The sequence below is a fragment of the Nansenia antarctica genome (genome assembly GCF_963989245.1).
Source record: "Nansenia antarctica genome assembly, chromosome: 3".
NCBI classification, from domain to species: Eukaryota; Metazoa; Chordata; class Actinopteri; order Argentiniformes; family Microstomatidae; genus Nansenia; species Nansenia antarctica.
The window spans coordinates 40,086,138-40,147,416 of record NC_137688.1 but is presented as its reverse complement, the minus strand read 5'-3'; the positions used below and the strand labels follow the sequence as shown (position 1 = coordinate 40,147,416).

The 61,279-nt window shown below is 46.8% G+C and overlaps 3 protein-coding genes across 3 annotated transcripts in view; 2 read left to right on the top strand and 1 right to left on the bottom strand.

Moving 5' to 3' along the window:
• Nucleotides 1–2,950: 2,950 nt before the first annotated feature.
• tsr1 (TSR1 ribosome maturation factor) lies at nucleotides 2,951–11,462 on the bottom strand. The gene is made up of 15 exons (XM_080526534.1): nucleotides 11,338–11,462; nucleotides 10,936–11,039; nucleotides 10,515–10,743; nucleotides 9,945–10,079; nucleotides 9,246–9,700; nucleotides 8,877–9,021; nucleotides 8,433–8,623; nucleotides 6,084–6,289; nucleotides 5,827–5,986; nucleotides 5,592–5,702; nucleotides 5,176–5,308; nucleotides 4,903–5,019; nucleotides 4,351–4,491; nucleotides 3,835–3,909; nucleotides 2,951–3,491 (listed from the first exon to the last, which is right to left on the bottom strand). Exons 1-15 carry the CDS (start codon nucleotides 11,453–11,455, stop codon nucleotides 3,313–3,315), a joined length of 2,499 nt encoding a protein of 832 aa, XP_080382660.1. The 5' UTR covers nucleotides 11,456–11,462; the 3' UTR covers nucleotides 2,951–3,312.
• A 4,358-nt stretch (nucleotides 11,463–15,820) lies between these two features.
• Nucleotides 15,821–28,836, top strand: taok1a (TAO kinase 1a; the record flags this gene model as incomplete). The annotated part of the gene is made up of 19 exons (XM_080526514.1): nucleotides 15,821–15,952; nucleotides 16,228–16,299; nucleotides 17,000–17,101; nucleotides 17,273–17,318; nucleotides 17,461–17,557; nucleotides 17,699–17,812; nucleotides 17,975–18,066; nucleotides 18,362–18,455; nucleotides 18,587–18,668; nucleotides 18,777–18,944; nucleotides 19,299–19,502; nucleotides 19,785–19,919; nucleotides 20,337–20,573; nucleotides 20,853–20,981; nucleotides 21,113–21,316; nucleotides 22,018–22,257; nucleotides 22,411–22,623; nucleotides 22,834–23,016; nucleotides 23,164–28,836. 19 exons carry the CDS (start codon nucleotides 15,821–15,823, stop codon nucleotides 23,740–23,742), a joined length of 3,123 nt encoding a protein of 1,040 aa, XP_080382640.1. The 3' UTR covers nucleotides 23,743–28,836.
• Nucleotides 28,837–56,013: 27,177 nt separating this feature from the next.
• paf1 (PAF1 homolog, Paf1/RNA polymerase II complex component) overlaps nucleotides 56,014–61,279 on the top strand; it is a 7,503-nt gene continuing 2,237 nt past the window's right edge. The window contains exons 1-12 of the mRNA XM_080525181.1: nucleotides 56,014–56,221; nucleotides 56,522–56,551; nucleotides 56,728–56,820; nucleotides 57,495–57,616; nucleotides 57,906–57,972; nucleotides 58,175–58,276; nucleotides 58,473–58,578; nucleotides 59,001–59,069; nucleotides 59,866–59,969; nucleotides 60,121–60,237; nucleotides 60,501–60,629; nucleotides 61,014–61,119. Coding sequence (XP_080381307.1) covers nucleotides 56,172–56,221; nucleotides 56,522–56,551; nucleotides 56,728–56,820; nucleotides 57,495–57,616; nucleotides 57,906–57,972; nucleotides 58,175–58,276; nucleotides 58,473–58,578; nucleotides 59,001–59,069; nucleotides 59,866–59,969; nucleotides 60,121–60,237; nucleotides 60,501–60,629; nucleotides 61,014–61,119 — 1,095 coding nt within the window. The 5' untranslated portion in view covers nucleotides 56,014–56,171. The remainder of the gene's footprint in view (nucleotides 56,222–56,521; nucleotides 56,552–56,727; nucleotides 56,821–57,494; nucleotides 57,617–57,905; nucleotides 57,973–58,174; nucleotides 58,277–58,472; nucleotides 58,579–59,000; nucleotides 59,070–59,865; nucleotides 59,970–60,120; nucleotides 60,238–60,500; nucleotides 60,630–61,013; nucleotides 61,120–61,279) is intronic.

Below are 61,279 nucleotides of genomic sequence, written 5' to 3'. Positions count from 1 at the left end.
CTGATTAATGGCAGAGCTGGGGAGTGTGCCAGGCCAGTTCCTTACAGAGTGAGGGGAAGGGAAAGGACGGGAGAGGAGAGAGAGGAAGGGAAGGGAAGGGAAGGGAAGGAAAGGCTGCTGCAGCTGTGGTTTTGGAGCCTGTCTCTGCACCCCCTCGCTGCCCCCTCTCTCTCTCTCTCCATCTTCTCTCTCTCTCTCTCTCCATCTCCTCGTTGGCTCCTCGTGGGACACATGCCTTGGCCAGGACCCAGGAACCACGGAGTCAGGACCAGGTTAAGGGGGAGAGAAAAGGGGAACAAGAATGAAAGGGAAGGAGGGAGGGAGGGAGGGATACCATAAAGGAAAGACCAAAAGAAAATGGGGCCAATAGAAGTAGTAGAGTAAGTATTGAAAAGGGTTTGAATAGGTTCTAGCATGTTCTAGGATGGTCTAGGATGTTCTAGGTAGAGCAGGATAAGTTAATTTGAAAGAGGGCAACAGTGGTGGGCCATGTGTGATGCCACTAACACTCATTTAGATTCACCAGCATCAGCGCTTCCTCTTTATTACTTTGATTCTTTTTCTTAACCAGCATAAGGACGCATGGACAAAACAAAGTAAATGAAGCGATGATGTTGAAAAGATACACGGATGGATGGATAAACAGGTGAAGAAAATAGTCAGTGTATGTGTGCCTGGATCAAACCACATGTGGCTGGCCCTCATTCTAGTGTCAGTGGAATCATGCAATGAATTCAGTATGAATCTATGGGGTGGCGGAACATTTCCATTTCACACTTTTTCAAAGTATCTTTCCCTATACTGGGGGGGAACCTACCAGATGAGGGATCATCTTGACACAAATCACTGGGATCAGTAACATCGTCTGTATCAAGAAACCCTTTTCAGGCAGTTATCATATACGATGAAGATTTGTATGGGTTTTGCCTCAATCGAAGAATGTGTGTGAAGTGTGCATGCATGTGTTTGTGATTGTGATGTGCACACCCTTACTGCCTTGCAGTCCCAGGCTGGTGCTGTTGTGTCTTCTGGGCACAGTCTCCCCCCCCCCCTTCTCCTCCCTCTCCACCTCCCTCCCTCCCTCTCTCAGTGTTTTATGGGCTGTGTGCTGCGGTGCAGTGACCTCCTCCTCACCCCGGTGCCACCCAGCCGGTGCGGGATTCACGCGCACTCGAACCCCGGCCAAAACCCCACAGCGCCACATCTGCTATCCATAAACGCCAGCCACTCTCGCTCTCTTTCTCCCTCTCGCCCACACCGCCTCAGCTCAACCTCTCTCACACTCCTTCTTTTCTCCTTCTCCCTCTCTCTCTCTCTCTCTCTTCCCCAACAGCTCTTATTCTCATTTCCCTGCTCTATAGATCCCCCTTTGCATTCCCTCTCTCTCTCTCTCTCTCTCTCTCTCTCTCTCTCTCTCTCTCTCTCTCTCTCTCTCTCCATCTCTGGTTTTATTCAGTTTGAACACCATCGATGGATCGTTCCCTTATCTCTCGCTCCCCTTACCACCCCCTTTCTCTCTCCCTCCCCTGTCTTTATCCGCATCCAACGGAAAAATCTCTCACCCATTATATCTTCAGTGGGAGCCAGCTGAGTGTGGTGGCAGTGAACTGGGAACCACAGGACATTCCAGATCTAAACAGCCCTCAGCCACCAGCGTTAACTCCTTCTGAACATGGCCAGCGCCAAACACACACTTCAGTTATGGGCTGGACGGATTCTGCCTCACCACGTCGCAGTTGGTCCATAAACAACGAAATGTTTATCTGTTTCGAATTGATATAGAGTCAGGGGGGAAAAATGCAGTTTAGGCCTACCCGGTGCACGACTGAAGAGAGTTCCAGTCTTTACATGTGTTACTTTAAGGACATTCTCCATAGCGGGGGTATCGAATTCCCCCCCACCCCCCGACCTCCCCACCCCCTCTGCCCCCCCACCCCCAAACGTGAATATGCAGCCAGGCACACCACACCCCTTCAGCTTTAAACAAGATGTGTTCAACACATCACTGTTCAGTACCCTTGCTTGCCTCAATACATGTAAAAAAAAAAAAAAAAAGAAGTAGAAAATAAATGGAGTGTTTCAGCAAAGCTGTCCAGGGCTCCCAGCTTGCCGCCCCCCCCCACCCTCCGTTCCCCCATCCCTCCCCCAGGGCAATAAAGAGGCATTACTCTTGTATGATTGTTTTATCTTTATTTTTCAAAAATCTAATTCACAGTATGAAAAAATTCACACACTGAACTTTTGATCCCCTCGATTTCTTGGATCATGTTCTCCTCTTCTTCTCCCTATCCCAAGTCTTCACCTTCTTCTTCTTTCCCAGACATATTGGCATGCCTCTGTGGTGCAGTCCCAACAGAGCCCTGGGATGAATCATGTAGCTCCGAGCATGCGAGAGCGGAGTTTTATGATAAATATTACAATTCATAAATCATTGTTTCTCTGAGGAGTAAAAAAAAAAAAAAAAAAGAAGAAGAAGAAAAAAAGTCTTGGGATGGGGAGGGATGTTGTTGAGCGTTGGAGATCCTGAGAGAACAAGTGAGGGGTCACACTCTCTGCGTGTGAGTCTGACTTGTGGTGAAAAAGGGGCTTCAGGTCAGAGGGAGACCACCAGGGAGTGTGTGTGTGTGTGTGTGTTGAGGCGTGTGTGTTCTGTTAATACTAGACTAGTATTAACTACATTGGTGTTTTGATGCACAAATCACAGTGGGCATTTTCAATGGGATCTATAATACTATGCTTTACAGATGGCACATAAAAAAATATGAAGCAAGTACAATCGGGAATGCAATACAAAATACAAGTGTGGACAATACAAAATAAAGGTGGATGAAATAATGACACACAAGTCAGATTTAAACTCTACATTTTAATTATCAGTCATGTTGTTCAGGTTTCTGGTAAAGGATCCTTGAGCAAGTATTGATCTTACCATAATATATTTGGTTCAGAAATCTGTCTTCAGGATTGGCAGAGGCATTTAAAAGTGCATTTTATAGAAACAGTCTGTGAGTTGAGCTTGATATTCAGTTCAATCCAGTTCTGTTCATCACAGCCAATGCAACGAAACTCATTACTCTGATACATGGTCGCCATCTAGTGGCCAGCAATGGAACAAACTCAATCGAAAAGGAAGCTTTCCAATGTCACAACTTACATTAAACAAAAAGCCCAACATTTGTTCAAATGTGTTTTATTTAATACAAATTACAACACAGTTCTTGGCGTGAAGATGTCATTGCCACAGTTGATGCAAGTCTGTCTGCTTAATCAATATGCAACGCTTATAGTTAGTAGACTTAATATGGCACCCAACTAGTCCATGTCAAAATCCTCCACCACCTCAGCTCTCTCATTCTTGACCCAGGGTAGGGGCAGGGGCACATACGGGTCAAATGTCCAGCGAGGGTAGACTCTCTTGTATAGGTTCATCATGACAGTATCTTGAGATCGTAGCTGGCTGTCGAATACACACTTCATGTGTCCGTGAGTACCTGAGAAAAACATCCACACATGAAGGGTCAAGTTAGTGTGTTGTCAAGATCATTTAATTGCCATATAAACTACACGCACACATGCATCTCTTTTTACTACCGACATTATCTAGTGTGGGCTGAAATTGTTATTAAGAAACGTGATGGTATTCACTATAACCCTAGGTAAAACCTAGAGGACTTTGCACACTACAGGGCCAACCTGAACCGTGCTTGGACATTTTCTTTTCACACTGTCCTTTCTAGCACTGTTATAGCAACTATGGTGTATACGACACTAGGCCAGCATAGTACAGCTTTGACCCTGTGTTGTGATTATAGTATAGATGTTCCTTTTTCTTACCTAGGGCCTCCTTGATGTTTCCTCTCCGACCCCACTTGGTCCGCAGCTCAACAGGTTTGAACCACAGGATGTCATCTGCAGGGAGAGGCGGGCAAGAGGGCTCCGTTAACAATGAAGTTGATCATTGAAAAGCGTCAGTTCTTTTTCCTTCATAGGCATGTTGGTAGTATCATTACTGTATGTATCATGTAAGACTTGACAAAGGCTACGGCCGAAACCGTTGTCATATTAAATCTACACTTTTTTGCATCTGGAACTAGAGTGTGCGGCTTCTACTCCTTTTAATAGTATTTTGTTCCGTTGCCAGCACCTCGCCCAGGTTTTCTGTGGTGTGCGTTCTCTCCTTTACCAATTAAGTATCATTACTGGAGGCATAGTTTCAACTACACATTGACTTTTGAGTTGCCCAACGTACAGGATATGAACAAAATTATTCTCTTCAGTAAAGGCCCATGTTGATATATCTAATGGAAAGGGGGGGGGGGGGTACAATCCTCTTTGTATCAGGCCTCTTACCTCTGCTGAAGAACATGTATCTAACGACAGCAGAACGTTTGTTTATGTGGAAGGGGTGTCCACTCAGCACGATCCTCTTCAGCACTACGCGCTGTGGGTCGCAGCTCAGCAGACTGCCCGTAGCCACCAGGTCCTGCATGCCTAAGAGAGAGAGGACAGGAGAGGTACAGCATCATATATAAGCTCAGATACAGGCTCAGATACAGCCTTACATACAGGCTCAGATACAGGGAGAGATACAGGCTCAGATACAGGCTTAGATACAGGGAGAGGTACAGCCTCACATATAGGCTCAGATACAGGTTCAGATACAGGGAGAGGTACAGCCTTACATATAGGCTCAGATACAAGCTCAGATACAGGCTCATATACAGGCTCAGATACAGGGAAAGGTACAGGCTCAGATACAGGCTCAGATACACGGGGAGGTACAGGATCAGATACAGGCTCAGATACACAGGGAGGTACAGGATCAGATACAGGGAGAGGTCTATGGTTTTTTGTTGTTGTTGTTTTTTTACTTTGCAGCATGACCATATTGTGGGGACCTACCATCCTCCCTCTGTTTGAAGACCAGGACCCCGGCAGTGGGGAACGTGATTGGGGCGTACACAGACACCACGGTGGGGCCATCATGCCGCAGGAAGCGCTCCAACTTGTGCTTGTCAGCTGGGGAGAGAGCCAATCACAGGTTAGAACACGGAGCCTGCCACTGATTGCTTAGACGAACGAAGCAGAAAAACACTGTTTCCGGACCTTTCTTACAGTGTGTTGATTGGTGCCACAGTGTAAACCAAGTGTTTGCTCCGTGTGTGGCGGTGGTACCTGAGGTGTGCTGAGAGAAGATGGGAGACGCTCTGAACCTCCTGAAGCCACAGTGGAACACCAGCTCCTCTTTGGACTTGATGGGCTCTGTGCTGCTGGGGTGCCTCCTCACCAGCATGTGCATCACTGACATCTGCTCAGCGACGTCACCAAACACGGGGTAAGGTGAGGCAAGAAGCATTTTGTTAAAGGGATTTCAAGTCGGGCTAAACTAGAAAATCCAAATATTGTCTTGGTGAATCCAACAACGCCAAGTTATGTGGGAAATCAGGTTCATTTGTAATTTGAGTAAATTATCCCTTTCTTAAAATATCTGTGATACTGGGCACCACATTTCAGAAGAAGAGTGGACTAAAACATGAATGGGACATAATGAATTAGGACTATCACACTAAAGCTTCTCTCAGGACACGTACCTTCTGTTCGTGGGGCAGCAAGGAGACCAGCACCAGAGGCTTGCCTGCCTGGACACTCTGCATCACTGAGGGGGGAACATCCACAATGTGTAGGGTCACATACCAGCCGACCTACAAGGAGGAGAAGAGGGAAGTAACACGGTACAGATTAGGATTAGGGTTATTTGATTTATTTCATTATTAGGCATTAGGGTTATTTGATTGTTTCCCTCTCTCTCACGCATGCACACCTTACCGTGGCCCCCTCTACCTCCTGCGCAGCCTCAGCCAGGACGCGACGACGGGTGCGCTCAAAGCTCTGGAACTGGAAGATGCGGGAGTAGTCGACAGGCAGATTCTCCATGCGGTCCCATGGGGAGGAGCGGAAACTCTTCAGACCCCTGTAGCGCTGGAACCTGGGCACGATGGAAAAAGAGGTCGTCAATTCACAGCAATGGTGTCGGGCCATTCCTCTACCCCTAAATCACACTACAGAGACAAACCGAGTCTTACCTGGTTCTGGCTGCAGAGTCTAGGGGTGTGTCCACTTCATCCGGGAACTGCTCATTGGCCCGAGCTTCACGGTAGCGTTTTAACCCCTCTCCTTCCTCAGCCTCATCCACGTGCTCATCATAGCGCTGGTCGGCTCCACCATGGTCCGTGGAGGTCAACTCTTCCTGCTCCTCTTCCTCATCAGAGGCACAACCTGAACCAGCATCCTAAATAAAACAGGAAACGTACAGTTTGTCAGACACGTGACTTGCGTAACTCATATATGCAATGTAAATATCTTTGACTGCCAGCCATGTTCAGAGCGGAGAGCTCCACACTGCCAGACTTTTGGGGCATTTTCGCTGAACTTTGAAGACCCACCAAATATTGAGTTTTCGGACTACATAAACATTGAACATATCTACCAAAACTTTAGACTCTCTTCTTTCATCAGAAAAAGAAAGTTTGTTTCTAGCCTCTTTGAGTGTTTAGAAATCGGCCGTAGAACATAGGGTGGTTTCAGCAAAAACACCTGATTTTGACCAATAAACAGAGAAAACGAGCTTTTTCTGCAGAACTTTTTTTTTTTTTTTTCTGGACTTTTTCTGTATCATCCGACTCTGAACTGTTTGAAGAGTCGCGCGATGGCCGCGATGCTCCGCGATGCTCCGCGATGCTCCGCGATGCTCCGCGATGCTCCGCGATGCTCCGCGATGCTCCGCGATGCTCCGCAATGCTCCGCAATGCTCCGCAATGCTCCGCAATGCTCCGCAATGCTCCGCAATGCTCCGCAATGCTCCGCAATGCTCCGCAATGCTCCGCAATGCTCCGCAATGCTCCGCAATGCTCCGCAATGCTCCGCAATGCTCCGCAATGCTCCGCGCCGCGTTTGGCACATACCCTGATCCGTTTCGCCATTACTACAACCCACAGCAAGCCACTTCCTTCTCCAGGCTTTTATCGAACTACTGCCCCCATCTGGGACCGAAATACATTACACCCAAGTCTGAAATTCACTCGCTAGGTGTAGAACATGTCAATAACGCGATCCCCGCGGTTTTTTTTTTTTTTCTATAAGACGCCAATTGGCGTCTTTGGCAGTCAACGTTACTATTCTATAAGACGCCAATTGGCGTCTTTGGCAGTCAATGAGTTAATACGGACCAAGCAACAGTAATGCATGCGCCTACGGTCTCATGCGTCGCCGTAGTCTGGGATCACACTGCATTTTTATCAAAGCGCTTGAACGTTTCTGTCCATTGTTTTTAACTCGACCGAAGCGTCACTCTGGGCGCCTCCAGTTGAAAAAAGTTCTACTCTCTTGCTTTATTTTCAGTAACCGATACTATATTTGCCTACAGAAGAAAATCATTGAAAAGAAGTTGCACTCTGTGTTTCTCACGGTAGTAAAAGATACTTGAGATACATGAGGGGAATCCACACAGCGTGGGGCTGATTCACAACCCATAGAACAATCCCAGCTGTAATAATAATAATACCCATTATCATCATGGGTACCATTTCCCCCATTGTTAACATCTCATAGAAAACCCTGTGTGCGCTGCTAACCCCCCCACCCCCCCACATCAAACACATGCTAATAACGATTAAAGAAAATAAATGTTGTGGAACACGTTGAAGAATTTCCCCCCTTCTTTCAAGCAAAGGCTGTTATAAATAAATGGCCACCCCCCCCTCACCGCCCCCCTTGTCAAGACAGGAAGCTGTCGACAGGCAGGAAGACAGGCTTCTCTCGGGACTCCTGCTCCAAACACTATTGTTGCAGTGAGCAGCCTGGCACTGTGGCCCAGAGGCAGACACTGAGAAAACAAACAGCGTACCGGGTCCGCTACGTCGCGCCGCTCACTAACCGCAGGTCACGTATGCATGCATTGTTGCACCCTCTCCGCCAATCGTTGGATCTCCTAGGTGATTCTCTACCCCCCCCCCCACCCCCACCCCACCGCACTCTGAGGGCATCAGCCAGATCGCAGCCACTTCCCACTTTACCTTAAGTGTGCACTACGATTCAGAAAGAACAAGAGTCAAGACTGGAAGCCTCTCTCTTACACAAGTGTGTAATGCCCCCGGGGGAGTGCAAAGCGCACACATCAGGAAAAAGGTGGGAAAAAAACGTAATGAGGCAAGGTCCCTCCCCTCCTCTTTACACTAAACCTACCCAGGAGTGGTTAGTCTATCACCATGGCAACTAGCAGAGGGCAAACAAACCCCACAGCTAACCTCGCAATGCACCACGACAGGATGTGGCAAGCATAAAAAGTGTCGCTCTTTCTTCTGTATGGCTATATGCCTGGAAACAATGCGTGCGTGCATTGCAATGCAGTTTCCCAGGGCCCTCCTCGCGCTCACCTGTGAATTCATCTCCTCCTCATCTCCGTCCATGGCTTCATCTATCATTCCATCATCATCCTCCTCATCCTCACTGTCACAGCTCTCCTCATCCTCCTCTCCGTCCTCATCTCCGTCATCCAGGATCCATGTGGCCTGGTATTCTGACGTTCCCTTGGGTACCTTCATCATCCGCTTGGTCTTTCTAGCCTCTAGACCCCAAGAGGTAGGGAGAGAGAGACATTCAGAAAACTTCACCACAGCCAAAATCTCAGAAGTCTGAATACTTAATGTTATCTATGTCTTATTGTATCATAGCCATATCATAAATGTCTTTAGGTAGTAAATAGGCCTAGGTAGTATCCTATGCACTTCTTCATCCGCGTTATCCTATGATGTACCGAAAGCAAATACCACCGACTTTGATTGTGTAGTAATTCAATCGTTTCAGCTCTCCACCTTTACCTTCAGCCTCCAGAAGCTCTGTGTCGGTGGGCCAGGTCTGCTCCCCGTCCATGGGGTCTACCTCTGCCTCAGCGGCCAGGGTCTCCCTGCGGGACGGATCTGCCTTCATCAGCACCCGCACAGAGGCTGCCTCGTAAGCACCATCCTGTGAAGAACACACAGTACGCAGGACGCAGTTAGGATATAAAGTCACAAGAAAATACACTAGGGCCATTAATGTTGACCGTTTTAACGTAAAAATGTAAGTGCTCATAAATGATTACTGTAACTTTGCATTGAGTTATTGTCATTAAATATGTTTTAAAAAACTACACTCAACTTTAACAGATACACAATCATCTCAGCCATCAAAGTCTTAACCGGACCCACCTGCATGTCTATGTCCCCTGCCTTGCCTGGTTTCGCTGGGCGAGGGGTTGTAGTGTTGAGGGTCAGGGGGTCTATAGGAGCGTCGACCTGGCTGAGCTGAAAGTCCCCATGTCCAGCGATGTGCACCAGCCGGTCCACCTGCAGGGGGCAGCCACGGACGTACCCAGAGACACACAGGGTCCCCAGGCCCGTGGGAACACCCCCGGTCCCCTCCTCTGTGCTGTTAGGGGTATAGGTGACCTGCTGGGCTAAAAGGTGTGGACGTCGGGAGCGGAAGCCGAGCTTCCTCTGTCTCTGTGCGCCCAGGTGTCTGAGCAGCAGCGTGGCATCCTGATCTGAGTCCAGAGGGAAGAGGCGCGCGTTGGGGAAACGGATCTCTACTTTCTTGGACAGTGCCCGCTTTGAATCCACTCGCTTCTTCACAGCCAGGTCTGACACACCCTGGCACACCAGAGCTGGGGGAGGGGGGGCGAAGACAGTGAAGGTTATCGAGGGACGGGACATACCATACCTGGGTTGAAATAAGTATTTGAAATACTTTCAAAATACTTTCAGCTTAAGCTGAAAAAAAGTTTGGTTTAAATGTACAGTCAATGTACTGTAAACCGTTAGCATACATACACCACAGATTACGGGGTACAGGCTAAGTGAACCACAGGGGATTGCATGTGTATGTTTATGCTTTGCAAAGTAGCTCACCATGGCTGGGCAGACCCTGTGCGAAGAGACAGGAAAGGCAGTAGTCTCCATAGCTGTCCCAGCCCTCTGTGGAGTCCATCACAAACACCAGGCTGTCTGCAACCTTCACCACATCCAACAGGGTGTGCATGTCCGCTATAAAGACAGAGAGGGAGGGCATTGAGTCATGAGTCTCATTTCCGCGTAGTGTCAATTCCATCATTGTAAACGAAGAAGCGGAAATTCAATTGTGATAGAGAGCCACTGTGGCTTTGGGTAATGACGGGTATAACGTTATGTTATACTGTATGTATATGTTACGGTACATGTGGGAATACGGTACATGTGGGAAAACTAGGATTAGGGTTAGGTGCTACGTCCACTTGGTACATGCTGGCATGTCTAACCCTACCCCTATCAGTAACCCGGCTATCCCTAACCCTAACCCTAGCACCTAACCCTAACCCTAGTTTTCCCACATGTACCGTAACATATACATCCATATCTGTATGGATATATCCATCTGATTAAATGATATGGAGTGTTACGTCAGAGCTAATTATGCACATGACATGAAAGTCTGAGGGTTACCTGGATCTGGGCGTAGAAATGTGAACCTCTGTTTGAAGCGAGGCAGAACCAGGCCAAAGCTGTCGCTGACTCCGCTCACACCTTGCTCATCCCGCACGAGACCCCCAGCACCCTCTCCCTTTAGTATCTTGGTGACAGCCCCAGCGTCGACGCTAGCATGGAGGGACACCACAACCACCAAGTGGGGGGGACCATCCCTGCTGCCCAGGCGGCGCTTCTCTGTCAGGACCTAAAGGGGAGGGACATCAGCTGTGTCACACAAGTGTACCAGTTACAATGCATGGCCAATACATTGCTTCATTTTATACTGTATGATATGTGGATATTGGAACGTTATAAGAGCGAACCTCTCTGCTTCAGACTATGGCACCTCTATGACCATAGGGGGCACAGTTATGCCAGATGTGTAAACATCTCGTACCTGGTCCTTCTTATTCCTGCGCAGCTGATTGGCTTTGTGTCTTCGGTCCATCTTCCTCTGCTCTTTTCTCTGTTTTTTGGTGAGGGCTGTCACCGAAACTCGACCTGTTCAAAGGCGACACACAAATACATTTAAGACCAGTACTGCCACTGGTATAAAACCAGACGGCGATCATTGTTGGATAATAGAGATAATATAGCTACCCCCAAAAAAATCGCTAGACCTTCTGAAAATAGTAGGTGTTTTAATGTTGTTCCTATTATATTACATGGCTGTGACATAGCTAGACACTCCATTTGAAGAAGCACGTGTTTCAGGGCAGCATGCATGTGTGGCCCATGGTTTATTTATGATGTAGTTATAACAGCGAAGCCTAGCCACTCCGGTGTCTGTACGGCTTACCCTTGTTCTCACGCTCGATTTCCCCTTTCGTCCGATGTTTGCCATGTTTATGACCTTTGTTTTTCTGTTTATAAACTCCGGCCCTATGGCCCTGCTGCTGTTCTCCCACAGCAGACATTTCGCACAGCGTGTGCGACCAACAGTATCCAGCTTCCGCGTACGCCAACTTCTTCTCGCGCTACTGCCGTGGAGTATTGTCCATAGAGTAATGGTACTGCCATCTACTGTTTTTCGGAAAAACTGCAGGCATAATTGTTCTATTATGTCCACACATTTACTGAACACAACGTCCCCTATGAATTAAGAATGTCGCTAGAAGACTGTCGATGTGAATGCTACATGTACACAAAAGCCACCTTATCACCGATCATATTATTTGAATATTTACGCCGTAGATGTCTCCGCCCTCGGGGTTTTGCTTTGCTGCTCTCTCGCTCCATCCTCTGGTTCAGGTCAGAGGGAGTTTACAGCACAAAAAAAAACCTCTCTGTTTACAGCGATAGGGCGGAACTGGCGTTCCAGGAACAGACTGCGAGAGGACGGGAGAGAAAATCACAGCCCCGACATAATAGAACACAGTCACAGTGAAATACTAAAGTCTCGTTCAAAGAGGAGGCCTCTCGAATCTTCCGACGACATTAAGGGTGCGGTCGCAGTGTGTTTGGGGTGTTTTCGGGGTGTTCTTAGGAGGACATCCCTCTCACATTTCCCCCCGCCGTATTTTGTCACGGGCGGAACGCACGGCCGCCATCTTTGGGACCTGCCTGGTTTAGGGGATTCGAGATTCTGGGCCCCCCGTGTTAGTCCCAGGGTGGAGTTTTCCTAGCCTTTTTAGCCAGCAAGACAGTCGATTTAAAAGCGACAGATCGGTTGACGGCATTGGAAAAACATCAGAAGTCAGCATAAGGTCAATAAAGCACAGGAGCAAAGGCACACAGGCCCGGGACCAGTACTCGTCTTCCTGTCCCGAACCACACGGCGACATTCTCCGCTCCGCTCCGCCCGCCTGGCCTGTCTGCAGGGTGAGTGTACCCTGGCTAGCCTAGCTTAGCTTCACGTTGTTTTTGCACGTACCTAAAATGTGGTGGTGCGGGGTGGTAAACAATTGCGACATACGTCGATAACTAGTTCCAAGAAAGTGTGTGTATGAAATGAAATAACTCTTTATCATCATTTCCACATTTACAATCAGTGTCTTGTTGTATGAAGCCTGCTGGCTTAGCTAACTAGCTGACAACCAGGCGCCTGCTAGGCTAATTTACTAGCTTGATTTCCTATCGACTGGGTGTGGGTTTGTGTAGCTGGCAACTTGGAATTGGGTTTTTAGTTCTAGCAGTTGGCTTAGTAAGAGATGCAATTTGTGTTGGCCGGTTCTCGGTTGTTTAGTCGTAAGAATCAGAACTTTATTGGAGCAAATGTCTGACTGGGCTCGTTACGCTGGGTGACTTGGCCACACGTCAGGCAGCTTGCCAGCGATGGTTCGAGACATGTAGTTGACTACCAAGAGAGTATCCTGTTCTTTTACCAACTGCTAAGACAACAATATAGTAAGCTAGTTACTTTAGCTAGCTAAAGATATTGGCCCCCCCAGATCTTTGATCGGCAACGACACTATATCATTGTTTGCCAGACTGGCCATTGGATTTGAGATCCTAAGTCCATACTGTAGTACTTTCCATGATATGCTTGGGACGTCATTCGCCAATTGAAGCTGATCACTTGATAGTTTTTAGTCTGTAGTTCGCCAACTGATCTGTAGGCTACGTGATCTGTTGAAAAACATGTTTATGACTGCTGTTGCAAAAATGGGAAACCAGCAATTTTCTCTGTGCCTTTTGTTGTTATTTCCTTGATTATATATCGGATTCCTGTTATTTCTAGATAGGTTAGTGTTTTAGGGTGTTACCCAAATAACTAGGCTAGTTTATTTCGGAAAGTTTATCATATTCTTGTTTTCTTCAGGGGTTAGGGGTATTTTGAAATGCATTGCAATATCACCAGAATTACAGAATATAATGAAATGCATCTGAATAAAGACCACACCAATTCAAGAAACACGAAGAATGAGACACAGCATTTGAGACAATGTTTATTTCCTCATCCCACTGCTTTTTTATCATAATACAGACCTCTCTATGATTGGATTTGTTAGCAATGTGATATTCACTTCCCCATTTCAGCCCAGGCCATTAATGTTGAACCAAAAGAGCCCCATGAATTATGGAGCTCACTAGGAATATGATGCCCTGGAATATTGATCCATTACAGTCATTTAATTGTTTCAGTGTGTGGTCGTACATGCACATCAGACTATAGGGTATTTGATACATTGGAGCATATGGAAACGAGAGTGTAGGGCTCTTGTCATTTGTTGTTTATGGGTGTACTGTATATTACAGCCTAATCTTGAAATCTGAATCACAAATTTGGTCTCGATTATGGTCAATGCATCTGTCTGAGAGAGACACACAGGTCTAGGTACCCTTGTTTCACTGTGGTATAGCTAACTGCCTGTCTCTCCCTGTCCTCATGGCTGCCCCCCCTCAGCCTCTCCTGAAGCCATTCATGTTGTCTGGTAGTCTCATGGCCCCTCACTATAAACAGGATCCAGTTAAGTAGAAGGCTATCTTCTACTGAACAAACTGACTCTACTACCACTATCCCTGTGAGTCGTTCAAGGAATTAAGGAGCAATTAGGCCTAAAGATATGAAACAAAAATATTAAAATGCATCTCTGTTTAAAAAAAAATGCTAGAAGTGGACTGATTAAGTGAATAATTGCTGATCAGGCCCCGTCCCCAGCCCCTATAGCTGAGTGAACAGGAAATGCTGAAAAATGCAGTGCAGTGAGAGCACGCAGAGGGAATTCCAGCCGTCCAGCTTTGTTGACCTGTCCGCCTGCATTCTTGCTGCCTCTGTATATGTGGGGTGGCACGCAATAGTGTTTCAGTTGTCCTTGCTGTCACTCTCACGTGCCCGCGGTTCATCATGAGACGTAACACAACAAGGCTCATTCATTAACAACAATGTCGTAAACAACAGCGACGGTGGCAGCAAAGAGGCACAGTCAATCTTACACATTCACGAGAAGCTTTATTTGGTTGCATCTGCGCAGGGTAGTGAGTTGTCCAGGGTTGTTGTGGGACAAAAGATGTGTGCTTGAGGGACTGGGGGCTGTTCCTCCCAGGACAAGAGAGGAGAGGATTAGTCTTGTGACTCTGGCGTCAGTGCTGCCTGCGTCTGCAGCTGATCATCTGAGCTAGGCTCAGTCAACTCTCAGTGATCTAGAGTCTATCTACAACCACAGTGCATCATATCTGGTTTGGAACCAGCCAATAGGCCTACATGAATGAAGCTGTTATCTTTAATACAGGGATACAGGCAGTGTGATGATGTACCGTATTTCTTTATGAAAGGAATTCTTTGGCAATGTTGTCAATTACCTGGTGTTGGTGGGGGAGGATGGAAAATACGCCAGAAAACATGTATTGTGAGTGATTAAGAATGACAGCTTTGACTCATTGACTTACAGTACGTTAAAACCAGAAGAGATTGTTCTAAATTCTGCTATAATGGGGTTGGCTATTTGAATCAACAGATCATGGACATGTCCGTACAGGTTGAACAACTAGGCATGTCATACATAGCTCATGTCATATTTTACTCAGTAAGTAGCCTATGTTGTTGTAATGTTTTCTTTCTGTTATCAGTTGCAGGGGTATTTTCTTTGTTTTAATCATCCGTCTGTTCGCATAACAAAAAGACAAACGTTGGTCGGGGAGGGGAGGTTGTCAGGAGTCAGGACACAGTCCAATGGCTTTCGTACAGAAGTTGCTGCTGTTACTATGGAAACAAGAGACTGATCTCTCTCGACTTCACCAGGATGGACCAAGAGCTATAACTGGTCACTTTCCAGAGCTCAGTGTGACATCTGTACCCACCATCTCTTGCCTATTATTAGGTAGTCCTGTCCTGTAGCAGCAGGGGACTTTCAATGTCTGCTAGCCTAGACTGTGGGTGTTGTGTCTACCACTTGAGGGTGTCTCCTCTATATTTCCTCTCCCGCGTACTGACTGTTCTGGATCAAACAAGCAATGTGACGAGAAACAATGACACGATCATGAAGATGTGTGTTTTTATTTTTCAAAACAGAGAGAGTTGACGAGGCAGGAAAATTGTTAAGAAGGCGGGTACTGCCCCATGTTGGCTTTTTAGAGCATTTGTTATTTAACTCCCAATACACACCCCCATAATACCCATCAAACTCTTTCTGGCTTCTCATGGATAATCACACATAATGTCCCACAGAATAAACTAACACTACTCACTCGTACTCCACTACTCACTCTGTGACCGACCCCCCCCCCCCCCCTAGGTGCGCACACGTATGAGGCCACAGTCCTGCAGATGAGCCATCGGTGGGGGCTGTCGCAGATCCAGACTCTCACTGGCGGCGGCACTGCCCTACCCTCCCCACCTCAGTATGCCCAACACCAGCCGGGCAGGGAGCCTGAAGGACCCTGAGATCTCGGAGCTCTTCTTTAAGGAGGACCCTGAGAAGCTCTTCTCAGACCTCCGTGAGATCGGCCATGGCAGCTTCGGGGCTGTGTACTTTGTGAGTAGCTAACAGGACATGACACAACCACTTACCCTCCAGACTTGGGTCAAAAAGTATTTAAAATACACTTATTTCAAATACTCGAGCTTGAGTGTTTGCTTAAGCCTACCTGAAGTGTCAGGTGGGTAGGGTTGGCACTTTTTAGACTATTAAATTGGTTCCATTGTGCCAGGCAAACTGAAACACACAGAAATGATTTAAAATGCAATTTGAGCCCAGGTATGCTATACTCAAACACATAACTGAGAACAAATGTGATATTTTTCATTCAGGCACGGGATGTACGGACAACTGAGGTGGTTGCGATTAAGAAAATGTCATACAGTGGAAAACAATCCATTGAGGTAAGAGGCTTTCCTTTTGCATCATGAGTGCTTTTGCAAACTCTTATTTTGTTGAAGTACTTCTCTCCCTCACATCCAAATTGGATTCCTGTTTTGTTTTTGTACAGTTGGCTTCATGTTGACATATGTGACAATGTTAGAACAGAAGATATGCCCCAACAATTCCATGATGCTCTGTTTAATCACTGGACTGATGATGACACATCATACATTCTCCAGTACAACAATTGTCTGGTTGCACAAGGTTTCACAACTTCAATGAGTTGACACAGTGCAGGGTTGTTGCTCAAGATTTATTTGCTTTCTTAATATTGGTGGAGTGAATAGGTCTACTCCAGTACCATCCTGTCAACTCATCAGTGAGTTTGGGTCATTATAGTTTAAACAAGGGATGTCCCTCTTAAGGAGATTGGTTGTCTGCCGTTCAAATGAAAACATTTACCGGAGATGAGCTTACCTCAAACTGTATTTCAGTGGTGTCTTCCCTGAAGCCCAGTCTAAAACGGTTTGATAATCAGGTTGGAACCTGGCAGAGTGGCTCGTTTGCGTAATTCATATACCCATAAAAATCAAAGAGAAGTTATTAAGTGCCATGTAGAACACCTAATAGCGTTAGTGTGCCCCTACTTCCTTTTTGTCACAAAGGTTGCTGTGCAAACATGATTTGATATTTTTTTTCCCCTGTTCTACTTCGTCCTAGAAATGGCAAGACATAATCAAGGAGGTGAAGTTTCTGCAAAGAATACAGCACCCAAACAGCATAGAGTACAAAGGATGTTACCTGCGGGAGCACACTGCCTGGGTAAGACTTCCAACTCCACGATGGATGAAAGGGACCGTACACGCGTACCTGAAAATGTACCTATTTCAAAATGTGTGATTACGCCATCAGTGGTGAAAAGCTTGCATTGTAACAAAGCATTTTATTATTGCAAATGGACAAAAAGCAAACACTCCCCCTCTCTCTCTCTAGCTGGTTATGGAGTACTGTCTAGGCTCAGCTTCAGATGTGCTGGAAGGTAAGATGGGAGTCTCTGTATAATGATGATGACTATTGTGACTAAAGCAAGCAGCATATATTTTCCTACAGCACTCCCTTGTGATGCCCCTGTGATTTGCAGCACTCTCATCCTGTCTGTGTTATCTGTGTCTCCTCTCCAGTTCACAAGAAACCCCTGCAAGAAATGGAAATTGCCGCCATTACCCACGGTGCTCTGCAGGGGTTAGCTTATCTTCATTCCCACAACATGATTCACCGGTAAGTACTTGTTGTATGTTTAGACGTGTTGTGGGCAGGGTAGGCATACATTTGCCCAGCGGGAGTATGACTGCGGGAAAAAAGCTTTAATACCATTCAACCTCAATCTTTCCACACCTCTACCTTCTGTGTGTCTGACAGAGATATAAAGGCGGGGAACGTCTTGCTGACAGAGCCTGGGCAGGTGAAACTTGCAGATTTCGGTTCGGCCTCCATTGCCTCTCCAGCCAACTCTTTTGTGGGGACGCCATATTGGTCAGTTGAAAGACTCCAATGTGTAAAATGGGGCACACCTGGTCTCTATAGCCTCTTACTGCATATTTTGCCGTAAAATCAAAAGCAGTGTGTATGTCTCTGCCCAGTCATTAAACATGTTTGTTTTTTGTTCTGTTCTATTCTATTTCATCCTCTTCTCAGGATGGCCCCTGAGGTAATCTTGGCTATGGACGAGGGTCAGTATGATGGAAAGGTGGACATCTGGTCTCTGGGAATAACCTGCATTGAATTAGGTAAGGTCACTACTCTTGTGTTCTGGTTCAGTTATTGCTCTCCTGTTGTTCTACAGCTCTTCATTTATCAAAATGTTCCTACGAAGAAAGTAGAACCGCCATATTCCCCCCTCTCCCCCTATGCATAATGTTATTATACATCTGAGTAAGTTACATTTCTACCCAATGCTCAAATATTATATTTTTTATATACATTCTTCTCCCTCCCGCTATCAGTTTTTACTAGTCTCCATTTTAGCTCTGTGAGTGGATTTGTCGAGCCCTGTCTGATCTGATGTGTTGTGGGTGTTTACAGCTGAGAGGAAACCTCCACTGTTCAATATGAATGCGATGAGTGCCTTATACCACATAGCGCAGAATGAGAGCCCAACACTGCAGTCAAGTGATTGGTGAGTAATTCAGCCTCAGCTTACTTGGATGCTTGATATTTTTTGTTTGGTTAGTATCACCTCTGTTTTGTTAGTGTCACCTGTGTGACAGTAACCCTAACTCCTCCTCATTTCCCCCACTCTCCCTTCAGGTCGGATTACTTCCGAAACTTTGTCGATTCTTGCCTTCAGAAATTCCCCCAAGACAGACCCAACTCTGAGGAGCTGTTAAAGGTAGAAGAAGGAGATGGTGGACTGCAAAGAATTGGGTGTTTTTGATGATTATGAGAAATCAATACCAAGTAGGAAATGCTGAAAAGTCCCTGTGCCTCCACCCACCAGCATGCATTTGTACAACGGGAGCGGCCCAGCTCTGTTCTGATGGACCTGATCCTGCGGACCAAGGATGCTGTGCGGGAGCTGGACAACCTGCAGTACCGCAAGATGAAGAAGATCCTGTTCCAGGAGGCCCACAACGGCCCTGCGGCCGAGGCTCAAGACGATGATGAGGTCAGTCTGTTTCCCCCTAGATTATTAAGCTCTCAGGGGCTCCGAGACCACCACCCGGGCCCTTTAACCCCAAAAATGACAATTAAAAACATATGTAGCCCAATTGAAATGAAATGTCTCTAATAATGCACTCTCTCATAAGGTTCATGAGTGGCCTAGGGTGAGTTGAATGATGCATTTTCTTGAATCACCTTTACTCTGTATGAGTATTTTCCTTACGTATGTGTGCGTGTGTGTGTGTGTGTGTGTGTGTGTGTGCGCGCGCGCGCGTGTGTGTGTGTGTGCGCGCGTGTGTGTGTGTGTGTGTGTGCGTGCGTGTGCGTGTGCGTGTGTGTGTGTGTGTGTTGTCTCCAGGAGCCTGAGCACAGTGTGTGCAGGACGGGAACAGTGAACAGTGTTGGCAGTAACCAGTCCATCCCCAGCATGTCCATCAGTGCCAGCTCGCAGAGCAGCTCCGTCAACAGCCTGACGGATGCCACAGACGACAAGAGTGAGCTGGACATGATGGAGGGCGACCACACCGTCATGTCCAACAGCTCTGTCATTCACCTCAAACCGGTGCGTACTGTTCCTGAAAGCTGTGCTGATGTGTTCATCGGGGTAGAGCTGGACTGACAGGATAATGGGAAACTAGTCTGTAGTGAAATTGTGAAATATTGATATGATAGGCTTGAATGTAAGATATATAGATTTTCTGTTTTACGATCTGACTTTACAATCAATACATTTGACTAAGCAAGTGAATCATCAATCCACCAGTCGTAGCAGGAAGAGTAATCTAGTTCAGGCCCGGGGCCATTGGCAGTCTCCGTGATGTGTTGTTGTATACCTTTGTCTTAGGAGGAAGAGACTTGCCATGAAGACTCTGAGCCACATAGCCGACCCACTGAGCCTCAGTCTCCCCCAGCACACACTCCACGGCCAAAACACCACCGCAACCGCGAGCACTTTGCCACCATACGCACAGCCTCCCTGGTAAGAGGAGCACATCGACAGAATATTCAACAGACTTAATGAGACCATGAGCCACCTTTTTCTTGAGCGAAACTTGCCCTAAATAACTGTAATCTTTCAAATGGATGAGATGGGACATAATCCAATAGGTGTTTGATTACTATTTCATGGTGTACAATACATTCTCACACATTGTTTACTAGTTTCTCAAACATAGTCAAAGACACAGCACTAAAAGAATCATGCATTAGAGAATAACAATGTTTTAGGTAATTTGTTTTGCACAGTTCAGCACGTTTGTTTTTTGCTCCAGAAAAATGGGGCCTTTGTATGGAAACACCCTCCGTGGTTCTGTCCTCCTGTAAGAAAGACCAAGCGAAGACCCAGAGCCCTGTGACAAACCACCTGTGTCTGTATTTTCCCACCCACCACCCCCAGGTGACGCGTCAGATGAAGGAGCACGAGCAGGACTCTGAGCTGCGGGAGCAGATGTCGGGCTACAAGCGTATGAGGCGGCAGCACCAGAAGCACCTGATGGCCCTGGAGAACAAGCTGAAGGCGGAGATGGACGAACACCGGCTCCGTCTGGACAAGGAGCTGGAAAACCAGAGGAACAGCTTCGCCCAGGAGATGGAGAAACTCATCAAGAAGCACCAGGCTGCCATGGAGAAAGACGTACTGTCATTTTATGACCTTGTCTCTTAGGGGTACCAGGCCACAATGTTCTGCTACTTTCTTTTAGTCTTAATGTAAATGACATGATGTCTTAAAAGCATCTAACGCGTGAGGTTGATTGCCGTGTAGGGAGTATGGGAGTGATGGAAACTAAGTTACAGCTGACGACAGCTAAATATTCTTTGCCACGGGATAGATTTGTCTCTTCCTCACTGCATTGAATATTATAAACACTTTTGATATTATACATTATAAGAATGTCTATTTTTGTTTTTGCAGGCAAAGACTTTTTCCAACGATGAAAAGAAGTTCCAACAGCATATCCAGAGCCAGCAGAAGAAAGAGCTTAACAGCTTCTTAGAGTCTCAGAAACGCGAGTACAAACTGCGCAAGGAACAGCTCAAAGAGGTAGAGAGACCCACACAGTCACACAGATGAATAACACAAAAACACTGCAGGCTTTACATGCCCAGTAAACATGCGTAATGCAGTAGAAGTAGCTGGTGTCACGCTCGAACCCTTCCCCTCTGTGTTTGTAGGAACTGAATGAGAACCAGTCGACGCCCAAGAAGGAGAAGCAGGAGTGGCTGTCCAAGCAGAAGGAGAACATCCAGCACTTCCAGGCGGAGGAGGAGGCCAACCTGCTGCGCAGACAGAGGCAGTACCTAGAGCTGGAGTGTCGCAGGTTCAAGAGGAGAATCCTCATCGCTCGGCACAATGTGGAGCAGGACCTAGTGAGAGAGGTGAGCAGGACCTAGTGAGAGAGGTGAGCAGGACCTAGTGAGAGAGGTGAGCAGGACCTAGTGAGAGAGGTGAGCAGGACCTAGTGAGAGAGGTGAACAGGACCTAGTGAGAGAGGTGAGCAGGACCTAGTGAGAGAGGTGAACAGGACCTAGTGAGAGAGGTGAGCAGGACCTAGTGAGAGAGGTGAACAGGACCTAGTGAGAGAGGTGAGCAGGACCTAGTGAGAGAGGTGAACAGGACCTAGTGAGAGAGGTGAACAGGACCTAGTGAGAGAGGTGAACAGGACCTAGTGAGAGAGGTGAACAGGCAACAGCTGCCCCTCCTCTCTTTTATACACAGATACTCTCACAAGTACAGTTTCCTCTTAAGCTGACAAATTTTCACCTAAAAACCATACCCAAACTAAACTTCTTATAACATTAGAAATATGATGATCAGATGAAGCAGGATGCCATTTGATAGGTAACACCTTGAAGTGCTCAGATCATAGTTGATCTAAGGTTATCAAATTAAAGCAGAGATTGGGACCTTGTTTGGGCCCGTTCGGTACGACAGATCAATATCCCATAGTTCATGTGGCAAGCAGCTTCACTACAAAGATTTAAAAAAATACCAAAATTGAGATGCAAATAATGCAGCACAATAGAAAATAGTCAGTCAAAAATACAATCATCAAGCTTACCACTGTGTGTGTTTTCAGGAGCTGAATAAGCGGCAGACCCAGAAGGACCTGGAGCACGCCATGCTGCTGAGGCACCATGAGTCCATGCAGGAGCTGGAGTTCCGCCAGGTCAACACCATCCAGAAGATGAGGGCCGAGCTGATCCGCCTGCAGCACCAGACGGAGCTCACCAACCAGCAGGAGTACAACAAGAGAAGGGAGAGGGAACTCCGGCGCAAACACGTCATGGAGGTCCGCCAGCAGCCCAAGAGCCTCAAGGTGAGCGCACGGACTGCACACGCTGAAGCTCCACCTCACTCAATGTTATTGTGTTTATTAGTATTTTTGCTAATATATATTTATAAAAAGATATATTGTTGCTAATATAACCCCCCCCCCCCACCTCCCTCTTCCCCACACCATGTGTAACAGTCCAAAGAGCTCCAGATCAAGAAGCAGTTCCAGGATACGTGTAAGATCCAGACGCGTCAGTACAAGGCCCTGAGGAACCACCTGCTGGAGAGCACACCAAAGTCTGACCACAAGGCTGTCCTGAAGAGGCTGAAGGAGGAGCAGACCAGGAAACTGGCCATCCTGGCCGAGCAGTACGACCACTCCATCAATGAGATGCTGTCCACCCAGGCGGTGAGTCACAAGAGAGGCTAGTGTGTTTGAGTTGGAAAGTTGACAGCGTAGAGTAATAGGTGGTGTGGGGGACAGACAGCTTGGCTTGGTTGTTGGTGATGTGTGTGTGTGTGTGGTCTCTAAACTGAGGGGGGCATCAGGACCAGACCTGTGTCCAAATAGTACTTGAAATCATCTTCAAATACTGCCTCTCCTCTCCTCTCCCCCTAGCTGCGTCTGGACGAGGCCCAGGAGGCTCAGTGCCAGGTGCTGAGGATGCAGCTGCAGCAGGAGCTAGAGCTGCTCAACGCCTACCAGAGCAAGATCAAGATGCAGACAGACGCCCAGCACGATCGTGAGAGGAAGGACCTGGAGCAGAGGGTGTCCCTCAGGAGGGCCCTGCTAGAGCAGAAGGTCTGCTTCAACTACCTCGTCGCCATCGAGTCATTTTAATTTGTCTTGTTGTAAACGTTGATGAGATGTTGTAAAAGGGCTGTTATATGAAATCAATGATGTGTCATAGAAATGTACTGATATGAGCGTGTGTACGTGTGTCTTCAGATCGAGGAGGAAATGCTTGCCCTTCAGAATGAGCGCCTGGAGCGGATCCGCAGCCTACTGGAGCGCCAGGCCCGAGAGATCGAGGCGTTTGACTCTGAGAGCATGCGTCTGGGCTTTAGCAACATGGTGCTGTCTAACCTCTCCCCAGAGGCCTTCAGCCATAGTTTCCCCGGAGCCCCCGGTAGTTGGGCCCACCCCCAGCCTCAGCATCTCTCTGGGAGCTCCCAGTCAGGGTCGCACTGGGGCAGTCAGGGCGCAGGAGGAGGAGGAGGAGGAGGAGGAGGAGGAGGAGGGGGGCACCAAGGCAGCCACCACCAACACCACTACCACTCTAGTCAAGGAGGGGCCCCCATGCAACAAGCCTGGGGCCAAGGGGGCATGCAGGGAGGCGGAGGGGGTCCCCAGCCGTGGGGTCACCCCTCAGCAGGCCCCCTGGGGTCCCGGGGCAGTGGAGGTGTGCAGAACAGCCCCCAGGCACTAAGCAGGACCGCCTCTGGGGGGCGCAGTGAGCAGGGCATGAGCAGGAGCACCAGCGTCACCTCGCAGATATCTAATGGGTCGCACCTGTCTTACACATAGGGGCTTTACACACTACAGGGCTGACCCGAACTGTTCTGTGTTGGCTCTGATATTTTCCGTTCACATGGTCTTTTCCCAGCACTGTTTCAGCAACTATGGTGGATGTGGAATCAGGCCGCTCCAGTACAGCTCAGCTTGGCTCAGCTCTGTTGTGTAATTAGGGTATTAGGCTCCCAGCCAGCCCCGGAGTCAGAGTCAAGAGTAGGGGACAGGTCTACAGAACAGTGTGGGACAAAGTTACGGGCTTGGGCTGAGCTCTACACCTCCTCCACCTGTCTTTCCCACTCCCCCCCCCCCCTCTCCTGTCCCCATGTACAGATGTGGATGTGTGTTGAAATAAATGTTGCTCAGGTCAAAAGGGCTGAAAGAGGCACATGCCCACCTCTCCACAGCAGTTTATTAGCACACATACAGATCAGTTCATCTGCTTCTAATATAAACCATTCAGTGTCAACACTTAATACTTCCAGCTCTCTTCATTTACAGCTCTGTCTCGCGCTGTCTTTTGGAAATCAGTTTTCATTCATGTACATATATGTGCTCTTCACAGCTACTGCCCCCCTTTTGCACAGAGAAACTACTGTCAAGAATCCTTTTGATGTGCGTTACTTTAAAAAAAAAAATGTTTAGTATCAAGCTATCACAACAAGCAAGCTAGAATACTCCAGAAAATCCCCTGCTCCAAATTGAATAATATATTGTCCTTTCCAGTTAATTGGTGGTCAAAATACCAGGAATCTTTTCTCCAATCCTCTGCTGTCCTAAAAAAAAAGGGGGGAAAAAGAAGAAGCTGTCCATGCTGCCAGCCTGCTCTTATGGTCATTTAAAAGATTAGATCTAAAATTAACAGTGATAGAAGAAGATATTACAATAAATGTTTTGATGCAACTTGTACAGGAGCTTGACTATCTCAGCTGAAAGGAGTAAGACTGGTTATCCAAGAAGATTGAGATTCTCACTTTGTGTAAGCGTGAACATAATGTAAGCCAGTTTTAGGCAGCCATAGAAACTAGCTGGTGTTGTTATCGATACATCTGCGTTACGCAGAGCAGTTGTTATTAACCATCTCTCTCTGTGTAGTGGTGATGTGCAAGAATCTTGTGAATAGAGTTTGGTTTCGTTTTTCAGCAGTTACTCTTCACATAAATTCAAGGGTTTAATTTGTCCTACGATTTTGTTTTTAAGAAAGGATGGAAAATGTTTTATGGAAGTATAGCTGTTAAGAACAAAAAAGATTGTTCCTTTTTTTATATCTTTGAGGTTGGATTTTTGTGGTGGCGGATTTCCGTTAAACTTAGTTGCAGTTTAAGCAGATTCAAATGTTTACATTTAGCTAACATTGGAGACACAGTAAAAGTAAACCTTTTTATATTGATCAGCATTTTACCAGCATTACTGATTCTTATTTTAGTTGAAACCTCCCTGTGGGAGGTAAAGCTGCTAATTCATGTATTTGCCAATAAGAATACAAAAGCAGTATATGAATGTATTTTTTTGTTGTTGTTTTTTTACATTCAATCCCTTTATTTGTCCCTTTTACAGATGCAAAGCTAGGCTCCAGGCAAATGACTGCTTCTGATTTAGCCATCTGTCTAGCACTGGCCAACCCAGTGCCAAGTTGATGTTCAGTTATAAATCAGCCAAAACTGTTTGGACACTGCCGGTCCAGAGCCAAAATAAACGATATACAGTACGATAGGCTTAACAGTTTGTTTTTTATGTTACGACTTCACTTAGATTGTGCCTTTTTATACCCTAGTGTTGATAATGCAGTCTCCGTATAAAACATACGTATTGTTGAATGTTTTACACCCCCCCCCCTCCCCATCAATGATAAATTGAATTGTTTGCCAATGTTTTATGACATTTCAAACTTTCAAAATTACAATTCCATGTACTTTGCACTCTTGGTAGGACATCAGAAAAGATGATCCCAAGTAATGTCTGTCCTAGGTTTTCAACTCTCCATCAATATGTTCTATTGGTGTGGTGACTAATCTTGTGAATATGGGATCTCATCAAATAGATTCTAGCACTATTATGACCATATCAGCACAGTAGTTATTAAGAGGTCAGTTTAACAGGAGTTAAGGATGTGGGTATTTACAAGCTGATTCTCCTCAATGCTGTGAGGATGACATACCGGTAATGTGATTTTTGTCTTCTGGGCCCAATATTTCAACACTTTTAATCTGGATCAGGATGATTCATATTCTTTTTTGCTATCCACGATCATATCAAACTGAACATCTGCCAGATAAATCCTTGATAGCAAAAAAGAACAGCTCCTTCTGATCTAGAACAAATGTGTTGAGATACTGGGCCCAGAGGATGAAAGATCATGCTTGGCTATATGATTGTGTGGTACAAGAGTGAAGGGGACTTTTCAATGCCTTCAATAGGAACCATGGAATTGATCTGTTTATTTTTATTTTAGTGCCTTTTAAAACTGCTGCCTTGTCAAAGCACTTTATACAGCAAAAACAATGTATACAGTAAAACAGATACTTAGTTTGATGTTGTGCTAGGCACTTAAGGGATGCATAATGTGTGTCAGGAAGATATGTGGTTGAGATGAGGAAAGATTAAGATTAAGTTAAATTTCTTTATTTTTTTTTATATCTTGCTGTCAGAGTCAGGAATTGGGATATCTGTAGGTCTTTTTTTAAGACCGTAACCAGAGGCATACTGAACCGGTATCGAGATATTTGCTCTATTGGTGACTAGTGAAGTGGATCATAGAGAGTGATGACATAATTGATCATATAGGAGTTGCATCTGCTATGGTTGAAAAACTGCTTATTCACAAAATGACAGGTTATAGACAGGTTACAGAATTTGACAAAGACTTCCCTATTAACTTGGGTCAAAAAAGATGAATTGAGGACATGGAAAATATTGTGGATATGGAATAGATGTGGTGGGAGGGGAAGGATTGAATTATATGAATGTTGTTTTGACCATGACAGCAGGTTTGGCAATAACATGGAGCACATGTATTAATGTGAACTGATAAACGTGATAGAGAAAGACCCCAAAAAGATGGTATAATGGCACACAAACAAAAGCAACACCAATAACTCAAAAGATGCTACTAATCAGTAAAAAAAATAAAAATAACATGACCTCATCGCAATTGTCAGTGAATCAAGCACATACTAATTACGGCAGTTTAGCATACATATATTTATAAACAAATAAGAAAAAAAACGCTACAAGTATGTTGAGGAGCTGTTTTAAATGTGGTTCGAGGTGGAAAAGCACTTATGTAGTCATTTTACTTTGACACCCAAAATGGTTTCTCCCCTTGCACAGGAAAGTTAGCTTCCCTGAACCAGTTATTTTTCACCATTTGTTCCTTTTTCCTAACATTTTTGTATGGGTTAGTTAGTGAATACTATTGCAGTTAACCTGTTCCCCTCTCAAACTGCTTTGCCCCACACACTAAGCCCCACATTAGTCTGCTATGAGGATAACTATTCCCATAATTGAAGTTGAAACACTTTAAAACACATTGAATAGGCCATCAATGTTTAAAAAGCTCTAGATGTGAATTATATCATCCTATGAATCATTAAGGTGGGGTTAAATTGTCATATTGTTTATATTTACAATTTAAAAATAGATTAAAACATTTAAAAACTAAACTTGCATTGTTGCAATGGAAATAAGAAACTATCTTTAAGACTAACATTATTTAACTGACAAACTCAATATTAAAAAAAAAAGAAAGAAATACTTGACTTTCAAGGAGTCTTTAGATGAGTTTGGTCTGGAGGTCTCTGAAAGTACAGTAGCTGATGAAAAATGTGCTTGGTTGTGTGTACACTGACTCTTACTGCTCCTTGTGCATGCATACGCTGTCGTTTTCTTTTACTGTTACTCACTTTGTTAGTCATTGCCCTCTCATGAAGCCCATCATTGTGGCAAGTCTGTACTGTCTTTACCTATATGAACTGTTTCTGCCTATTCCACCCTCTCCTCCTTCACATCCACCAGATAACCCTTCTCTCATGTTTGTTTTTGTTGAACGTGGAGCTGCCACTGTGCACTTCAGGGCACAAATATGCTGGCAGGATATAGGAGAGGTTTGTTAACTACTTGCATATATTCTCTCCTCCTCCTGAAAGCAAGCATGATCTCGTTATTGGTTGTGTCCCAATACTCTAATACTTTCCACCTCTTGTCTTATTTCTGTTGGAACCACAGATGAAAAGACTCAATAGGTTAATAGTCTTTTCTGATGATCATTGGTGAGGAAAGGAGAGGAAAGGGTATAAGCTTATTGGGACCCAGCCTTTGTTCAAGTCAAAAGCCTATAGGTCAATGGTTCAGGCCAATTAAATGTCATCTCATACGAGATCTAATGCCAACAGTAAGTTATCCATCACCTTTTTGTTCTTTTTGTTTTCTTTTTTTAAAATATAAATTTAGTGTGAGGGAGACGACTTAGATATTTTTATTCACAACTGTTTTAATCATTTACAAGGATTCTCCACCAACCTGGATACTTTTTTTATTATTATAATTTTAACATTGATGTTGTCAACTTTTGTCCTACTGACTGAAAGTATTAGGATACTGAGTGAAAACAGGCAAAAGAAAATGGAGGTCCTCCCTCTGGTCAAACACTGTGCCATACCAGAGCTGCCAAGCCCAGACACCACTGCATTGTTTCATCTCCAGAGTTACCCATCCTTGGGCTGATGGCATGAAATGTTGAGAAAAAGCATGTGAGCCAACTGGTTCTGGTCAATGTAAAGAGGCTTGAAAAATGGTGTGGTGACTGGCAAATTCTGAAAAGAGAGGGTGCATTTATATGAGGATGTCAGTATTCTTCCTTGGCACAACATTACCACTACAACTCATATTATATAACCTGTATTAAAATGTATAGATTGTGAAACATGTTATTGAATGTCAGAAAGATTATGAAGATTATACATAAAAGTAAAAAAAGAAAAAAATACAAAAAGTGGATTGAAATAGTGTAAAAATATTCATAAAACAGAAGAATAAAAACTAGGATCAAATGTACTATTTTGTTTGTATTATAATTACTATTGTGTTGGAGGAGGGGATATTGAACGGAAAATCAGCTGTAATAAAGTAATTTTAGTAATTTGTGTCCTGTCCATTCAATTTAAAACGTGAAGTCCCAGCAGAAAATCATAGATTATCTTAAGATATATTATACATTCATAAAACATACAATCTATTCAAAATAAATACAGCACAGTCAACTCCAAAATAAGTCGAAACAACGGCACATTTTAGAGGGTGTAGTTTCCCCCCCCCCCCCCCCCCCCTGGAGTCCACTCTCACGACTCTGTGACTCCAATTGTCACTGCATATTTATGTCTGAGAGAACAAAAATGGTAGATAATGTCTTGTGGAGATTAGCAATCTTCGCTAGCCCAACCAATTAGTTTTCATACACATGCACACATCCTGCAGTTTTAGTCATTTTGGGAAAGTCTCCTTTTTTGGATTGACTCCTGGAGTCACTAGGTGCAGATGTTATTGCACAAATGAAAATTTGACATTTCAGTCAAAGTATGTGAATTTTGTATGATGCATTCTAAAACGATTTCCCATGTGCCGTGACGTATGACATTTCACACAGCTATAGAGTTCGGAGGTGTCTTCACATCCAGGTTCAAAGAAAATGTTCCACATGAATTTTCTCCATCTGGATATTTTCAATGATTACAGGAATTTCCCAGAATCTTATTCTCGCCACTAGAAAATGTGCAAAGAAAAATGGGTGTGGAATTTGATAAATCGCCACCGGTTTAGGGTTACTATGGTTACCATGACCTCCCTGTCCTCTGTTACCGCCACTCCACATTTGGTCCACAATATTGCTGAGACACAGACAGGTATGTATGGTCCAGTATCGTCCACCATGACCTCGGGGGTCAGACCACTCACAATCACCCACCTTTGTCAGGGATATGGTCAGTGATCTCTGGGCAGACCCGGGTAACAGTGTTTCCAGCTCTTCCACAGGCTCCTCCCAACTGTTTCATGATACGGTAAGTGTGTTCACCAGGGTTTGATTGATTGATTTTTATTTGGGTAAAAACTAAGTAGCCTACTGTCATTCACAGGAGATTAATGGTGCGCGTAGTTCTTTTGGAAAACGTGTTTATTTTAGAATATTTATCATATAAATAAATATAAATAATACTCATTACATTGACATTTTTGATCAAATAATGGTTGTGGTAATGTATTATTAGCGACCCCCACAGATGTATGATTTAGTTTCTCTTAGAGAGAGAGAGCTGTCAAAAACGGAGTTTTGTGATCTGTACATTGTGACATTATAATAAGTGACATATGATGTCACATCATTCTATAGTAAAACAGAGAAACACAGTTCAGAGGAAAGCAGTTTCCGGCAGTGTTTCACTTCACAACTCAGTTGGAGATCTGTAACAAGTAGCTAACAGAGAGAGAGACGATTAATTAAAAGATGAATTGTGTTCTAAACCAGCTGGGAGGACGCAAATGTGTCTGTGTGGCTGGCCTGGTAGCAGCCGCTGCTGGTTCGTGTTACATCTTAAAGAGAACCTGGGGCTCTGAAGAGGCCCCTGTTATCACTGAGGAGGAAGGTAGGTTACAGTTAGCCAGTGGATATACAACAACATGACATGTTTTAGTTGGTAATTAATAAAAACATAATAAAACATATCACAAAACATAAAGGAATGTAAAAACGTTGACGCTCAATATCTCTGAACTACCCTAAACGGAGATAGAACCTTATCATTCTAAGCTCACGCAATGTCATTATTCCTTCTAGTCCACCGAGTGGACAAAGTTGGACGGCAAGCATGGCTCGAATTTTACAAATCACGTTACAGTACATAACATAAACCCACTATAATATAGTGCATTTATTAGTTCAGGCAGAAATGATTACAACACTTGTGTGTTGTTGTGAACCACCTATATAGCCTGTAGAACATTCTAGAAACCCTACCAATAAACATAATCATGTTTGATATTACTAGTCCTGACCGTGGAGGATCTGGCAGTGACTCAGGCGTGTGTCCTGACCCACCCTGTGGGAAACCCAGACCTCGGTCAACCAGACCAAGACTCACCCACTGTCCTCATCTGTGAGGTAAGATCTCCCACTAGGAGAGAATGATGACAGTCTCTAGTCTAGGTGTATGTATGTTAGTAGTACAAAGCATTACGTTTATACCCATGAACTGCTCTCCTGGTTTAGTCAGTGTTTATCCTGTTTTACATGCAAAATGTAAGTAATGGAAAAGTAGACACTTTGGTCCTTGAGAAATCACTAACATAGACCTAAAAAGAGTTGCCATCACAATTATAATTCACACACAAACCCATACTCTCAATTGAAAATGTTTGATTGCTGTACCCCTGTTTTCAATGTATTTGTTGTAAGTTCAGGGTGGTGTCTGCTGTGGTATCTTTTTCCCCATAATGTTTATGCTTGCACCAGCTTAACCCTTCCAGTTGCATTTTATTACTTTTGTTCATTTGCTTTACTTCATTTTTGGTTGTGTTCACTTCACCTTTCCCCTTTTTCTTTCAACTTTTTTCCCTCAGTCTCTTTCTGCTGAACTTGACTCCTCCAAGCAGGACGTTGAGCGTTTGTCTGCAGACCTGCAGAAGCAAATCACAGCTCTGGATTGTATATCTAAGGAAAGTGCTACGTTCAAGGCTCAGAAGGAGAATCTTGAGAAGCAGCTCTCAGATGTTGATAGGGCTGAATAAGGTTTTCATAATGTTAAATAAGGTTAAAACAGGATACTCTATATAATTCTTTGTATCACTGTGTAAAACTCTGTACAGCCTGTCTCTGGGCTCTGTTAATGATTGTGTGAACCTTGTACTCTGGACTCTGTTTGTGAACTTTTCCTCCCCTGCTTATCAGATTTCCATGACACTTTTCGAAAACAGGTTTTGAGTCGCTCACGGCCACATCTGTTAATGATTCGTTCTGAACAACACCCTCCTTTTCTAGGACACTGATAGGATCACCACTGCCTCCTCCTTTGCATTCTGTATGAGAATAATGACATGTGTGCCTTTCTGTTAAGAATAAAATGACCTGCTCCTTGCAAGATAAGGCAGTCTGAATTCGGAGTCTCTAAGGGGAGACTTCGCATTCATTCTCCTTGCAAGAAAATAACGATCATGATGAACTCCGTGTCTCTTTGTTGTTTAAAGTCTACTATGGTCTGTTTGAACTAGCGACGGGTTAGCATGGCTTGCTTTACAAACAAGCTGAACAGAATATAGCATTTAAGCCCAGAACCAGAACCCGACACGTGGTCCTTCTGAGCCGGATCTCAAGGTCGTCTGATGGGGGAGGAAGACTCGACAACGCCGACAGTCTGTCGACAGCCCGGATCCAGGACCCGGACAAAGTCCTGGAACGTTGAATTCGGTCCAGGCCGGTTAGATGTCGAACCTTTCTCCTCCAAAAGGACGGCTGACGAGATCCAGACCAAGACATAAGCAACAAAGACCGGTAAATATAATAGAAACTATGAATGAAAGTGAATTATAATAGAAAAAGAAAGATTGCAATCGAAATGAATAGTCTATCTATCCTAAATTGTACAAAATAGGAGTTGTTTGACATGCAAAAAGAATCCACTTTAAAAGACAGAGGTATATCTTTTTATGCTATGTAAACAGTAGACTAATGGAAATTAGACTGTGGAGTTTGACATACGAAAGGAATCCACTTTGAAAGATAAATGTATATCCTTTCGTGTTAGGTAAACAGCAGACTAAGAATGGAACTGAAACTATGACTGAAAGTGAGAATTAGAAAAGTGTAGAATTAGAAAGTGTATGTGTTAGAATTAGTGCAAGATTAAGGATACTGTATGTTCAGTGACAGAGAGAGAGCAGAGGAGAAGGCCACAGGGGGGGGCTGTGGGGAATGTGTGTTTGAGACAGAGAGAGGGAGTGTGTGTGTGACAGAGAGAGCGAGTGTATGTGTGTGTGTAAGAGATAAGAGAGAGTGTGTGAGAGAGTGTGAGAGTGAGGAACAGAGAGAGAAATGAGAGGACCCAACTAATCACAGACGTGTGTATGGTTGTGTTTAAACTACAGGGAAGTGGTTTCAGCTATAAAAGAAAAGACAGGGCAAGAGGGCAAGAGAGAGAGAAATGTTAAAGTTGTTGAAGGAACCAAGTGGAGGAGAGAGAGAGAAGGAGAGAAAGCAGTAGAAAGCAGGAGACGAGAAGAGGAGACGAGGAGAGGAGACTAGGAGACAAGGAGAGGAGACGAGGAGACTAGGAGAATAGTAGAGGAGTAGAGGAGACTAGGAGACTAGGAGACGAGTAGAGGAGACTAGGAGACGAGGAGAGGAGACGAGGAATAGACAGACAGACAGGAGACAGACAGACAGAAAGAGAGGAATAGACAGACAGACAGGAGACAGACAGACAGAAAGAGAGGAATAGACAGACAGACAGGAGACAGACAGACAGACAGAGAGACACAGAGAGAGAGAGACAGACAGAGAGACAGACAGAGAGAGAGACAGACAGACAGAGAGAGAGAGGGAGAGACAGACAGACACAGACAGACAGAGAGAAAGAGAGAGAGAGAGAGAAAGAGAGAGAGAGAGAGAGAGAGAGAGAGAGAGAGAGAGAGAGAGAGAGAGGGAGAGGGAGGGAGACAGAGGACAAACTGCTATTTTATTTTTAGTGTGACCCCCTCCTGATCCACAGAACAGAGACCAGGGGAGTAATACGAATTTGGACGAATGACAAAGTTTATAGAATAGATGGGAAAATTGTATTACCACAAAGCCTCTACAAACAGCAGCTAATTTGATACATGGTCTTTTTAATGACATGTATCAAAAAGCAGGGAAGGTGATTGACAGGGATTAATGCACATTTTCACGTATATAATTACACACAATTTAAAAAAAAAAAATAGTGATAATGGCGCACATTTCGTAAACGAATTGATCAAACACAGTGTCCAAACACCTGGACATTGAAGAGTGTGTTTCTCTAATGGAAACACACATGACAATAAAATTGAGACCTATGGGTTTGATATGAATGAATGAATGAATGAAATGAATGAAATAAATGAAATTAATGAATTTGAAATAGTAAATGGGAGATTAGACTACCCATAGTAGACGACAATAGGGAAGTATTGATTGATTGATTGAAAACTTTATTAGAAGATTTGCAGAAGCAAGTGACATGAAAGTACATATTTCAATTGGGGTCCTTGATACTCAATTCATCGTTATATGTAAAGACAGCAGATTTGGCAGAAACAGAAAACACACTGGTGGATGGCTATTTAGGAAATAGGAAATAGCCAGAACAAATGATCTGCCAGTCCCTTCTGTTTCCTACAGGATCGAGAATGACCGGATCCTCATCGACGAGATGGAAGGAGAACGCTGGCGCAGCCCGCGGTGGGTTGGGCCATTTGGGGTGCTGCTGAGCATCTCGGCTGCTGTCAAGATCGCGGAACGAGATACACAGGAGCCATTGAGAGAGGGTGACATTGTTCCCCTCGAACGACGGGTAGTGGTGGAAGCCCGGGCTACAAAGGGGTTATTCAGTTAGTGAATATTACGTCTCAACGCCGGTGAAGAATTCTTCAGATCCACTACCTCTTAGAATGAGGGGACCAAATCCTCCCGACGACCCAAACGAGACGCCCGTCCAGGCACACGACCCAGTCTGGGGCAGTAATGTCCCAGATGACAAGAAACCCTGAACTATCAATCAGAGACATTTGCAAACGCATCCCTTATGATAAACGAAGCCTAAAACCGCGAAATCGATCAGATCAGACTGATGACACTCCAGAACTGAATGACTCTTGACCTATCGACTGCAGTGGCAGGAGGAACATGTGTGATGCTTGACATCACATGCCCCTGCTTCAAAGCTATGACTAACAAACTGATTTCAGGAATATTTGTAACCTAAGTACCTAACCCAATTTGAGAAACTCTAATCCAAATTGAGATTCATATCTGTGATCTGTACGGCGATGTTGAATGACAGTTAAACTAGAAAATATGAAAGAAAGTTAAAACGACCTGAATAAAGAAAGAATGTTTGTATCGTGATAAATTATGAAAAACAGCAGGGAATGATAGGGCTGAATAAGGTTTTCATAATGTTAAATAAGGTTAAAACAGGATACTCTATATAATTCTTTGTATCACTGTGTAAAACTCTGTACAGCCTGTCTCTGGGCTCTGTTAATGATTGTGTGAACCTTGTACTCTGGACTCTGTTTGTGAACTTTTCCTCCCCTGCTTATCAGATTTCCATGACACTTTTCGAAAACAGGTTTTGAGTCGCTCACGGCCACATCTGTTAATGATTCGTTCTGAACAACACCCTCCTTTTCTAGGACACTGATAGGATCACCACTGCCTCCTCCTTTGCATTCTGTATGAGAATAATGACATGTGTGCCTTTCTGTTAAGAATAAAATGACCTGCTCCTTGCAAGATAAGGCAGTCTGAATTCGGAGTCTCTAAGGGGAGACTTCGCATTCATTCTCCTTGCAAGAAAATAACGATCATGATGAACTCCGTGTCTCTTTGTTGTTTAAAGTCTACTATGGTCTGTTTGAACTAGCGACGGGTTAGCATGGCTTGCTTTACAAACAAGCTGAACAGAATATACCATTTAAGCCCAGAACCAGAACCCGACAGATGTACAGGCCAATCTCTCTGCCTCTGAGGCTTGTCACAAGGAGCTCTCATTCAAGACAGAAGAACTCTTGACATTTAGGGACAAGCTCACAGAAGATCAAGATAAACTTTTGACCACAAACCAGCAGTTAGATAGAGAGAAGGCTTCACTGTCCAAAGAGGTGGAGAATCTGAGAGCTGTTGTTCAGGAGGCACAGGTCAAAAACACAAGCCTGAAGAATGCTGAAGCTGAGCACCAAGCCCAAATTGAAGACCTTCAAAAGGTCAATACAGAGAAGAATGAGGTCCTCCTGAAGTAACAGCAAGAGATTCAGCAGCACTAAGAGGGAGGAGCTTGAAAAAGACAAAACCGATCTTGCAGAGGAGCACAGCAAACTAAAAGTTGAAGCTGAATCTGTAAGTTTGGAGCTTGTTCAACAGAGGAATAACCTAACAAAAGAGAGGGAGCTCCTGCTGTCCCAGCAGGCAGAGCTTCACAAGAGCCTACAGCTCCTGCAGAAGGGCAAAGATGATCTACTTCTGCAGGTTAAGGAGCTCAAAGGCCAGGCAGAATCATCTGCAGAGGCAAAGAAGCTTCTTGAATCTCAGCTGCAGGCTAAAGCCAATGAGCAAAATACACTGACCTCTGCTAAGGATGCCCTCTCTAAAGAAGTACAGGACTTACAGACAAAACTGTCAACTGTGACACATGAAAGGACTACTCTCCTGGAGTCTGAATCCAATCTGAAGGCAGAGGTTGCCTCTGTTTGCATTGAAAGAGATACAGTGGCCTCTGAACAACATCGCTTGCTTAAAGAGGTAGAACAATTTAAGGCCACTCACACTGGATTGATAGCTGAGAAACAGGGTCTGCTTGACGAGAAAGTCCAACTGCAAGCCAAAGTACAGGACTTTACTCAACAATCTCTCACTGGAGACAAGGCCATGGATGAGATGTCTTCCAGCCTTAACAATGCTGCACAGGAAATAAAAGCCTTGAATGCAGAGGTTAAGGCCTTGAAGTCTGAACTGAAGCAGAGAGACCAGGCAAAGGGGGACTTGGCTGGAGAAACAGAGTGTCTGTCTACCAAGCTGGAAGAGCTTGGCAAAGAGGCCTCCTCCCTGGCTAAGGAGAAAATGGACCTCCTAGCTGTACAGTCAAGGCTGGAGCAGGACATTTCCTCTCTCCGCAGCAGCCAAGAGAGCGGTGATGGGGAATGCTCAAGGCTCCTTAGTGAGGTAGAGAAGCTGCGAGCTATCCAGAAAAGGCTTGAAGCAGATGCCCAGGCAGAGCCAGGCCCTCACCACCAGCAAGGTCCTCACCTCCAGCCAGGTCCTCACCCCCAGCCAGGCCCTCACCCCCAGCCAGGCCCTCACCCCCATCCAGGCCCTCACCACCAGCCAGGCCCTCACCACCAGGTGAGGCGCAGGGAGAGCCAGGCCCTCACCCCCAGCCAGGCCCTCAGCCCCCAGCCAGGCCCTCACCCCCAGCCAGGCCCTCACCCCCATTCAGGCCCTCACCCCCAGCCAGGCCCTCACCCCCAGCCAGGCCCTCACCTCCAGCCAGGCCCTCACCACCAGCCAGGCCCTCACCCCCAGCCAGGCCCTCACCACCAGCCAGGCCCTCACCCCCAGCCAGGCCCTCACCCCCAGCCAGGCCCTCACCACCAGCCAGGCCCTCACCACCAGCCAGGCCCTCACCCCCAGCCAGGCCCTCACCCCCAGCCAGGCCCTCACCCCCAGCCAGGCCCTCACCACCAGCCAGGCCCTCACCACCAGCCAGGCCCTCACCACCAGCCAGGCCCTCACCACCAGCCAGGCCCTCACCCCCAGCCAGGCCCTCACCACCAGCCAGGCCCTCACCACCAGCCAGGCCCTCACCCCCAGCCAGGCCCTCACCTCCAGCTAGGCCCTCACCCCCAGCCAGGCCCTCACCTCCAGCCAGTGCATGCAGAGGACGGCCAGCATTGACGCCGTGCCCAACCCAGTCATCAACCCCAACCAGCCTGCAGCTCTGCCATTCTGCATCCCCAAGGCCCAGACCTGTGCTGCCCCCCACCTCATGAACGGCACGCTGCTCAATGACAAGTTCACTAACGTCTACATCAAGAACTTTGGAGAAGACATGGACAACCGCAGGCTGGCGAAGAGGTTCGAGAAATATGGCCCGACCCTGAGAGTCCAGGTCATGACTGATAAGAGCGGGAAGTCCAAAGGTTTCGGCTTTGTCGACTTCCAAAGGCACGAGGACGCCCAGAAGGCCGTTGATGACATGAATGGTAAAACAGTCAATGGGAGGCGGGTCTATGTGAAGAGAGGAGAGCGCCAGACTGAGCTGAAGCGCCAGTTTGACAGCGAGAAGCTGGACCGTACGACCACATACAAGGTTTGTGAATTCATTAATACTAACATAGAAGTTGATGTACTTTGTAATTATTGTCTATGTATTTGAGGGGTTGAAAAATCATCTCACTAAACAGGGTCTCTCTCTACCAGGGTGTAAATCTGTATGTGAAGAACCTGGACGACAGCATGGATGACGAGGCCCTGCGCAAGGTGTTCGCCCCCTTCGGAACAATCACCAGTGCAAAGGTGGCGACGGAGGGTGGACGCAGCCAGGGCTATGGCTTTGTGTGCTTCTCCTCCCCTGAGGCGGCCACCAAGGCCATGGCTGGCATGAATGGCCGCATCGTGGCCACCAAGCCGCTGTTAGTGGCTCTGGACAATGGCAGGGAGAGAGCAAGGCCCTCACCACCAGCCAGCGCAGGGCGAGCCAGGCCCTCACCACCAGCCAGTGCATACAGAGGACGGCCAGCGCCCACGCCACGCCATTCTGGAGCTCAGAGACCATAAGAGCTCAGATGTGCCAGAGTTAACCTGTAGCGGGGCGTCCGGTGTCCTGGTGTCATTTTACGCACACATTTTCAGGTCGGTTCAAGGCGGTTGCATATTTTTAAAAATAAATAACATTTTAAGTAATTTTTTCAGGCTTGTGTGTGTGCGTGTGTCTGTGTGTGCATGTGCGCGTGTGTCTGTGTGTGTCTGTGTGTGTGTGTGTGTGTGTGTGTGTGTGCGCTTTCATGTATGTATGTACTTTTTTTTACTGTCTAGCCTGGGGAGCTGTGACCAAGGTCTCTTTTACAAGGGAGCCATGCAAACAGAAGAGTAGATCATGGAGAGAGACACGGACAGTACAAACACGCAGACAATGAAGACAGTAACAGCCATGTCACAGTCAGAAACAGACAAAACACAGACAGCAAGACAAGACACAGAGTGAAAAGAGGACAGATGGAGAGAGAACAGAAGTGGGTTGATAGTACAGGCATTATACAATATGACCTCAGACAACTTGCAACAGAAACTCTTTCAACTGTCCTAGTCTCATGGATATGTCCTTCATAACATATCAAAAGTCTTAAGAAATCCAAGTGGTGGAAAGTATTGAAAAATACTGAAACTGGTGATGCCACAATTTCCCCTTGACGCCCATGTTAAATAATGTTTTTATGCATGTCTTCTTGTCTGATGTCCACACAAAGTGTTCAATACTGTCCACAATCACCCAGAAACTGTTTTACATGAGACATGGAGTTGGATGCAGTACTATATGTGTGTAAAAGGAAATTCTTAACCCATAGATGCATACAGGTAAGTGGGTCAAGAGGAACCAGTGGGTTCGTTTTCTTGCAATATATTCGTAATGACAGGTTTTTATCATTTCATATTCCAGGTATTCCTAAACATATATATATATATATATATATATATATATATATATCAGACCATCTAACCCTAACCCATCAAATTTTATTTTTGGGGAAAATATGTTTTTTTGGTTGTTCTTTAAAGCTACCCCAATCCCTGAAAAAGAGCCAAATTAGACCAGGCCGAATATGGGGAAGGTGACAAAAAAGCCCATAACTTGAGAATGATCACTCTTTTCCTCTTCAGATTTGCTGAGGTATGAACCAGGTGGTTGTCCTACATCACCAAATAGTCAGACAACTATTTACCTAAATAAATACTGAATTATAGTCCTGTGAACTTAGATTTAGTTTAGACAGAAATTTTACTTTTTGGTGACAGGAACATAGGACTCCATCACTTTTCTCTCATTTATCAGAAAAACTGAAATCCCTGAAAAATATATCATTACTGAATTGTCTAGGGTGCTATTGAACACTAACCAGTAGTTGTATGGAAATATCTCATACAGTTCTATAGCAAATGAGATTTCTTTAGACATAGGCCTACCTCTTCTCTGATAGAGTCAAATTCCGAATGGGGGATAAGTGGCATAATAGCCTATAAGTTAAGAATGCTCACTCTGATGGTCATCATATTTGGAGAGGGAAATACCAGGTGGCTGAACTACATCACCAAATAGTCAGAATAAGAGTAACCCAATAAAATAAAGTGTATTAGTTCTAAATTGCAAGCCTCTAAAACATAGGTGTAAATAGTACAGGTTTTATTAAAACTGGAACTCACACAGTATCTCAGATGCCCCAGATACATTTTTAAAATGTAAATTAAGTAATACAACAAGTGCCATCAACGTGTGTTGGCTCCCCACAAACTTTGTGGGGAACCAAAACACATACTATATTATTATATTTAAAAAAAAGTATACCTGTAATTTATGAACCATTTGTTCACTGTCCTCATCTGCACTCCCTCCACAAGCAACTGGCTCTTTTCTTCAATTGAGGGATAGCGTCTCTTCAGGAAAAGCTCTTTTCAAGAGCCCTCTTCTGGCCCCCTTCACTGCTGGAGCCTAGAAAAAGAAAAAAACAAGACAGTCTAATAAACGTCATGGCATATCCCAGACAAAGTCAAGAGAAAATGTATTCTAATAGTATTGTTTAATTATTTGTTTTACTTGTCATCCTGCTTGATGTCCCTTGGTGCCGGTGGCATGAGCATGTACATGCCTGGCAAGGACAGCAGGCCCCATCTCTCTCTCCAACTGATGACCCTGTAGTATGAAATTAAATACATAAATCTGGAGCACTGTCCCACATGGATCTCCTCATGTACTGGATTTTCTATAACATGTCATTTATTCAACAACCTTATTTTACACAACAAACTACATTAACACAGATGGAGTAAACACTACTGACGATTCTCCCTCTGCTCTGGCCGTGATCTGTGAAAGATCTCCATGGATATAGATCTGGCTGAAGGGCAAGATAAGTGATGAGTAGAGACACCCAAGCAGATCACATCCCTATCAAAACCATAATAGTCAACAACAACAAGACTGCCAATAGTTAAATTAAAACAACATTTGGGTTTCAGTTTACCACTCCATTGTCATGAGCATTTCCAATGTCCATCTCCTCCTCTTCCTCTGGCTCAGGGGCTTGATCACTGTCCATCTCCCCCTCTGAATGAGGCACCTCTTGCTCTTCATCATGACCGTTATGATTGTCATCAAAGTCAGATTCCCTGTCACTCTGAACTAGCAAGCAAGGCACAAAAAGCTATATTTTATCAATAGGCCTAGACAGAATCTGTAGGCACCTATGATTAGATTGACAAAGCTGGGGATGACATTTTCTCCATACAAACTGACACATTCATTACCCAAAGGCAAATCTTAATACCAATACAGCCAATTCGATCAAGTGAGGCAATGCCAATTTGACATTACCATACAGTAGTAACTGTTGTACGCTTATCCCCTAAACTCAACATAAAAAATGAGGACTTTGTGGAGTGCAAGGTTCGTTGGATGCCCTTCAGATATATAAATCTAACGTCAAACATGACACAACACAAGAAAAGCACAAGAGGTGGACAGCAACATTGTAATGATCCCACTCAGCCAACTTATAGATAATAAACCATATCTCAAAGTAATTTGTCTTAAATTGAAGTAGTGTCAGTGTCTGTCTTGAGACATAAACGTTGGAATGTCTCAAGACAGTTTAGATGTTAAAAATAATATAGGCCTACTACTACTACTAGCCTACCAACTGTATGTTCTCTTATTCTTAACAGGGGGGGAGTGTTGTCCGAGCGATCCGAACGAGTCCGACGCATTATATAGGCTACAAAATGTTATATTTATCTAGAGCAAAACTATCTCTATGGTGCTGCACCGAAGCTCGGATAATGTATCACAAAAACTAAATAAACAGGCTGTACCTGCGGTTACTATGGAACAGAGTTGCGCGCGAGCTAATCTGAGTAATTCCCGCCTCTCGCTGGTGCGCGACCTATGAGCGAGCCTGCACTGATTATCAACAGCTGTTGACGTCACCAGTTCCCATAACAACAACCAACTCAGTCTGAGGAGAAGATTGATTGATTGATTGAGAACTTTATTAGAAGATTTGCAGAAGTAGGTACATGAAAGTACATATTACATACAAGGTCAACTAACAGGATAAAAACCCAAGAAAGCCACTGGCTTATTTCAATTGGGGTCCTTGATACTCAATTCATCGTTACATGTAAGACAGACAAAAAACTAGTACTATCTACAAGATAAACATACATCCAACATGGGAAGAACAATACAACAAAACATAAGGTATGTACAGCGGGTAGGACAGGTGGGGACATACACCACAGGTGGGGGCGGGGGACAAAACACAAAGTATGTACAGTGTCAGTAGTCTCCATTCAGGTCATCGTCAAGTTGAGGATTGGGGGATGGGGGGGGTTGCCCATTGTTCCACGGTTTCGGTAGAGAGTCTCCGGGTGGTGGGGGAGGGGGGGTCGTCGCCGGGTGGGGGAGGGGGGGGTCGTCGCCGGGTGGGGGAGGGAGGGGGGAGGGGGGGTCGTCGCCGGGTGGGGGAGGGGGACGTCGTTGATGGTGTTTCTACCGGCCAGCTGCCTCCAGGACTCGGTGAAACGAGCCATGAAAACTGCATTGAAGGCCGGGAAGTAGCCGTAGTCTCCCCAGGTCTCGGTGGTTGGAGATGGGACATCAATGGGGGTTGTGTGAGAGGGCTGGGGGTCCTCGGTCTCGTCTGAGGCGGCGGTGGTGGTGGTGACTCCTCTGTGTTCACTGGATAGCTGGTGGAAGCTAGGTGGGGGGCTAATGTTGTTAGCATAGCTCCCCTCTGTTTTGTTAGCCTCGTTTGTATCCAGGAAGTCCGCTGCCGGTGCCGGTGTGACGACAATGGCGTCGCTAGCAACAGTTGCCTGGGAAAAGCACAGCTGTTCTCTGGCCAAACGTGTAGCTTGCCTGGTTGTAACTGGACCGGGATTCAGTTGAATGTCTCCCGAGAGAAGTAGATAGAGAAAGATCATGGTCCTTCGGTCCATTCTACCTGTCGGGTGAATAGTTGCCGCTCCGAAGTTTAAATACTTCTTAGCGGCGTGGAGATAAAAGTCGCTATGGGTTTCATCTTTTCCAATAAAGTTTGTCTCCTTCTCCATAATGGCATCGTGCCATTATTATACCTTCTTAACAACCTTAAACAACCTTAAACATCTTTAAAGTGGAGGCCGCTTAGCTAAGCCCGACGTTATTAATGAACAATATATGTTTTTTGTTGACCAAATGCGATACATTTATTTGACTTCGATGCCGCGACGCTACGGACATGTGAGCAGCAGCGACAGTCAAGATTAGTACAAGCTTACTAACTAGCTTGTTAGCTAAATTAGCCTAATCTACAACTAGCTAGACAGGCATCGTTTTAATGTAATAAATGAAGCATAATACAGAACTAAGCTTTCTCCCTTACCCTTATAATGATAAACTCACCTGTGTCATACAGAAGCAGGGCCCGGATTCACAAAGCGTTCTTAAGAAAACATTTGTTCTGTAAAAGCAATACAACTGTTGGCTTTGTATTTTATTTTTTATTTGTTTTTTCAGATTTGATCCCTTTTTCACCCAATTTGGTATCCAATTGAACCCAACCTAGCTTCCAATTATCCCCTGCCTATTGCGTACGATCCGCCGCACGACCCCGTGGCCGGCAGCCCCAGAGGAGATCGCCAGGCAGACTAGCTGACTGGCTCCTCGAGCCCAGCACCGTTATTCCGGCACCCCGGGGGCGCTGTTGCGCGACAGATCCTTGTCCGGAAATAGTCCTATACCGCCCTCTGGAGCGGCCGCTCAATATGCCATATCCGGATCTGGCGAGACCGGGATTCGATCCCAGTCCCCGGTGGGCAGCTTGCACTAGTGGCTAGTGCTTAGACCGCTACGCCACCGCGGGGCACTGTTGACTTTGTATTTTGTTACAGACAAGAATCGATCACTTCCACTTAGATGCCCTTGGTGTTGGAAGACTCCAAATACCGGTAAGTCTAATTTGGGGCAACATCAAGACACAATTGCAACTGTTCGTATCCAATCTGATTGTTGCAATTGACAGACCACACTGGCTCAAGCAGGTAAGTCACAGTTTAATAGCATACCCCTTTTATAATTAGCATACTGAATTTCATTCTCAGATTTGATATAAAGACTATCAGAGTTGGGTCATTTGTGGAGACAACCCCAACCCAACTCAACCCAACCCTACTTGGTGAAGACAGGAACCACAGGCAACCGGTGAAAATCACAGGCATATGGGCTACCATGTCAGGTAAAATAGTCTTACTGAAAGACCTTTGTAGCAGTCTCTAGGCACAGAGGGAGGTCGACACAGAGGAATGGTACAGAATTGGTCTTTATTTAGTTCAGCACAGCTCAGCACCGTCACTGACGTGCTGAGCGAGTCTTTTTCCCACTCCCGCTGTCTCTCCCTTTCGGGACCCGCTCCGTCCGGCGGAGCCCTCGCTCCCGCCCCGCTATTCCGCTCCCGGCAGAGCCCTCGCTCCCGCCCCGCTAGTCCTCCCTTTCGGGACCCGCTCCGTCCGCTGCTGGCAGAGCCCTCGCTCTCGCCCCGATATTCCGCTCCTGGCTGAGCCCTCGCTCTCGCCCCGCTAGTCCTCCCTTTCGGGACCCGCTCCGTCCGCTGCTGGCAGAGCCCTCGCTCTCGCCCCGATATTCCGCTCCTGGCTGAGCCCTCGCTCTCGCCCCGCTAGTCCTCCCTTTCGGGACCCGCTCCGTCCGTCCGGCTCAGTGCACCTCACCCCCTTTCGGGGTCTCGTGCGTCCTCGCCGCGGCTCTCTCTCTCTCGGTCTCTCCGTGTCTCCGTGCGGCAGGTACTTCCTGCCCTACTCATCTCCCGAGGGAACAAACACACACAGGTTAAATAGACCAGTGGACCAACGAGCCTGATCACTGACACCTGTCCGTAATCAGCCCATCAACGAGCCTGATCACTGACACCTGTCCGTAATCAGCCCATCATTCCCCTCCACGGCAGTCTAGCTCCCTCTGCAGGCCAGAACGCGCCATGTTCCCCACACATCCCCACCGCCAGTTTCGAGGCCGGGGATACAACCGGCCGATAGCCTACTCCCCCCCCCCCCATCACGGGAGAGGAAGTCGGCCACGACCATCTGCGTCCCCGGCCTGTGAACCACCGTGAAGTTGAAGGGCTGCAACGCGAGGTACCACCGGGTGATCCTCGCGTTGGTGTCCTTCATGCGGTGGAGCCACTGTAGGGGAGCATGGTCGGAGTAGAGGGTGAACGCGCGCCCCAGCAGGTAGTACCGGAGGGCGCCGACCGCCCACCGAATGGCCAGACACTCCTTCTCCACCGTGCTGTACCTGCCCTCCCGCTCCGACAGCTTTCGGCTCAGGTACAGCACCGGACGGTCGAATCCCTCCACCTGCTGGGTCAGCACCGCCCCCAGCCCTCTATCCGACGCGTCTGTCTGCAGAGAAAAAGGAATGTTAAAGTTAGGAGCATACAAGACTGTCTCCCCACAGAGGGCGTTCTTAATCCCATCGAACGCTACTTGGCACCGCTCACTCCATTGGACCGGATCCGGGGCCCCCTTCCGGGTGAGGTCGGTAAGGGGGCTGGCCAGCTCCGAGAACCCCGGCACAAACTGCAGGTAGTAGCTGGCCAGTCCCAGGAACCGCCTCACGTCCTTCCGGGTCCTGGGCCGCGGGGCGGCGGCGATCGCAGTGGTTTTGTCCACCTGCGGTCGCACCTCCCCACCGCTTAGGATGTACCCCAGATACCGGATCTCCCCCCGCCCGATCACGCACTTCGCCGGGTTCGCCGTCAGCCCCGCCTGCCTCAGCGACTGTAGTACCGCAGCCACCCTCTGCATATGCTGCGGCCAGGTGTCCGCATAGACGACAATGTCATCTATGTACGCCGCAGCATACGCAGAGTGCGGCCGCAGAATACGATCCATCAGCCGCTGAAACGTGGCCGGGGCCCCAAACAACCCGAACGGAAGCGCGGTGAACTGGAATAACCCCCGCGGGGTGGAGAATGCCGTTTTTTCCCGGGCTGCCGACGATAATGGTATCTGCCAGTACCCCTTCGTGCAATCCAATGTTGTGTAATATTTAGCCGTGCCAAGCCGGTCCAGGAGCTCGTCGACCCGGGGCATAGGGTAGGCATCGAATTTAGACACCGCGTTCACCCGTCTATAGTCCACACAGAACCGTACAGACCCATCGCGCTTTGTCACCAGCACGATGGGGCTGCACCAGTCGCTATGCGACTCCTCGACCACGCCCAGTTTTAGCATAGAGTCTAATTCCCGGCTCACCACGTCTCGTCTGTGAGCCGGCAGCCTGTATGGCCGCGTACGTACCGTAACCCCCGGTGGCGTAACTATCTGATGCTCTATGAGGCGAGTACGACCGGGTATAGGGGAGAACACATCTGCGAACCTATGTTGCAATCGATCAACGTCCGCCCGCTGGTTCGCCGAGAGATGGTCGCCTACGCAGGCCGGGGCGCTAGTACTCGTTTTTGGGACCTCCGGCCCGAACTCATCCTGCTCGGGAAGTAGCGTCACCAGGGAAACAGGGACCACGTCGTTCCATTTTTTTAATAGGTTAATGTGGTATATTTGCGTGCAATCCCCTCTATCCGACCGCACTACCTCGTAGTCTACATCCCCAATTCGCCGTGTGACCACGAACGGCCCTTGCCACTTGGCGAGTAATTTAGAGCTAGACGTGGGCAGTAATACGAGGACTTTGTCTCCCGGTGCGAAATTGCGTAGTCTAGTCCCTCTGTCGTACAGCCGTTTCTGCCGCTCCCGGCTGGGCCTCGAGCAAATGCTCCCGTGACATAACCCCCAGTGCGTGGAGCTTTGCTCGTAGGTCCAGGACGTATTGTATTTCATTCTTACTGTCACTAGACCCTTCCTCCCAGCTTTCTTTAATCAGGTCTAGGACGCCCCGTGGCTTGCGCCCGTATAGGAGCTCAAAGGGGGAAAACCCCGTGGAAGCCTGGGGTACTTCCCGCACTGCGAACAACAGAGGGTCTAACCACTTATGCCAATTACGACCATCTTCGTGAATGAACTTACGGATCATTGACTTAAGCGTCCGATTGAACCGCTCACACAGCCCGTCGGTAGCTGGGTGGTACACGCTCGTTCGGACCGCCTTAATGTCTAACAACCCGTAAAGTTCCCTAAGTGTTCGTGACATAAAGTTAGTGCCTTGGTCGGTGAGGATCTCTTTCGGGATCCCCACCCGGGAGATGACCTGGAATAACGCCTGTGCTACACTCTTTGCAGAGATAGTACGAAGCGGTATTGCCTCGGGGTATCGAGTCGCGTAGTCTATGAGGACTAACACGAACCGATAGCCCTGTGAGCAACGTTCAAATGGCCCGATTATATCCATCCCAATCCGGTCGAATGGTGCCTCTACCAGGGGAAGGGGGCACAACGGTGCCCTGGGCACGGCCGGGGGATTGACTAATTGGCACTCGCGGCAGGATGCACACCACAGATGCACCTCTGCCCGAATCCCCGGCCAATAAAATCGAGCCATTATCCGGTTGAGTGTTTTGTCGTATCCTAGGTGGCCTGCCATCGGGTTATAATGCGCCGCCTGAAATATAGCTTTCCGGCGGCTCCTAGGTACCAACAACTGGGTCGTTTCCTCGTCCCTGCGAGTGTCACGACTCACTCTATACAGTCTGTCCCTAATCAATACAAAATACGGGTGGGCGCGCACAGCGTCTGGCCGTACCAGCACACCATCAACACTGATCACCTGGTCATAGGCGGAGCGTAGAGTGGCGTCGCGAGACTGCTCGAGGGGGAAGTCGGCTACTGGAGGGAACGCAGGCGGCGGATCTGCGGGTGCCGGACCCACCGCCTCCTCCGGCTCCTCGGCAGCGTCGGACGCCCTCGCATCAGCGCAGAGCACTGCGCACGCCTCACATTTCCCTGTCGGTCGTGCACGCACCCCCGTGGTTTCCCCTAATACCTGCGGAAACCCAGCCCAATCTAAACCCAAAATTAGGGGGTGCGTGAGGCTCGGACTAACCGCCGCCTTGATACTATACTTTTTCCCCCCATAACGGATTTCGATGGGGACCACCGGATACTGGTGACAATCCCCATGTATACACAGTATCCCAACCCGCGATGCCTCTAACAATGCCCCGGGTCGAACCAGGCGCTGGTGGATCATGGTCTGTCCGCAACCAGAATCCAACAGCGCCTGGTGCGTCTCGCGTTGTACCCTTACTGGGATGTAAAACGCCTGTCCTGGACGCGGGGGAGGGGTCGGACTGCCGACGACGCGGATTACCTGACCCACCTCCATCTCGGGGCATTCCCGGCGGAGGTGGCCAGGCTGTCCGCATCGCCAGCATCCCTCCTCTACCGCTCGTGGGGCCGTCTGTGGGGTGGAGGTTGGCCCCCCGTGTGTGTTCCTCCCCCCGGTGTCCCGCCCCGTCCTCCGGGCTGGCGTTGGTGGCTCCCGCCGCGGCTCCACCCCAGGCCGTACCCCAGGCCGTACCCCGTTGGCGCGGAGCCGGGGTCGGGGTAGGGCGCGGGCCCGGGGCTGGGCCCGGGGCTGGAACCTGCGGTCGAGGCAGGTGGTTGTCGGGGAAGGGGTCGAGAATGGCCTCCGGCGCGTCCCGCACCCCCCTCCTCTGGGCCCGAACCGGTGGCTCGGTGCGGTCCAGTAGCTCGCGGAGCATGGCCCGCTGCTCCGCCTGTCCCCGCATCAACTCCGCTGCCATCACCTCCTGCGCCTGTAGCATCCGGGCCAGGTGCGCCACCACCTGGACCGATGAGTCCATGGTCCTCTGGGCGTGTGTGCCGACCCCCTCTCTGTGCCCCACGTTGGGCGCCAGATGTAGCAGTCTCTAGGCACAGAGGGAGGTCGACACAGAGGAATGGTACAGAATTGGTCTTTATTTAGTTCAGCACAGCTCAGCACCGTCACTGACGTGCTGAGCGAGTCTTTTTCCCACTCCCGCTGTCTCTCCCTTTCGGGACCCGCTCCGTCCGGCGGAGCCCTCGCTCCCGCCCCGCTATTCCGCTCCCGGCAGAGCCCTCGCTCCCGCCCCGCTAGTCCTCCCTTTCGGGACCCGCTCCGTCCGCTGCTGGCAGAGCCCTCGCTCTCGCCCCGATATTCCGCTCCTGGCTGAGCCCTCGCTCTCGCCCCGCTAGTCCTCCCTTTCGGGACCCGCTCCGTCCGCTGCTGGCAGAGCCCTCGCTCTCGCCCCGATATTCCGCTCCTGGCTGAGCCCTCGCTCTCGCCCCGCTAGTCCTCCCTTTCGGGACCCGCTCCGTCCGTCCGGCTCAGTGCACCTCACCCTCTTTCGGGGTCTCGTGCGTCCTCGCCGCGGCTCTCTCTCTCTCGGTCTCTCCGTGTCTCCGTGCGGCAGGTACTTCCTGCCCTACTCATCTCCCGAGGGAACAAACACACACAGGTTAAATAGACCAGTGGACCAACGAGCCTGATCACTGACACCTGTCCGTAATCAGCCCATCAACGAGCCTGATCACTGACACCTGTCCGTAATCAGCCCATCATTCCCCTCCACGGCAGTCTAGCTCCCTCTGCAGGCCAGAACGCGCCATGTTCCCCACAACCTTGTATAAAAAATATTGATGGGAATCTATAGCCTACCTTAATACTTGATTTATTTTATTTTCAGAGAATCCACAGCTCCTGTTTGAAGGGACCGTGTTCCTGCCACTCCACAGAGAAGATCCCCTGACAGGCTGTGAAGAGTACAAGGAGGGAGCAAAGCTTCTCTTCCCACCCTCAGCCATCACTGACACCCTCCTGTTCCTACATCATAAATGTTTTTGGGAACCACGCCAACTTGTTGGGATAGGTATGAAGTCAACTGCCACCAATGGGCAATACTGTGAAATTGTTGATAAAAGAGTAGTCCACAACATCAGGAACACATGCTACCTGAAGAATAGGTTTCTCCACTCTCATATGGAGTAACTCTCCCATGTCACACTGTGATGGTGGTCATTGTAGTCTGTCTGGGATGGAGGATGTCAGTGTAGTCTCTTTCAGAAGGACAGTTTAGTCTCTCTGTGGTGGAGGGGAATCTTGGGGGAGTTGTTACACAACACATTCTTGTTTATTTATTTATTTGTATTTTAAATAATTAGAGTTAGTAGATTTGTGACAGCCCCCCAGTGTGTCTGAATTGGAGTCTTAGTATACTGTACTTCCAAATGGTTTAGCATGGGGGGTCAGGTTCAGTACTAGATTTGGGCCGAGGTCCAATAGTGTCCTACCTACAAAAGGTTTTGTACATATAATCATTTTGTTCATATAATAATGTTGTACACATAATAATTTTGTTCCTATTTATAATAGTTCCTGCAATTTCCTGTAAATGTCTTTATCAATTAGTAATCCACAGTATGATTATGTATTTGTGTATGTTGTTTTTTAAATAATAAAATGCTGAGACAATACTATGACATTCATTGCGTTCTTCATATTTCCAAGACATCTTAAGACCCATGTCTATAGACACGTCCTTAGACGTGTCTCAAGACGTCTTGACAAATGTGTCTTAAGATGTCTCGAGACAAGGTGATGGCTGGGTATGTAGACATAACAGAAGATACATATCTGGATCAAAGAGATACACAAAAAACATGACTGTCTCTTTTGTGAGATAGCACAATCAAAATTAGCCCAGCACCTGGCACAGATTCATAAAGGTAAAGCTGAAGTTGCAAAGGCCCTTTCTTTACCCTTTCTTTGCGGCTGTGGCGCAGGAGGTAGAGTCGCCGTCTAAGATCACAAGGTTGGCAGATCGGCGGTTTGAGCCCACTGCATAGGAAAACAGCATGTGAATTGTATAATTGTGTTTTCATTAGCCATGCTCCAACAATGGCAGTCTTATAATGCAATGTTCAAGTCATTTAAATGGAGATTCATATCAGTGATGTGACATCACGGCAAACAAGAAGCAAGAGTCTAGACTAATTTTTCCATTCATCAAGGCATAACCCTTATGGTAGATGTGGCTACGATCATCCGTGTGTCTACAGTTGCTCATAGCCCTTCTTTTTCTAAACAGCAATTCATCTCTAGATGAATTCATCTTCCAGATATGATGTCACTCCTTTGGTGGTATATAATTGGCATATAAATGTTTTTCATGGGGGGCGCTTAAGTGGACACTAATGTGCATACCATCATTATTGCGATGGGTGCCTGGTTTGATTCAAGCCATCGTCTCTCTCCCCAATAAAGCAGAAATGTCCTAAAGAAAGAGAGAACAATGGGTTTCAGGGGGCTTCTGGAATGAAGACCACCAGGACAGACAGCACCAGTTCTGCAGGTAAGAATTATGTGGTAGACAGTTTAATAGATACTATGTCTATGCAAACAGCATGTCATAGGATTTCAATATTGACCAGTGGGATTTTTATAAAGGTGTTTCCATAGGTTTGCCAGAGAGAATACAGGAGGCCATGGTGTCATGGCAGGAAGATCAGCTAAATAAGTGTTTGTTCCTGTTTCGACTTGCCTTCTCTTCAATCACTCCTATTCTAAGATTTCTGTACAGTAAGCCGGTGTTTAATACGAGCAGAGGTCACAGAGGGGCACTGGCGGACTCAGAGGGGGGGCAGGGGGCGACTGCCCCTCCTGGTGCTCCCACAGTTGAAAAACGTCTCGCTTAAGTGCCCTTTTGAGTGGCAAAAATGCCCTTTTGAGTGGCGAAAATGAGAGTTTAGTTAGTCCTCTTCACCCCGTTGAGGGGCATAGGGCGTCCACCAGAGCTCTCCATCTCACTCTCTTTTGGGCCTGGGCCTTTGTTCCTTGCCAGCTCACCCCGATGTTCTTCAGGTCTTGGAGTGTGGAACGTCTCCAGGTGTTTTTCGGCCTTCCAACTTTCCTCTTCCCCTGCGGGTTGTAGTCCAAGGCCTGTCTAGTGATGTTGTTGGAGTCCTTCCTAAGGGTGTGCCCTATCCAGCTCCACTTTCTCCTTTTGATGGTGGTAGCTATGCTGTCCTGGTTTGTTATTCTCCACAGCTCTTCATTTGTGATTCTGATGGGCCACCACAGCTTGAGGATGTACCGCAGGCATTTGTTGACAAACACCTGGATCTTGCTTGTGAGGCCCTCGGTGGTCCTCCACGTTTCAGAGCCGTAGAGCAGGACAGTCTTCACATTGGTATTGAAGATCCGTAGCTTTGTGTTGTTGGAGAGTTGCTTGGACAGCCAGATGGGCCTGAGTATATTGAAGGCTACTTGTGTTTTGCTGATGCATGCTACTATGTCCCTGTCTGCTCCTCCATCCCTGCTGATGTTGCTCCCTAGGTATGTGAAGTGCTCCACGTCCTCTATGGCCTCTCCCCTGAGTGTGATTGGGTCATGTGTTTTCTGGTTTAGCTTCATGGTCTTAGTTTTCCCGATGTTGATCTTGAGTCCAAGCTGGTCACTGTTAGTCTGTAGCCTATCTGTCTTCTGTTGCAAGTGTGTGTGGTTTTCGGAGAGTAGTGCGAGGTCGTCTGCAAAATCTAGGTCCTCGAGCTGGGTGAACGGGGTCCACTGGATTCCTGTCCTATGGTTTTCAGTTGTTCTTCTCATGATCCAGTCTATGGCAATGAGGAAAATCAGAGGGGAAAGGAGACAGCCCTGCCGCACCCCTGTCGTGATGGCAAAGGTGTTTGACAGTTTACCCTTGCAGATCACCAGGCCATTGGAATCCTGGTATGTCTTTTATTACGTTGATGATCTTAGAGGGTAGGCCATAGTGACCTAGGAGCTTCCACAACACTTCCCTATCCAGGCTATCGAAGGCTTTTTCGAAGTCAACAAAGTTTATATAAAGTGCGCTTTGCCACTCAACACACTGTTCTATGATGATTCGCAGGGTAGCAATGTGGTCTGTGCATGACTTATCCTTCCTAAAACCTGCTTGCTCCTTCCTCAACTGGTCATCCAAGGCTGCTTGTATCCTATCTAAGATAATCCTACAGAGAACCTTGCTAGGGGTGGACAGAAGCATTATGCCTCTCCAGTTGTTGCATTCGCTAAGGTTTCCTCTTTTTGGAATGGTGACCATTAAGCCCGTTTTCCATTCTATCGGGGTTGTCTCTGTATCCCAGATCTTGTTGAGGAGGGGGTATAGAACCTCTGTGGACGCTTTGGGATCGGCTTTCAGAATATCAGGGGGGATGTTATCAACTCCTGGTGCTTTTCCAGCCTTCATCTATTTGATGGCTCTGGTTATTTCACCCTTCGAGATCCTCCCACAGTTGACCTTCAGTATTTCCAATGGTGTACTGCTGATCTCTGGTGATGTTTCTGGGGGAGGTCTATTTAGGAGCTCTTGGAAGTGTTCCCTCCAGCGGTCCAACTGTTGGGCTTCCTGTGTGAGGAGTTGTCCCTGTTTATTCTTCACCGGTCGGCTAGTGGTTCTGTTCTTCCCTGCTAGTTGTCTTGTGATTCTGTAGAGATCTTTCATGTTCCTCTGTCCCGCTGCTACTTCTGCCTCAGATGCTAGGTTGTCAATATATCTCCTCTTGTCCCTTCTTGTCTTCTTCTTCACTACTCTGCTCTGTTGTTGGTGCTCTTGTCTCCATTTCCCTTTCTTGGTCATATCTGGCTCCCTATTGCACTTGTTTTTGAGGTTCTTCCTTTCCTCTATATCTTTCCATGTGTCATCTGCAATCCAGTCCTTTCTTTCTCCTTTCCTATAGCCTAGGACCTGTTCACATGTGTCGATGAGGGCCTTCTTGCAGCTTTCCCAATGTTCCTCAACATCTCCCATTTCTGCTAATGCTTGGAATCTGTTTATAAGTGTAAGCCCTGCTTCCTGTCTAACCTGGTGATCCCCTAGTTTCCTGATGTTGAATTTTCTCTGGGTCCTACCTCCTTCCCCTGTCCTTGCAGCTAGTTTCAGTCTGAACTCTCCTATCAGCAGGTGGTGGTCAGAGTCGATGTCTGCTCCCCTCTTTACCCTAACATCTAGCAGCAGTTTTCGCCATTTTCTTGTTATTGCTATATGGTCGATCTGGTTCTCTGTCTTTAGATCAGGAGAGATCCATGTCGCTTTGTGTGTGGGCTTGTGTGGGAATATAGTTCCTCCGATGATCAGTTCGTTGAAAGAGCAGAAGTCCGCAAAGAGGGTTCCATTCTCGTTCATTTCTCCGAGACCTTCAGTTCCCATGGCGTTCATCCAGTGCCTGTTGTCCCTTCCAACCTTGGCATTCATATCTCCCATGACTATCTGGATGTCTCTCTTTGGGGTCTTCTGTACTTGCGCTTGTAGTTGTTGGTAGAACTTTTCATTTTCCTCAGTTTCAGCCGAATTTGTCGGTGCATAACACTGGATGATGGTGATGTTACGACCCTTGGATAGGAACCTGGCAGTGATTATGCGCTCTGAAACTGGTTTCCAATCAAGGAGGCTTCTTGCAGCGTCTTTAGAGATAATTAAGCCCACCCCATGCATATGTGGATCCTCTTCGTTCTCCTTTCCTGAATACAGGAACCTCTCTCCTGTGGCGATGGTGACTTCCCCAAAGGTGTTCCATCTACACTCACTTACTCCTATTATACTAATGTTGTATCTTCTCATCTCCTTTGCTAGTTGTGCTAACTTTCCTATTTGATATAGAGTTCTCACGTTCCAGCATCCTAGTCTAGTATTGGACTTGAACTGGAGCAGGCCTTTCCTCCCTTGGGCTTCCGTTAGGGTTTGTCCCAAGGAATTCATTTGTCTCCTACTGGTAGGGCGGCATGCCCGATTCAGGTGTGATTTCTTAGTTCTGGTTTCGGTTTCAGCAATCAGTTTTACGTCTGGGTGGGTGATTTGGGTGGGTGCTTAAGATCGCACAGGGCGTGTGTGAAGTGCAGTACTGAGGTAGTAGTGCTTGTGGGTAGCGCATGCTGCATGCTGCTCCTGCTTGTTACTCTCTGCTTTCAGCCACGGCCACCGGCTAGCCCCTCACAAGGGTGAAAAGAGGAGCCGAGTGCATAAGCCTCCTCCTGCCGGTACATAGCCTATCCACCGCCAAGACTCCTGCAGGGCCTCCACGCGGCCACACACGGTAACTGGGACCTTGCGGTCCCAGGCTAATCTGTGGGGGATCTCGGAGTACAGGGGCCCCCAGAGAGATGACGCGCAGGCCCACCGATGTGTGGACACGCCCTGGCGCCTCTCACCCCTGTCCCAGCTATGGGTCAAATACTCCAGCTATGGGCCAAATAGCCCCAGCTATGGGTCAAATAGCCCCACTGCCTTGTGGGCCTATTGAGGCGAAGGCTACGGCGGGAGAAAACCCCTAACGAAAAATCCAACAGGTCAGCAGGCTGTAAGGTGGCAACCCCACTAGCTGACAACGGCGAAAATGAGAGGATGTGCCCTATTGGTGCCCCTCCAATGGTCTAAACTTGACCATGTGCCCCCACAGTTGAAAAACATCGCACTAAAGTGCCCTTTTGAGTGGCAAAATTAGAGGATGTGCCCTATTGGCTGCCCTTCCAATGGTCTAAACTTGACCATGTGCACTGATGGGGTCCCATGTTGTGCAGTAGGTGCCCTTTTTTTCTTTTCGCCCCTGCCCTTCAAACAGCCTGAGTCCGCCACTGACAAGGAGTTTCTACAGGAGTTTGGCTCTGCAAATATGCTGCAGCCTGCTCTGACCTCAGAGCCCCAGTTTTGACAGTGTTCTGGTCATAACATCAAAAGAGCTGACAAGTAGGTAACTTTGGTGAGGTCAGACCTTCAACCATGGTGGTGGAGTCCTCCTCAGCCACTGGACTCAGGGGTGAGATGGGGGGAAACTACAATTAAAGTGGTATGTTGCCATTGGAAACTGATTTCTGGGTTGTAATGTTATCCCACAAGAGTGATTCCCCTGGGCAGCCAACATCGAGGTGCCTCGGACCCCAAATACCTACAGTTGTGAGGTCTGCTCGGGCTAATGAGCAGTCTGCCCGATAAGCATGATTTAAAACATTCGTGACACAATTTAAAATATCTTCCCACTTACTTGCACTCCCTGTCCAGCTACTTTCACAAATTAATATTAAGAAATATATCACTGAGATCGATAGACTGACAGGGTAGCCTGCAGTAGCTAGGGTTTTTAGTTACAATTGAATTAGTCACTCAACCATCTTGTAAACAAATCTTTGGCTTGGGTCAAATCGATGCTCTGGAAAATGCTAACAGTGCAATCTCTTTACTACTGACGTTCTTTGGCGGCAGTTTTATTCAGGCAGTTCATAAGCTACCCATGGATCTTGGTCTTACTCGGAGCGAGCGAGTTTGAGGCGGAAAGGGGACTTGCACAGGACTTACAGATTGTTTTGTATTTAGCTATACTGAACAGTCAAACAAGTTTCTATTTCTTTCAGGTCAAGTAAAGGGTGACTTGGTCGTTTGTTTTGAACTAACTGCACCGTCTATTGCTGGTTTCGAAGACCATGGCTCCAACTATCCAGACCCAAGCCCAGCGAGAGGACGGTCATAGCAGGTATGTACATAGCGCTTTCAGCTAACTAGCTAGCTAAGTAATACGCTTACTTGATTTATTGATTAGATACATTGTGAGTTATCAGTCACCACGTTTTGCATCAGCCTTATACATGTGACTACAATTCACAAGTGTTCACTGTAGTGTAATAGCTAGGTAGCTAACTAACCGACAGTGAACAACACAACAGTGAACGTAGCTAGCATCATAACATAACGTAGGTAGGCAAACTCATAGCCAGCTATTCATAGCCTAATTGTATTTCAGTCAAGATCATGAGTCTATTTCTTCCATGTTTAGGAGTTCCTCGCACAGAACTGTCCCAGAGAGGTAAGTCAACTTTTAAAATCCTCTTCAGCAAGATGTCAGCAAAGCTGTATTCCATCATCGAGCCATTATCGTTCATATACGTTTGATCCATGCCTTTGCGTTTGATTATAACTACTATCATGAGTTCTGTGTATTTTGATCGTGTGTGACTGAGATTGTCCCAATTAATCTCCCAGGTCTGGAGTGGTGTGTCGGGTGAAGTACTGCAACAGCCTGCCTGATATCCCTTTTGATCCTAAATTCATCACATATCCATTTGACCAGCACAGGTAAATGCCAGTATTACTAACCAGCAGAAATACTTTCAAATACTTTGAGCATTTGCTTGAGCCTACATGGAGTGCCAGATGGATCGGTTTTGCACTGCTGGGATTATTACATTAATAGATTGATTCCATTCATAAATTCAATCATTTGTTATTTTTCCCACTGGATCCATTGTCTCAGGCAAACTCATTCAAGCACATTAACTATTTTGAATTGAAATAACATTCTAAATGAAAATACAGTTTGACTCAGTTTTCTCCCACATAAGTCTGATAACAATGTCAATGTAGCAGAATCTGATGTGTTTCCGACACACACACACACACACACACACACGCACACACACACGCACACACACACACGCACACACACACGCACACACACACGCACACACACACACACACACACACACACACACACACACACACACACACACACAGTGGTAGTGGTGACCTAGTAGTAGATAGTGAGTTGGATCAGACGGTCATGAGTTCGAAGCCCACCTGGGAACACCACTAGTGTGCCCTTGAGTAAGGCACTTAGCCCTAAATTACACCAGGGAGACCCTGTGTCCCTGTAATCTCTAATTGTAAGTGGCTTTGTATAAAAGGGACTCTGTAAAAATGTCCAATGTTGAAGTGTTTTCCTTCTCTAAACTATGTCTGGTTTTTGACAGGTTTGTGCAGTACAAGGCCACATCGTTAGAGAAGCAACACAAACATGAGCTGCTGACAGAGCCTGACCTCGGGGTCACCATAGACCTCATCAACCCAGACACGTATCGCATCGACCCCAGCAGTACGTCTCTCACATGGAGCATGCACTTCTACTACACCACTCATGTAACACTTGTGCATTCTCCCCACATGAATTTTTACTAGTGTAAAAGATGGAGGTGGAATTGCCATCAAGCCCATGCTTTTAAATCTTGATGGGGGGGGAGTTCACAGGTGCACATTTCATGCAAATGGTAGATAATTAGATAATTAATAGCAGATATTATCTTTTTTCCCCATGGTTATTTGAGGTTTGTGCTTGAGAAGCAGTGGTAATTTAGATTAATTCATATACTGTGTTTTCCCCCCAGTTCTTTTAGATCCAGCTGATGAGAAGTTATTGGAAGAGGACATCCAGGCTCCGTCCAGTTCTAAAAGGTTTGGAGACAAACTACATATTATTTAGCATTGAATATGATTGGTGTGGTATAGCTGTTAGAGCATTGTGACTGCCATTGGCACCTGCTCCTAGCATAGATTTTTTTTAAATGATGACTGATGTATAGATGATTCACTTACATTAGACAAAAGTTCTGCTAAATGTAAAAAAAAAAAATATGAGCCTTTGTTTTTTCCTCAGATCTCAGCAGCACGCCAAGGTGGTCCCGTGGATGAGGAAAACAGAGTACATCTCTACAGAGTTCAACAGATATGGAGTCTCCAACGAGAAGGTGGAAGTTAAGTGAGTATGACCTAAATAGCTGCCCTCCACATAGTTGGACCACTCCCCCCTGCACATAATACACCCCACACCCCTGAAATATTTTGGTGCAAGAAGGCCTGGATTTTGCTTCGGGAGCCTTGGTCCCCACTTTCAGGCAAAAATCTGTGAAGAACTGCATCCTGATTTGTCTTTGATATACGTAATCTTTCCTCAGGATTGGTGTGTCTGTCAAACAACAGTTCACAGAGGAGGAGATATATAAGGACAGAGACAGCCAGATTGCTGCCATCGAGAAGACGTTTGAGGATGCAGCGAAACCGGTGAGTGAGCTGTGTTTGGCTCTGCACAAACAGAACCCACTCCTTATTCCATTCATACACGTCAAACTACATAAGCCCAATACAGTCTGCAGAGCCGGAGCACCAGCCAACAGCAGTTTCAGAACCTGCAGGTTTAGGACCGCAAGTCTAGGACGCTTGTTCTAGGGTCCTAGACCTGCAGTCCCAAACTGGTTCTCTGGCTCTGCAGACACAGGCTACTCCATAAGCCTACTTACATATCTCTATGTAGTAGATAAGCTATACAGAGATCCCACGGCTGGGTGTGTGCATCTACAATGCTCATTTATTAATCGCAAACAAGGCAAGGCACCCATACTCTGCAGTGAAATTGTAAACTTGTATCATCATTATAAAGTGACATTTGAATAAGCACGGTGGTATTCCTCTCTGTCCCCTCCTAGATCGCCCAGCACTACAGCAAACCCAGAGTCACCCCTGTGGAGGTGATGCCTGTCTTCCCCGACTTCAAGGTGGGCCTCACTTCCACTAAAGAAAGACACTGTCTTTACATGTACACAGCCTTTGGACATTTTCTTTCCAAATAGTACTTGTCTTACACTGTTACAGCAACTGTGCAGCATGTGTAACCAGGAGAGTACAGTGCAGCATGTGGAGCATGTGTAACCAGGACAACTGTGGAGCATGTGTAACCAGGATGTGTAACTGTGGAGCATGTGTAACCAGGATGTGTAACTGTGGAGCATGTGTAACCAGGATGTGTAACCAGGATGTGTAACCAGGATAGTACAGTGAACTGTGGAGCATGTGTAACCAGGATAGTACAGTGAACTGTGGAGCATGTGTAACCAGGATAGTACAGTGAACTGTGGAGCATGTGTAACCAGGATAGTACAGTGAACTGTGGAGCATGTGTAACCAGGATAGTACAGTGAACTGTGGAGCATGTGTAACCAGGATAGTACAGTGAACTGTGGAGCATGTGTAACCAGGACAACGGTGGAGCATGTGTAACCAGGATGTGTAACCAGGAGAGTACAGGGCAGCTTTGCTCGGTAGTTGGAAAAGGGTGTAAAACACTGAGAATGTGACAAGCTTCTGCACTAGCCGTGACTATCCACCTGCTTCATTCCCATGGGCTTCGTTGCAGTGGGAACTCATTAGTTCCTGTTGCTGTCCCACACTAGAACTGAAGGTGTTGCTGTTGGTAAAGTAATCGTGTGTGTGTGTGTGTGTGTGTGTGTACGCGTGTGTGTGTGTGTACGCCTGTGTGTGTACGCGTGTGTCTGCGTGCTCTCTGCCCCCCAGATGTGGATCAACCCATGTGCTCAAGTTATCTTTGACTCCGACCCTGCGCCCAAAGACATGACGCCAACTGCAGGCGTGGAGATGATGTCACAAGCCATGATTAGGTGTCTACTAGAACACATTACCACCTTTTTCGCCTGAATATCTGTCTGTGCCTGTGTCCAAATACCCATACTATGTCCATAATATTTACTGTTTAGTGAGTAAATTGCGTATTGGATTACTATTTACAGTCTTTATTGTTGCACCCTATAGAGGTATGATGGATGAGGAAGGAAATCAGTTTGTGGCCTACTTCCTGCCCAATGAGGAAACTATTCGCAAACGCAAGAGGGACGTGGATGAGGAGCTGGACTTCATGCCTGATGACTTGTGAGTAATCAAATGGTGGACAGAACACAGACTCCCATTTATTTTCATGTGAACTGTATTATCCCTATGTATAACCAGTATCCTACATTGCAGACTTGCACCTGCTGATTTAGCACCTGTCTATTTTGATTATGTAGTCCTGCATTACTTTCTTTCAAATTGTCCAAATATTCATTGCAATTTGAGGGACTGCACAGACACTCCATGTAGTCTTTACTGGGGGGGAAAAAAGTTGACTTTGCATGTTTTTCTGCACGGTACAGGTATGACTACAAGATAGCCAGGGAGTACAACTGGAACGTGAAGAACAAAGCTAGCAAGGGCTACGAGGAGAACTACTTCTTTATCTTCAGAGATGGAGACGGGGTCTACTACAACGAGCTGGAGACCAGGTAACCACAATAACCACAGGGCATAGTGGGGGTTTGTTTGGTTGTGTCTTAATTCATGCTAAAATGGGATTTACCTGAGGGTGAAGTAAACGACAAACAAACGCTGCTCAGGAGCAAAAGTCAGTTGGTGTAGTTTGTTGTGGCCTGAGGCCATGGAACCAGAGCATCAGCTCAGTGCTTCCCTACCCATGCCTAAATCGTTTATATCTTAGATACATTTCAGTAGAAAATGTGCCTAAACCTTGAAGATGTTATCTGAACCGTAATATTCTGAACAGTAATCTCACCTTACCTTGGGGTATGTATAGTTCACAGTTGTTGGTGGTGGTGGTGGTGGTGGTGGTGGTGGTGGTCTTGTGTTCTGACTGTTGTCCTCTTTCGCAGAGTGCGGCTGAGCAAGAGGAGAGCTAAGGCTGGAGCGATGTCGACCACTAACGCTGTGTTGGTGTGTAAGCACAGGGACATGAATGAGAAGGAGCTGGAAGCTCAGGTGAGATTCCTACCTACTGTAGCCCCCCTGTCTTTGTATCGGCCTCGTAGTGTACATATCAGGATGTACACTACTTGCCATGTTTCTTTCAACAGAACGTTACTACTTGGCACCCTTCTTGCCAAAAGTGTACTTGTTGACTACTTTTTACATGTATCAT

Coding starts and splice junctions, on each gene's coding strand:
- tsr1 (XM_080526534.1), bottom strand. CDS start 11,455: ATGTCTGCTGTGGGAGAACAGCAGCAGGGCCATAGGGCCGGAGTTTAT. Junction 11,040..11,337: donor AATCGAGCGTGAGAACAAGG/GTAAGCCGTACA, acceptor GCCTTTGAACAG/GTCGAGTTTCGGTGACAGCC. Junction 6,290..8,432: donor AGGAGGAGATGAATTCACAG/GTGAGCGCGAGG, acceptor TGTTTTATTTAG/GATGCTGGTTCAGGTTGTGC.